This window comes from Gymnoscopelus braueri (genome assembly GCF_963280865.1).
Source record: "Gymnoscopelus braueri genome assembly, chromosome: 11".
Lineage (NCBI taxonomy): Eukaryota > Metazoa > Chordata > Actinopteri > Myctophiformes > Myctophidae > Gymnoscopelus > Gymnoscopelus braueri.
Window position 1 is genome coordinate 15,630,849 of NC_137613.1, and position 72,089 is coordinate 15,702,937.

Sequence of the window (72,089 nt, forward strand, 5' to 3'; positions counted from 1 at the left end):
TAAATTACGCGGACGACACGACAGTGATAGGCCGAATCGTCAACAACGACGAGTCTGACTATAGAGAGGAGATCAACTCACTGGCACGCTGGTGCAGGGAGAACAACCTCTCTCTTAACGTCGACAAGACCAAAGAACTGATCGTGGACTTCAGGAGGCCGCGGAGAGACCATGCGCCCATCCTCATCGACGGTGCTGCAGTGGAAAGGGTCAGCGAGTTCAAGTTCCTCGGAGTACACATCGAGGAGGACCTCAAATGGGAGACGCACACCACACACGTGAGGAAAAAGGCTCAGCAGCGACTGTACTGGCTCCGCCGCTTGAAGAAGCTCGGAGTAGGACGTCGCATCCTCAGGCTGTATTACAACAGTTCGGTTGAACGCATCCTAACAGGCTGTGTCACGGCCTGGTACGGGAACTGCACTGCCCGAGAAAAGATCAGCCTACAGCGAGTAGTGCGATCGGCAGAGCGGATAATGGGAATCGAGCTCCCAGCGCTCCAGGAACTGTACAAAAAGCGGTGCGTGGTCAAAGCCAAGCGCATCATCAAGGACAAGCACCACCCAAGTCACAGACTGTTCAAACCCCTACAACGACCGCGACCGGGCAAGGGGCTCTACCGCAGTATCAAGAGTTCCACCACCAGGTACTGGTGTAGTTTTAATCCGGCTGCTGTCAGGATGCTGAATGAGGCATAAGCCTTGCTCAGCAGCCTGACAGCAGGCGGTGCAAAACCTTTCTGGCTCTTCCTGAACACACCTGTGGATTATACCAGGGACAATGACTTGGACTTAGCTCCCCCTCGGACACACCTGTGGACTACACCAGGTACAAATGACTTTTTTGCTGCACTCCCTCATGGAGCTACTTGCGGATTATACTAGGGTCAGTCCACCCTAGGTGGACACGCACTGACCTTTTGCACCTTAATCCCATGTATAACGCACTGACTTTTTTGTCTTTTTTATTGTGCTTTTTTTTTTCTCTAAGCACCTTAACGTCCATATGTATATCATGCACAGTATAAGTATAACATGCACAGTATACATACATTGCTGCTATGCTCAGGCACCTTAGTTTTTTATTATCTCAGGTACTTTGTAAATATGTAGATAACTTGTCTGGCCTTCTGTTGCTCTCTTGTTTTGATCTCCTTCCCACTTGCCCCCCACCCCTCTTCTTCTCCCCCCCCCCCCCCCCCCTCTTCTTTCTATGGAAATTAACGTTGCGATGGGAACGATGTACAAAAACGAATTTCACCCACTTCTTTACCTTGTAAACCTGTGATGTGACAATAAAACTGATTCTGATTCTGATTCTGATTCTGATTCCAGAGAGAGCCTTTTAAACCAAGGTTTTTTAAAGAACCATTTAAGAACCATTATTTTTCTGTGTGTATGGTGAAAACTTGAAGTAAAACTGAAACACACTGGAGGCCATGAAGTGGAATTGATTTGATACTCACCCACTAGTTCACATTCACATTCATGGAAAGAGAAAACACATGGTTGGAATGGTTAGAAAACTGATAATTCACAAACAGAAAGATTACTAATAATTTTCTAATTATTACGGAACCTGAAATATGGAATATGCAATAATAGAATGGGTTAAATTAATCAACTATCACAATTATTATATAAAATAATAGCTTGCGTCATTAATCATAAAGATTCAGCATTCTAATTACGACATTCCAATTTAATTTGTGAAGTGACTAAACGTCAGCTTAGAGATAAAACTTTACACTTAAAGGTTTAATGACATTCACTTTTACACCACATTCAGTGAAGTCTTTGTCCTGCTCCTTCAAAAGTGTACAAAAAGTTTTAAGTGAAAATTCCATTCCAGTGATCCATGGCAGGTGTTTTTCTCTCACATTTCTAAAGCCTTTTCAACTGCAATGAAAAAATAAATCTTTGCCTGCGGGTGTCGCTGGTGAGGGATTTTGCCTGTCAATCATCGCCTCTGCTCCGCCCCCCCCCCCAAAGGAAAGGATAGGGGAGGGGAGGGGCGAGGAGGAGAGTGGGCGGGATTAATCGACTGTGACCTCACTGTCGAAGGGCCAAGCTCAGATTACTTTTCAGCCTAATTATTCAGAAAACCCCAGACCACAGAAAATCCACTGAATGTTCTAAGTTCAGTTTTTTTGGGTGTAATTGAGGTCATAAAACCCCAAATAAAACATTGAAAATAAAAAAAGTGAAAATGAATGTCATGATACCTTTAAGAGTGAAACATTTTCATCTGCTATGACAGATTGTTATCCTCCATAATAATCTTCTGATTCTTTCATTTAATCTTCCTCAGTATGCCATCATTTATATCTGGTATTAATATCTGGTTAGACCACATCAGAAACTGCTCTGACACACAGAGTGATGTGAGTGAGACGTAGTGAGTCCAAGAAAATATTGTTCTTCTTCCTGAGGTTGTGTGTAAGCATGTAATTTACAGTTTATTTATAGTTTGTGGCTACAATCATTATTTAGAATATTTTTTGTTTAAAGATCATTTGTGAGCCTAACTACCATTTAACTGGGTCTGGAAGATCCTATAGCACAGTGTCATACAAACATACATGAGAGATTAACATGATCACATTATTGTAGGATACATGGTTACATTCTGAGCTGGATCTATGTTCTGCCATGTAGACCTGTAAGCTACACTATGTAACTTTATTAGTAAATAAAATATTTGTTTGACCAATCTGTATGGTAGAGTATGTTAATACAATATAACTGGTGGTTATAACCAAAATGGTGGTGGTTGTATTTGGTCTCCCTGCTCTTTTGTTGAGAAATGGTAAGGTCTGACCTACTGGTAGACAAGTGGTACTGCCTGAAGGTCAAAATAAAATGTCTCTCCTGTGTAAGAAGGCATGCTCTATTAGCTCTGTGGTAAAAATATCAGCACTTGCACGATGGACCTGGGTTCAATTCTCGGGTAAGACATGAAAGTTACAGAGTGCAGCTTTAATGTATCCTCCTAATATGATTGGATGACTTGTCATTGTCATCAATTAAGTTATCATCAGGTGTAACTAGAGCCAAATCACACATCATTTGTATGATCAAAATGCCTCAAATCAAATCAGAAAGACCAATAAGGTATCAGAAAGTGATTATATGGAAAATTATGAAGACTCAGATTACAGTAAACACTTATAGCCATTATATGAAAGCACAGTGTAATTTATACATGAAGAGATAAACATGATCACATAATTATATCGTTACTGTCGGGTAGAAACCTTGTATCTCCATATTTGAACTTTTTACGTTTTTACCCATAAATTAATGCCTTACTACATCATACTACAATGTCACTAATAATTTGCTAAATTAGCCAATCTACAACCTCACAACGCGTCGCGGTGCGACGCGTTGTGAGGTTGTAGATTGGCTAATTTTTTATTAATAGATTTTATGTTGATGGAAAAAGGGGTCCAAGAACAGAGCTAACTCAGGTCCGTTTCATTAAGTATAGAGGGGTTTAATTGGTTAAGACTCCTTCAGATTGTATTCTGCTATAATGAAAACTTGATTTAAAACTGAAAACACATTGCAGGCCATGAAGTAGAATTGATTTGATACTCACAAACTAGTTCACGTTCACATTCATCATTCATGAAGAGAGAAAACACATGGTTGGAATGGTTAGAAAAATGATACTTCACAAACAGAAAGATTTCTAATAATTTGCTAATTGTTAAGGAACCTGAAACATGGAATGCATTAATAGAATGAGTTAAATTAATCGACTATCTCAATTATTATGTAAAATAATAGCTTGCCTCATCAATCATAATGATTCAGCATTCTACAACGTTCTAATTCCATTTGTGAAGTGACTTAGTTAGCTTAGAGATACAATTCTACACTATCTATTCTATTTTGTTTCTATATACAGTATGTTAAGGGAGAGCGCATGTTAGTGCAATATGTAAAAACATGAAAGTTACAGAGTTCAGCTTTAATGCATCCTCCTAATATGATTGGATGACTTGTTATCAATGAAATCACACTGTGATCATTATGTTTATGATCAAAATGCCTCAAATCAGATCAGAAAGACCAATAAGCTATCAGGCCATGAAGTAGAATTGATTTGATACTCACACTCTAGTTCACGTTCACATTCATCATTCATGAAGAGAGAAAACACATGGTTGGAATGGTTAGAAAACCGATAATTCACAAACAGAAATATGACTAATGATTTGCTAATTGTTAAGGAACCTGAAACATGGAATGCATTAATAATGAGTTAAATTAATCGACTATCTCAATTATTATATAACATAATAGCTTGCATCATCAATCATAATGATTCAATCAGCATTCTACAACGTTCTAATTCCATTTGTGAAGTGATTAAATGTAAGCTTAGAGATACAATTCTACACTATCTTTACTATTTTGTTTCTGTATACAGTATGTTAAGGGAGAGCGCATATTAGTGCAATACGTAAAGACATGAAAGTTACAGAGTGCAGCTTTAATTCATCCTCCTAATACTATTGGATGACTTGTCATCAATAAAGTCATTATCAGGTGTAACTGGAGCCAAATTATGAGAAATTATGTTTATGATCAAAATGCCTCAAATCAAATCAGAAAGACCAATAAGCTATCAGAAAGTGACTATATGGAAAATAATGAAGACTCAGATTACAGTAAACACTTATAGCCATTATATGAAAGCACAGTGTAATGTATACATGAAGAGATAAACATGATCACATAATTATATACATATCGTTGCTGTAGAGCAGAAACCTTGTATCTCTGTATTTTAACTTTATGTTAATAATGAATGCCTTACTTTATCATACTATGATGTCACTCAAAATGTAGAAAACTAGCCAATCTAGACGCTCACAACGCATCGCGGTGAGCTTGTAGATTGGCTATCTTTAATAAAGAGATTTGGATTTTGGAGTAGAGAGAAAAAGTGGTCCAAGTACAGAGTTAACTCAGGTCCGTTTCACTAAGCCTATAGAGGGTTTAATTGGTTAAGACTCCTTCAGTTTGTATTCTGCTATGGTGAAAACTTGATTTAAAACTGAAAACATATTGCAGGCCATGAAGTAGAATTGATTTGATACTCACTCTCAACTAGTTCATGTTCACATTCATCAATCATGAAAAGAGAAAACACAGTTAGAAAACTGATACTTCACAAACAGAAAGATTTCTAATAATTTGCAAATAAGTTAAGGAACCAGAAATATGGTATGCAATAATAGAATGGGTTAAACTAATCGATTACCTCAATTATTATGTCAAATAATAGCTTGCTTCATCAATCATAATGATTCAGCATTCTACAACGTTCTAATTCCATTTGTGAAATGACTAAACGTAAGCTTAGAGATACAATTCTACACCATCTATACAAGTAAGACGCTTGAACGCGGGAAGCGAACGAAAAATAAATAAATAATAATAATGAAAAATATATATTAAAAAAAAAGTAACCAATATATATTTTTTAATACAAAAAAAATCTGCGTTAAAAGGAGCATCTTAGAAAAATACAAATTCACAAAAAATAAACTTTGAATGATTTCAACAATTCAACAAAGTGTTTGAAGTGCCTGTTTCACCCACTTCCGGGGGGCGGAGCCAAAATCTGAGCCCGAAGTATTTGTTCGTAGACCCCCACTTAGGGGGGGTAGAAAAAGTTTCGGAGCGATTCGGGCACTTTTCATTTAACATGGGGTTTCAATGGGGAGTTTTTAGGAGCCTTCTCCGGGGCGTGGCTTCCGGGGGAAGGGGCGGGCTTAAACGCAACCTTGACAGGTGTGTTCAGTTTTCAAAGACCTTTCATTTGATGTATGGTACGTCTATATTGGACATTTACTTGGCTGCACACAGGCAGTGCAGGCAGTGCACACAATACTGCACACAGAGACGCAGAGAGACACACAAGCCGAGCACGGTTTCATAGTAAGCTCCACTTGCGCTCCTTCCGCTGCGTTCGCAAGTATTCTGTTTCTGTATATAGGCTAGTATGTTAAGGGAGAGCAAAATCACACTGTGATCATTATGTTTATGATCAAAATGCCTCAAATTAAATCAGGAAGACCAATAAGCTATCAGAAAGTGACTATATGGAAAATAATGAAGACACAGATTACAGTAAACACTTATAGGCATTATATGAAAGCACATAGCGGCCCGAACGTCTAGTGTGACGCGTCGTCCACTTCACATCGCAGATCCACCTTACAGCCACCTCACAGTGTGAGAGAGAGTATTGTGTGAAAGTAGGGCAAAGTCGCTTATGATTTTCAGACATGGCAACACTGTGGTGAAAAGTAAGGCAAATGCGCGTATAATCAGTGGCCATGGCAACGCTGAGTGTCCTGTGCTCCCCTCTGTCCGCGGACCCCCTTGGAGTCTTGGGACACCCGCGAAACATCGTGGAGCCCTTCGGACCCCCGCGAAACATAGCGGACCCCTTGGGGGTCCCGCGGAGACCCTTGGGGGTCCCTGGAGACCTACAGACACGGCGAAGGAAAACGGAAAACTGTAAAGCCACAGCCACGCATGCAAGAGGTTGCACATGAACTCTGCAGCCGCACTGAGGCGCTCCAACACAAACACTCTGACGCTCCCCTAAATCCACTCCAGGGTTTGAAAATACCCACTTCCAAAACTCCACTTTGGGATTTCGCAAAGACCCACAAAAGCGTTCAGTAGTCTGTGTGTGTGTGTGTGTGTGTGTGTGTGTGTGTGTGTGTGTGTGTGTGTGTGTGTGTGTGTGTGTGTGTGTGTGTGTGTGTGTGTGTGTGTGTGTGTGTGTGTGAGAGAATGGAGCACAGGGGGAAGCGCTGGGATGTACATGGCACGTGAATGACGGACATATTACCGTGACTGTGGTGTGATAGAGACATGACCAAAGTGAAAGCAACGGCGCGGGTTGAAGCGAAGTGGTCGCGTGTGTTGTTGTTGTTGTTGTGGGGAGATCTCAATGGCGGCTGCGTTGTGTTGGCTCGCGGTGTTTCGGTTTCGGTTTCGCTCGGCGGTGGTCGGTGCTGACGCTAGGGAACAACATGGTCTACCCGTAATGTTGTCAGTTTGTGCTGGCCGCAATTAATTATGCTCCAAGGAGGCAAATGTGTGTTGAGCAATGAAAAGTAGCCTACGCCACCCGTAAATTAATCGTGCACGTTGTGGCTTGTGTTGTTAATGACATGTGATATGTTGTTGTTGTGTTTAGTGCGAAACAATGACACGGGGAAATGATGACGGAACTTATCTCTAATGTAATATAGGATATATGAAGAGATCACAATTATACATACATATTGTTGCTGTCGGGCAGAAACCTTGTATCTCCGTATTTTAACTTTATGTTAATAATGTATGCCTTACTTTATCATACTATAATGTCACTCAAAATGTAGAAAAGTAGCCAATCTAGAAGCTCAAAACTCAGCGCGGTGAGCTTGTAGATTGGCTATTTTTAACAAAGAGATTTGGAGTAGAGGGAAAAAGTGGTCCAAGTACACAGTTAACTCAGGTCTATTTCACTAAGTATAGAGGGTTTAATTGTTTAAAACTCATTGGAGGCCATGAAGTACAATTGATTTGATACTCACTCACTAGTTCACGTTCACATTCATCATTCATGAAGAGAGAAAACACATGGTTGGAATGGTTAGAAAACTGAAACTTCACAAACAGAAATATTACTAATAATGTTCTAATTGTTAAGGAACCTGAAACATGGAATGCATTAATAATGAGTTAAATTAATCGACTATCTCAATTATTATATCAAATAATAGCTTGCTTCATCGATCATAATGATTCATCATTCTACAACGTTCTAATTCCATTTATGAAATGACTAAACGTAAGCTAAGAGATAAAATTCTGCCCTATATATAATATTCTGTTTCTGTGTACAGTATGTTAAGGGAGAGCGCATGTTAGTGCAATATGTAAAGACATGAAAGTTACAGAGTGCAGCTTTAATTCATCCTCCTAATATAATTGGATTACTTGTCATCAATAAAGTCATCATCAGGTGTAACTGGAGCCAAATCACACTGTGATCATTATGTTTATGATCAAAATGCCTCAAATCAAATCAGAAAGACTCATAAGCTATCAGAAAAAAAAGCTATTCAGCATTCTACAACGTTCTAATTCCATTTGTGAAGTGACTAAACGTAAGCTTATACAATTCTACACTATCTACTCTATTTTGTTTCTATATACAGTATGTTAAGGGAGAGCGCATGTTTTTGCAATATCTAAAGACATGAAAGTTACAGAGTGTAGCTTTAATTAATCCTCCTATTATGATTGGATGACTTGTCATCAATGAAGTCATCATCAGGTGTCAACTAGAGCCAAATCACACTGTGATCATTATGTGTATGATCAAAATGCCTCAAATTAATCAGAAAGACTCATAAGCTATCAGAAAGTGACTATATGGAAAATAATGAAGACACAGATTACAGTAAACACTTATAGCCATTATATGAAAGCACAGTGTCATTTATACATGAAGAGATAAACATGATCACATAATTATATACATATCGTTGTTGTCGTGCAGAAACCTTGTATCTCCGTATTTTAACTTTATGTTAATAATGAATGCCTTACTTTACCATACTATAATGTCACTCAAAATGTAGAAAACTAGCCAATCTAGAAGCTCACAACACATTGCAGTGAGCTTGTAGATTGGCTATTTTTAACAAAGAGATTTGGAGTAGAGGGAAAAAGTGGTCCAAATACAGAGTTAACTCAGGTCTATTTCACTAAGAATAGAGGGTTTAATTGTTTAAAACTCATTGGAGGCCATGAAGTAGAATTGATTTGATACTCACTCGCTAGTTCACGTTCACATTCATCATTCATGAAGAGAGAAAACACATGGTTGGAATGGTTAGAAAACCGAAACTTCACAAACCGAAATATGACTAATAATGTTCTAATTGTTAAGGAACCAGAAACATGGAATGCATTAATAATGAGTTAAATTAATCAACTATCTCAATTATTATGTAAAATAATAGCTTGCTTCATCAATCATAATGATTCAGCATTCTACAACGTTCTAATTCCATTTGTGAAGTGATAAACGTAAGCTTAGAGATACAATTCTACACTATCTATTCTATTTTGTTTCTATATACAGTATGTTAAGGGAGAGCGCATGTTAATGCAATATGTAAAGACATGAAAGTTACAGAGTGCAGCTTTAATTCATCCTCCTAATATGATTGGATGACTTGTCATCAATGAAATCATCATCAGGTGTTAACTGGAGCCAAATCACACTGTGATCATTATGTTTATGATCAAAATGCCTCAAATTAATCAGAAAGACCAATAAGCTATCAGAAAGTGACTATATGGAAAATAATGAAGACAGATTACAGTAAACACTTATAGCCATTATATGAAAGCACAGTGTAATTTATACATGGAGAGATAAACATGATCACATAATTATATACATATCGTTGTTGTCGGGCAGAAACCTTGTATCTCCGTATTTTAACTTTATGTTAATAATGAATGCCTTACTTTATCATACTATAATGTCACTCAAAATGTAGAAAAATAGCCGATCTAGACGCTCACAACGCGTCGCAGTGAGCTTGTAGATAGGCTATTTTTAGCAAAGAGATTTAAAGTAAGTACAGAGTTAACTCAGGTCTGTTTCACTAAGTATAGAGGGTTTAATTGTTTAAAACTCATTTGAGGCCATGAAGTAGAATTGATTTGATACTCACATGCTAGTTCACGTTCACATTGATCATTCATGAAGAGAGAAAACACATGGTTGGAATGGTTAGAAAACTGATAATTCACAAACAGAAATATCACAAATAATTTGCTAATTGTTAAGGAACCAGAAACATGGAATGCATTAATAGAATGAGTTAAATAATATATTATATAATAGCTTGAAAGTTACAGAGTGCAGCTTTAATTCATCCTCCTAAATTGGATGACTTGTTATCAATGAAGTCATCATCAGGTGTAACTGGAGCCAAATCACACTGTGATCATTATGTTTATGATCAAAATGCCTCAAATCAAATCAGAAAGACCAATAAGCTATCAGAAAGTGATTATATGGAAAAATAGATAAAGTGCTCCTCGGAGCACAGGTCAGGTAGATTATTATGGCCTCCTGGTGGCGCTATAATAGGCTAATGTGAAAAGGGTGCCATTTCTTCTTAGGCCTTTCACGGCAATCGGACACTGCATTCAGGATTTGAGGCATTTTGTTCCAAAAATGTGTTTTGCTAAATTAGACCTGCTGGTGGCGCTATAACAGGCCAATGTGAAAAGGGTGGCATTTCTTCCTCGGCCTAGTGGGAATGTGCACGTGAAATCACGGAAATCACGGAAATCGCATGCTGCGCTCATGATTTGAGGCATTTTGTTCAAAACGGACCAATCCTGCAAACTTTGGAAGCCAACCTTAGCCAATGAGGATGGAATATGGGAAATCGGACAGATCCATGTTGATCACATGACTATAGAGATACTGTGTACCGATTTGCATGACGTTTGAATAAAATCTGTAGGAGTAATATTAAACAAGAATTAATTGGATAACATATCCAATGTAAGAGTGGGTTTGTTCAGTGTTGTAGTGCTACTTTTAGAAGCGGGGGAGCGTACATGCGCAATCACATGCACGTGCATTTTCGTGCACGTGCACGAAATGCTCGGACATGCACACACTATAAAAGCATGCAGATGTAATGCGGAAACATTGTGACTGAGCACCTTGACCAATATGAAAACATTACATTTCATATGTTATAACATCAATACATATGAATGACAAAAGGTGTAGATGTGAGCCTATGTGCATGGCAATAAGTGCATGGCAAAGGGTGTATTTTGGCCTAGCAAAAGCCTTTGTGTTGGATGTGAATAGTTTGTAGTAGTTACAACTACAACTTATAATTTATCTGACGCTCGCTCCAGTCTAATTGCCCACTCTACAATCATCAGCAGTACTCTAGATGAACGTTGGATTGTTATTCTAGTGATTGATAAGGTTACAATACAGCAGGATATTATTGCATGTCTTCCATACACAGCCATATGAACACTCATTGGCCGCGTTTCCCAAAGAGATGCTGCGTAGGGACTTACGTGCGGTCCTTACGAAGGGTCTACGTGCCGTTTCCCAAACACCGCACGTAAGAGCCTCTCTCCACACAGGCTGCGCAGTACCTTAGCAGGCACGTAAGAGCCGGGTTGTACTAAAGCAATTTCAGGTCGTGCGTAGCCTACGTCAGCTGCGTAAGAGCCTCCTACACACAGGGCCGCAGGAAGGGTAGTGCGAGCGGTGCGGCCGCACAGGGCCCCGCACTTGGGGGAGCCCCGCAAAAAAAAGAAAACAAAAAAAATTGTGAAGAGAATCACATTTATTAAGAGTTATAAAAAGAAATAACCGCAATTTAAATAACCACCAAAAACTCGGAAATATCCGCCCAAAACCGCAAAAAAATCGTGCAAGGATGGGGGCGAGGATGGGGGCGAGGATGGGGGCGCGCACGCTCGCGACTTCGCACAGGGCCCCGCATTTCTCCCAGACTGCTCTGCCTACACAGCTGGGACCCGGCCAAACCTACGCGCTACCCTCATTAGTAGCAGCTGGTTGTGCGTTACGTGCTATGTCCCTGTGTGTCTTTCTGACGCGTGTACATCTGTTGTCCAAAAGATGGTGTGGCTTTCTCTCCCTCACTCGCTCGCGGTTGTGACTGCTCTGTGTAGATGCCCCTATATACTTTGGCTATTTGAAAATAGCCGGTCTAAACGGTCTTGCAACTTGTTGTGAGCTTGTAGATCGGCTATTTTCAAAAGATTTGTATACATGTTGAACACTTAGGAAATGGGAAATTCTGCATAATGAGTACTTTTTGTATACTTTAAGTACATTTTGATGCCAATACTTTTGTGCTTTTACTCAAGTAAATTTTAAATACCGGACTTTTACTTGTAACAGAGTATTTCTGCATTGTAGTATTGATACTTTTACTTAAGTAAAATATTTGAGTACTTTTTCCACCACTGCTGACTGTAACCTATACACCTACAGTACACTACTTAGCAGGTCACACAATGGATCGTTGATATGCATCCAGCCAGGTCGGTCATTCCTATGTTAATTGACACTGTTTATAATGTCAACGGGGCTGTGACAGAAGCAGGAGCTCTCTCGTCTAGTGTGTCTCTCTCTCTGTCCCTGGCTGAAATGGCCTTTCGCTCTCTCTTGCTCTCTGACGTTGAATTGTGGGCGTGCACTCCCTCTCTTTATCTTTATAGGGGGGCGGGGCTAAGGTCGCATTCTTTGAATTATTTTGGAACTCTCTGTAAGAGTGGGGTCAAAAAAAATGTTTTGCACAAATCGGCCTCCTGGTGGCGCTATAACAGGCCCATATGAAAAATGTGGGGCAGAGGTTCTGAATTGGCATCCAGGGAGTGTGTGTGCACAGTTTCGCAGCGACCGGGCCAACGGTACCAGAGATTAGCTACTAGCGGACTGACAGGACACACGGACGAACGGACGGACGGACGGACGGACGGACGGACGGACGGACGGACGGACGGACGGACAGGGTGCAAAACATACTCTCTCGCCATGCCTTTCGGCCTGGCGGAGACAATAATAGTCTCAGATTACAGTAAACACTTATAGCCATTATATCAAAGCACAGTGTAATTTATACATGAAGAGATAAACATGATCACACAATTATACTTGTATATACTGTCGGGTTTAAACCTTGTATCTCCGTTTTTGAACTTTTTATGGGTTTTTTTTCCCTAAATGAATGCCTTACTTCATAATACTAAGTGTCACACTCACACAAAAGTAGCAAAAATAGTGGATCTACAAGCTCAAAAGTGCTTGTAGATCGGCTATTTTAGCATTTTTTTAATATTGTGAAAGTGACAGTGGTGAACCCTGTAAACCCCCAGCATCCATGTTCTGGGGGGGGGGGGGGGGGAATAGCTATTTTTGGTGAAGACATTTTGTGTAGAGGGGAAAAAAGCGGTCCAAGTACAGAGCCAATTAACTCAGGTCCGTTTTGACTTTTAGTCTTTAGGGTTTAAGTGGATATGTGTATCCGTGGGTTTTATAAATGTTGAACCAATGCAAAGTATTATAAAGAGCTTTTGGCTAAATAATAACTACATTAGATCTATTAGATTTTTTTTTCCATCCACAGTTTTGGACAAGGTTTCCACCCGACAGCGACAATATCACAGTTAATGATAAAGCACAGTGACAGTAGGTCACTTACATGGTATATATCTTAATCCCACAGCAATCTCATCCTCCTGTTCTCCATGTTTGACCTGACAGATGTAAACTCCCTCATCTCTCAGTCTGCAGTCTCTCAGTGTCAGAGACACATTGCCTTCCTCCAGCCTCTGGATGTTCAGGCTCAGTCTGCCCTCGTAGCCCCTCCCCTCTATCACCTGACCATTCTTATACAGGTAAATACACTCTGACTCCTTAAACCACCTGATTGTCATGGAAGACCCTCTGGTCTCAGGAGAGAGCTGACAGGGGAGGGTGACAGTACCACCTGTCCTACCCTCAGCCCAGCCTTCAGTGACGAGTTTAAAGTTACCTGGAGTAAAGAAAAGACACAGTTAGTGAAATATGAAAGAATTACTCTTCATTTAAACATAATCATAATTAAGAAGACATGCAGTGATGTAACCAACACTTTACAACGACACCCTCAAAACACACACACACACACACACGCACGCACACACACACACACACACACACACACACACACACACACACACACACACACACACACACACACACACACACACACACACACACACACACACACACACACACACACACACACATTCCTGTGTCTTCTATATCTAAATTAATTTCAATATATTCAACAGGTTATAAAGTCAAAAGCATCTTTTGCTACAAGGAACATAAACATATTATCCTGGCAAAGTTTTGCTTCAGCTATTAAACACAGAATAGGACTGAAATTATTAGAAAATCTGATAAGCTTCTGTCTTGGTCTTTATGACTTGAACCAAGTTATGTTATAGTTACTAATGGAGCTCAGAACCTTCTCATATCGTTGCTGTCGGGCAGAAACCTTGTATGTCCAAAACTGTTATTTTTCAGGAAATGGAAACAAGAACCTGTGTTCCAATGGATCCAATGTAGTTATTATTCAGTCACAAGCTCCTGTTAATACTTTATACACACATAACCACTTTCATTTTCACATTTTTTCAAGATTATCTAAATGCATTGTGAGCTTGTAGATCGGCTATTTTTTTGCTACTTTTGTGTGACACTGTATTATGACGAAGAAGGGCATTGATTTACAAAATTGTTGAAATATGTAGATACGTGGTTTCTGCCCGACAGGGACTATATTACTGTAGCTCAAACGTTGCCCTTGTACTCTTGTACTCTAAATACAGGTTCAAGATGTGCACACAATCTTCTCATTGAACTGGAACTTTGGCTGGTCAGATGTCGATTTAAAAAGCAAAATACCAAATACTGAATGATATCTTATTTGTCCCGAAAGTCTGAGGTTTTCAGTCATTTCTGTTTCTATTCTCATAACATAATGATTACAAATAAACAACATCATTCAACATCAACTTCTGGACAGGTGCGTTGTGGTCGGTGCAGGGTAAATGTAATAACACCTGGCAATTATAATTACCTTGCACTCATTGAGGAAAGTTTGCATGTGTTGAGTGCTACTATGAATGACATCCTGTCACATACACAGAATGCTTTCCAAGCAAGTGGAAAAGTGAATATATTTGACACATTTTCTGCCAAAACTTTCAAAGGGATTTGATACTATATGACAAGACCTCCAATTACAGAAATTAGTTATTGGGTGAGTACACACAGAGGATGAAAACATACACAAAACTGACAAATACCATCTTTAACCCTTAAAACTGGGAAAGCATCTGTGTCATTTTTGCATTGGCCATTCAAAAATAGCAGACATACAAGCTCACTTCGCATCACTTCGTGACGCACTGAAAGCTTGTACATCTGCTATTCTTAGATTGTTTTTGAAAAATCTTGAAAGTGTACGAACTACTGATTTAGAAGGCATTTTTAGAATTGGCCTCAGGTCTTAAAGGGTTAATCCGCTGCCCCAAAGCATAGTTTTTTGTATCAACAATACAATTATTTTCGAGTGCTTTAATATATGGGATGACATGAAGAACTCCAGGGTTATTCATAAAACATCCAGGACTATTCATAGTCATAGATAATAAAACATCCAGGGCTATTAATAGCCCCGGACGCCCTCCCTCCGCCAACAACACCCATGCCGTTCCAGACAACAACAACAACGGTCATTGTGTTTATTTGTCTAATTCCAGACAGTTGACTATTAATACAAATTCAATTGAGTTTTGACACATTCACATTTTTTATTGTCCATTGTAACTGGCCAAACCCACCGTGCTCACGTGAACCCCAACCCTTGTCCTGAATTTCACCTGTTCTCACCTGATTACCCTAGACTTAGGGTGGATTCAGACTGGGTCCGATATGATTCAAACCGTTCCCGAGTACGATTGACCTCTCCCAGCTGGCCAACATTCACATTGGCCAAGATTCTTCCGTACCCGAGAACACTTCATTCAACGGTAATGGTAAATATGTGCCTCATGGGGGCGCTGTGGACTATGGGGCTTTGGGACGATGAGACTGTCATTCACAGAAGAGTCAGAGTTTAGAGTAAATAATAAAGTTTGACTGTGTTCCTGACGTTGTCATGAGTTATAATATAAACAGAACAACAATACACAACCAAAGCAGTGTGTGCGCTGGTCTTTGAAACCTTGCAATGTAACGTCGTCTGTAATTATCGATTGACAGCGATGTCACTGACGCATCCTTGGTATTTTAGCAGTGACGTCACAGACTAATCCTTGCTATATTTGTCTTAGCAGCAGCACTCACTACACATGTTTTTTCACGGCTTGCGCAACTCAAACACTAGCCGGATTATTATTTCTTGTAAACATTCAAGTAGAACTATGAGAAGATATAACAGAGGTAAAATAATGTGTCATTATAAAAATATATAAATGATATATGATTAGCAGTCCACTTCCTTCTTTTGGTACGGATTCACATTGCAGCGTTCCGTACTCGAGTACGTATGATCCGGATCCGAGACTACCTCCCCAGGCGGTCCCGGGTACGGTACAGCGATCCGTTTCGGGGAACGGTAGGCAACAATCACACTCTGCCAAGTGGTCCAGGGTGCGCACCCGGGACCATAGTCTGAATCCGCCCTAAGAGAAAGTAACTCTTTTCGAGTTTTGTTTCCATCAGACTACACAAAGTATTAATACTCAGCACTAAAATCTCACTCGTAATATAGAGGATTTCTCACTCAAATTCATGCTACTGTAGATGACTTCTTTAAAAAAAAATTTTTTACTGTCAGTGGTGAAAACACTACAGTAAAGATATAGTGAAGTAAATTTAAGCAAAGGTCTGACTGGTCTGTCTGTGAATGATAATGTTTATGTATTATTGCTTGAAATGTGAACCACATTATCTCCCTCCTCCCCATATCAGTTGATGATGGTTCATCTATCTGGCAATAATTAAAAAAAACTATGTTGTGACCTACCATGACCTCTGGCCTCTGCCATGTCTCCTGTATAGAAGAAAAATATCCAAATTACCACACATAACATTCATCACATTTATCTGTAAATAGTTTGTGATTTGTGAGCTGCAATGTTCTTCATGAGAATGGAGATTACTTTCTTTGCACTTGGTCACAACAAGTAACCAACAGTTCGTACCGACCGCTGTTTCCTGCTCACAAACCCTGAAACCTACAGTGGTTCTGCTGCCAGATTTCTTCATTATTAAAGGTTGAAAATCTTTAAGATAATCTCTTACCTTTCACTGCTTGGCATATGCTTTAGACTTGAAAAGCAAATTCATACAAATCCTCACACATTACTGACTCCTATACAACTAACCAGCGTGAACACAAGTGAGAGTATTAATGTTAGATTCTTATCTGTAGTTAATCATTAACTTCCAAGTAGTCAAGTTACAAAGTGACTGATGGTTTAAGTCCACTGCTCCACTCTGAGTCATATCGTAGAGCAGTAAAAGGTGATAGGCCTAGTATTTTCAACAGGGTCTAGAATAACTGCCAATGACCCTGACTTCACTCTTCTTTTGTCATTCAATGCTTAGTGGCAATGCAGTCTGGACTACAGGAACTGACATGATGACCTGTCCATTATTATAAACATGTTGTTACTTTGTTGTGTCCGGTAGTTAAAAAAAAAAGCTGCATTCTTTAGTGCTGCAATTTATAGAGTAGCAGAGATTTAGCTTATTAGAGACATTAAGTCTCATTCTACAGCAGCATTGGCTAATTGTTCTGGATATAATAACACACTTTGCCAGTAGATATCCTCATAGCATACAGTATGCTTGGTTGTACATGAAGCTAATAGTTATGGAAATACTTCATATGGTGAATAATAATACCATCTTTAATAAGTGGTATTGTATCGCTCATTGTATCCCTCTGCCTTCCTCAAACAATGTTTTTAAAATTCATGCACAGTTAATGAATGTGTGGACAGGGTGTGGTTTTATCTTAGACCATGGCTTGCATAACAGTTCCTTGATCACAACTCTGCTATTAATAATTAATTAAGCGTAATGTCATAGACAATGCCTCCTGGAGAACTGATAACAATCTACTGTATGGCTTCTTTAGAATAACTATTACTAACCCGCTGCCACTGTCCTTAAGTCACAACTGGAGCAGAACAGTGGTAAAGCAGGACTAAGCCTAACACCCAGTCATCAGTCTGATATGCAGAAATAGCAGCAAGACAAACACCAAGCTAATAAAAAATTACTGATAGCAGTAACACTGTGCCTGTGATTTATTAGTGGCAAGTATTTTACTGAGCAGCAAACATAGCATATAGAGTAACATTAACGCTTCATATGCTACAAGACAGAAGATGAACATTGGCTGACCTTTGCATGTGTCATTGCATGGAGAGCATTTCTTGTTTAAGTCCATGGAGCTGCATTGTGTTGTCCTGCTCAACACCAGCAACTTTGATCCAGTCAGTGTGCTGTTCTGTTGACATTTTAAAACTGTGTTCAGCATGAGATGTGATGAACAACAGAATCACAATATGTAGTGGAGGCCTTCATCTGGTCTAAAACTACTCTGCACTTCATGCTTATCAGACATAGAGCTGCTTTGCATGAAGCTACAGCAGAACTACACTACAGTATCACTCATAATATTCAGATGAAATAGACATTGTCCTACTGTACCTCTACTGGCAGACTTCACAGCATCAAACCTGAAGTGTAACAGGTGTTTCACTTGCCTTGACAGAACCCACCTTGATGGAAGAGCTTTAAATGGAATCATTGCTTCATACTGAACAGACTTTATGTTTAATGCTGTCCTCTGCCCTACAGAGACCATATAGAACAGCTAACTATGTGAGTAGAGACTCCATCTCCTAAAAGTAGTGCTAGTAACTCATGTATGAGTTACAGTAAATGTATTGTTTCTAATGAAATGTAAACTTTTCTAGAACCTGATGGATGCCACTATGGAGCCAAAACAACAGCCAGCATCCAACAAACCTGGTCTCTATTTTCAATTCAGCATTTTAGAAACATTTTAATTGTCACCATAATTGAAAAGCAAGTATGTTCATAATATCATGAAGTGAAGTGCATTCAGTGGCTAGAATGACAAACTCCTGTAGTGTTGGGTTGAGATGAGGACACCACTGTTTATTGCATTGGTTTACGATGATAGTTTGTACTCTTCCTGTCTGTTAATTCTATTATTATTAATTCTATTCTATTAATTAAGCTTAATATCATAGAAGACAATATGTATACCTCCTGGAGAACTAATAGCCATGTACAGTATGGGTACTTTATAATAACTATTGCTGCTGTATCTAGGCTGTTCAAAAAGCTGCGAGGAGCTAAACATGAGAGTGAGACACTGTAATGACACACACGCACAATAATCCAGGTCCACTCCAATCCTTGCGTTTGATCATTTATTCCAACAACACGTTACAGGTAAATAGTTCCAGCAAACTATTCTAGCCAAACATGGCTGTTACTGTGTTGTGATATGAAACGTCACATATCAAGGGCGCTTGGGTGGCGCAGTGGTAAAGTCCCTGCCCACCACCACGGAGGTTGTGGGTTAGAATCCGCTGTGGTGCAACCGGCTTTGTCGGACGTTTATGCGAACACATGCAAACACAATTGCCCCGTGTTCGGGAGAGGGAAGCCGGGCGGGGAGGCTGATAATTGTCATTGCATGTACTCCTATGGGCTGGGGCGGCACCTGTCAGCAGGGAGTGTTGGGCGGGAGGAGTAGCATGAAGGCTCTACGTCCTCCCGGTGGGGGCTCCTCACTGTGAATCAGTAGGATACAACAGCAGGGACAACACAGAAATGTGTGTGGGGAGAAATTAATTGGCATAATGACAAAATGTTTTAAATAAATGTGTTAGCTGGTGGGGGGAGTGTAGCGCCCAGGATCACTTCGAAAATTGGCACCGGGTGAAAAAAGGGTTACAAAATCGTGGGATAAAAGAAAATTAGTAAAAAAAATATGCGTTACGTTACACCCAGTCATCAGTCTGATATGCAGAAATAGCAGAACTAGCACCAAGCTAATAAACAATAACTGATAGCAGTAACATTGTACCTATGATTTATTAGTGGCAAGTATTTTACTGAGCAGCAAATATAACACAAGAGTAACATTAAGCATCATAAGCTACAAGACAGAAGATTAACATTGACTGACCCCTGTGCATGTGTCGACATTTCATTGAGAGCATTTCGTTGCTCTCGGGTGGAAACGTCCAAAAGCGTTGTTTTACAAACATATTAAAGTAGTGAAAATAGCAGATCTACAACGCATTGCGAGGCGTGAGCTTGTAGATATGCTATTTTCACTACTTTTGTGTGACACTCTCATATATTGAACTAGGCTAGGGCATTCATTCAAGAAAAAAGTTAAAATATGGAGATAAGAGGTTTCTGCCCGACAGCAACGATTTTTTGTTTAAGTCCATGGAGCTGCATTGTGTTGTCCTGCTCAACACCAGCAACTTTGGTTCTCTTTGATCCAGTCAGTGTGCTGTTCTGGTGACATTTTAAAACTGTGTTCAGCATGAGATGTGATGAACAACATAATCACAATATGTAGTGGAGGCCTTCATCTGGTGTAAAACTACTCTGCACTTCATGCTTATCAGACATAGAGCTGCTTTGCATGAAGCTACAGCAGAACTACAGTACAGTATCACTCATAATATTCAGATGAAATAGACATTGTCCTACTGTACCTCTACTGGCAGACTTCACAGCATTAAACCTGAGGTGTAACAGGTGTTTCACTTGAAACCACCTTGCTGGAAGAGCTTTAAATGGAATAATTGCTTCATACTGAACAGACTTTATGTTTAATGCTGTCCTCTGCCCTACAGAGACCATATAGAACAGCTAACTGTGTGAGTAGAGACTGCATCTCCTAACAGTATTGCTAGTATCATTTGGTAACATGTATGAGGATATGTTTTGTTTCTAATGGAATCTAAACTTTTCTAGAACCTGATGGATGCCGCTATGGAGCCAAAACAACAGCCAGCTTCCAACAAGTCTGGTCTCTATTTTCAATATAGATCTGATATTATACAAATTCAATTTTAATTGTCACCATAATTGAAAAGCAAGTCTGTTTATACTCTATCATGAAGTGAAGTGCATTCAGTGGCTAGAATGAAAGACATCTCTCTGGGTCAGCAGGAATGGAAAAAATATGTCATAATCAAACAGCTTTATTGCAGGTCCTCTTTCCAGCCAAACACTACATCATATGATTTCACTGAATAGTTCGACTCCTGAGGCCTTGACCACTGTTTATTGCATTGCTTTATGATGATAGTTTGTACTCTTCCTGTCTGTTTCCATTTTCAGGCTGGTGTCACAGGCAGCTGGCTTATTACTTCTCCCTGCTCTGCTTTCTGTTGACTCTGGTCACACTCCTACAGACCCTCTATAGTGAGTACTGTACTTCATGTCTCCTACATACTCTCTATAGTGTGTACTGTACTACTAGATTGCCACCAACCATACAGTAGGTCTATGTCATCTTACTGCAGGGCTGTGAGCAAAATGTTCATATAGGCTATAGTCTATTTTCTACCTCTCAGTGCACTGTTGACTGCCCACTGTTCAGTGCACAAAACATTACATTTCAACCATACTGTGGAGGTGTTGTACCTTGTCCTGCCCGTGTGGAGTTTACACTCTGACTCAGTTCCATCCAGGATGGTCAATCTTTACACTTACAGTCAAATTCACAATCAGGAAGTTGTAGAGTACGATATCTGAATGATCTCTGTTTTTGGTTGTTGTTTTTGACCTCCTTTCTATTTGTCTGTCTGTCTGTCTTCCGTGTACGTGTGCGTGCACGTGCGTGCACTGCAGTAGTGAGTGTCACCTTGATGTTCCAGTCTCAGTCTAGCTTGCAGCAGTCCAGACTGACAGAGCTGACACACAGACTGGACTCTGTGCAGCAGGCCTACCAGCTGCTGTTCTCCAAGTACCCTTCCCTCAACCTCTACTGTCCTGTCACCAACACTACCAGCAAGGGTGGGTAAATACACTGACAATCTGACACTAGACATCTGCACTGTGTCTGACTGAATATTCTGTCAATAAATATAAATCTATCTCCAATGCATGCATGTATACATCTGCAATATCACCAATGGATATCAGTGGTTCTCAAAGTATTCTCTAAATACATTGGCTATTAAAAAAGAAAATTTTGTGGAAATAAAAATGTGAACATTTTAAGAACACAAATCTCAGGCTTACAAAGCAAGTTCCATGTCAGCGGAAAGAAGGTCATTTTATTCAAACTGGGCAAGTGCTTCACATTAGCATGCAATCTGCTCAAGTTTGTTTCAAACATTTCTGTTGAACAGAATATGTATTATTCTGCCAAACTACTATTATTATTAATATTGTTATTGTTGTTGTTATTATTATTAGTATTATTATTAGTATTATTATTATTATTACCCTTATTATTATTATTATTATTATTATTATTATTATTATTTTCTTCCCAGAGCGTAAGTGTGAGCCTTGCCCTGAAGGATGGCAGTCTCTAGGTGAGAGGTGCTATCTGCTCAGCAAGGACAGAGCTGACTGGATCAGCAGTCAATACCACTGTATGACACTAGGGGGCACTTTAGTCATGATCAGAACACAGGAGGAGCAGGTGAATTATCTCTCATTGCTCTCTCTCTCTCTTTCTCTCTCTGCTCAGCTGTCTCTGTCACTCTCTCTCATTCTCTCTCTCTTTCATTCTCCCTCTCCCCCTCTCTGTGTCTAACTACTGTATATTGTTGTTTCTCTCTGCTTCTCTCTCTCTCTCTCTCTCTCTCTCTCTCTCTCTCTCTCTCTCTCTCTCTCTCTCTCTCTCTCTCTCTCTCTCTCTCTCACACACACACACACACACACACACACAGACACACACACACACACACACACACACACACACACACACACACACACACACACACACACACACACACACACACACACACACACACACACACACACTCATTCTCTGTCTCCCTCTCTGTGTTTATCTACAGTATATTGTTGTTTCTCTCTGCTGCTCTCTCTCCATCTCCTTTAAAGGTAGGAGAGGCTTTTTGTCGCTATTATCTCAATCTCTTACTTGTAAAAGTGTTTTAATTTTCATCTGTGTTTTGACAAAGTGGTTTAATTTGTGTGATAGACTTCCCTTCCTTGTGTTTTTAGCAACTTCCAAAGACATTTAATCTGTGTCATAGAAAGCACACACATTTCAGGTAGTTCTATTATCTATTATCTCTATTCATTTTCATTGTGCCCCAGACCCTGGCACACACACACCATGAAACTGCATCACACCTATATTTATTGCTGTTTTTTCCCCTGCTCTGACTTTCATGTGACACTGACTTAATACACTTAAGCCCTGTACTTTGTCATACAATGATGCCATGCAAAAATAGCAAAATAAATAGCCAATCAATAAGCTCAGAACTCTTCTGATCTGCCTCTTTTCACTATTTTGGAAATATTTGCCGATAATGCCATGTACAAAATAGCGACTCCAGGTTGAAAGTGATTATTGACAAGGCCAGACAGAGGTCAGAGAGAGAAGGATGAGCCTGGCTGGACACTGTGTCAGGCACCCGGAACTGGTGGCGAGCAAACTGACTCTGCGGTTGTCAAGGCTCAGCTAGGAAGGGAAAGAGACACACCACCACCTACGTAGACACACTGCGGTGTGACAGCGAAGCTACACTGCAGAGCTCAAGACCCTGATGCTATTGGTGTCTGCACTCTTGCATCATCATCATCATCATCGGTTGGTATTTGAGCATAGTGTTTTTGTTGTTTGCTCTCAGGTGTTCCTGTGGAAACAGGCCCAGAGCCTGAGCCAGGGAGATTCCTACTGGCTGGGCCTGAGGAGCAGCGTTGCTGATGGGACCTGGCACTGGGCCGACTCCACCCCCATAGACAAGAGCCCACAGTGAGACCAGAACTGCAAGCTGAACGTTAAGATCACTGATGGAAACCCTTTACATGCAGGGTGGCCCCTAGATTGTATAATATAGGGCAGCGGTTCCCCGGTTCCTTTTCTGGATCAGGGCCCACTTGAAAATCTCAAAAGCGTCCGCGGCCCACCCACCTGACCATTTAACCCATTAAGACCTGAGAAGATTCTAGAAATGTCTTCTAAATCCTAAACATTTTTTGAAAGAAAAACCCAATTTTTTTTTCCTCGATTTTTCAAAAATAGCAGATCTACAAGTTCATAGCGCGGCACTCGGTGCCGCGCTATGAGCTTGTATATCTGCTATTTTTGAATAGCCAAAGACATCTAAAGTGACACAGATGCGTTCCAGGTATCAATGGGTTAACACGGCAGCCAAATGGCTGCCGTGTTAAGTGGTCAGTTGGGTGGGCCGTGTGCATTTTCAGTGCATGTTTATTTTAATGATCAATCAACAGGTTGGGAATCGCCGGACTATAGACATCGTTCAGCATTCTCCTTTGTCCTTACAGGTTTTGGTACCATGTCCCAGATGAAGAAAGAAACAAGGAGATGTGTGGCCGTCTGTCCCCAGGAGACGGCTACCAGAGGAGCTGGTACACATCCAGGTGCACCAACCGTCTGAGGAGCATCTGCCAGAGACCCCAGGGAACCCTGCAGTGATGGACGGAGGAAGATGGAGGACACCTAGCTCTGGTCCATAGCGTTAACATAACTCCTAACGCTATGGACCAGAGCAAGTTTGTGTGAGGAAGGTTACGTTCCCGTTCAGTGTTCCCTGATGCAGGCTACTGAATTTAAATAGCCATCATCATTGCCCGCCGTTACTACGCTACGCCACTGGGTGTTGCCCTGTGCATGTCTTACTCCCCTCATTGGTGCGTGATTGAGTAGTGCTGATGAGTGGCTGATTGACTACCAGCTGGTGTGAGTGGTGACTGAGTGGTGTCTGAATGTGAGTGGTTGGCTACTAGGTGGACCTGCTGGTGATTGGCTCCTGTGACCAAGCTGTTGTAGACTATAAAGCTGTCAGTGTTCCATTCCTCTGCTTTCCTCTTAGCCAGCCTCCAACCTCACCGTCAGTGTATGTCAGCATTTTAGATTTGTGTTAACATGGGTTAGTGTGCAGCCTTGGTACTGTAGGGGCTGTGGGCCTGTCTGTTTTGTTCATGTTTTTCTTTCGTTATAGTTGGGTAAGATCTTGTACTTTTATTTTACTTTATAATATAGGTAAGCGTAGGATTTTATTTTGATTAGGTGTTTAGGGCCCTCCCTGGGGTAGTTTCTCTATGTTTGTCAATTCTATAATAAATCCCTGTCTTTTGGATTTTAAACTGGTGTTGGTTGGCTGTGTTTGAGGACTGGAAAGGAGGGAGTCTATATTTTATGCAACACCTGGTGACCCCTAGGCCGGGTCCTAACGATCACACAAAAGTCTATGTTAGAAGCATAATATAACTCTTTGGACAACCATGTTTGGCTCTCCTTTAGGATGCACTGCAACCAACACACCTGTATATTTAGTCCTCGCTAAATTCCATCCAGAAAGCCTTTTGTGTGTACAGTAATGCATAGTAAAGTGTAATACAATGCAGCATGATGCAAACTGTCATTCATGTAGATGTATTGGAAATGTACAAAATGTTATGACATACATATTCAAAACTTCAAAAGGCTGTATTAGTGCAAAATGCAAATTGGCTACTACAAGACTTTGTCCTGTTTCTCCCCTGTGGGGGTTATAGTCCAGGTTTAAGATGACCCTGGTTCTTCTCAATCTTCATGTCTGGAAGACTCCAGAGGAGAGGACAGAAGAGAGGATCATAATTAATACTGTCGGTCAGCCCTGGTAAGGATATAGTGGTGTACAGTGTCTGAAAGGAATCTTATAGGACAGCGATTCCAAACTTGTGGGCCGGGACTCACTGGTGGGCCATCAGGATATTGGAAATGGGCCCCTAAATAATTGAATTGGCAAAACACTAAGATCTATTGATAATATCCTATGGACAATTTAATCACCTTAAATCTCCCTACCTCAACATGTAATTGTTTTTAACTTACAAATGTTCTATTATGGTTTATTTTGTTGTTTCTGTGTTTTATACATGTATGTGCCTTAATTGTTGATTTTTGTGTATGTAATCTCGTCAGCATTGCAAATGAGGGTAAACCTCAATGCTCTTTTCGAGAATAAATAAAGGTTTCAATCAATATAACATTAACATTGACAAATGTATGAAAAAGATTATGGTATTTTTCATTGTGATACCTATAAATGGGAACTTAAAGTATGATACGTTATTTCCATTGAACTGAGCTGGAACACAATCGATTGATTGATATGACTGAACATAAAGTAACACTAGTTAGGAAAGAGGGTTTAATATGAAAGATGAAGTTTAATCATCATCACCATAACATGAATTAGAAGAAACTATTAAAACTATTTACAGGCAATATTTACAGACTGTTTAAACTGAATGAATAGACGCTATTCCTTAATTAGACATTTAGCAACAAAAGATAAAGCAGTTTAGCTTTGCATATGAGAACTAACCTCCTATAGAATTAACTACCGGGATTAACACCATCATATTAAAGGTGTATGTCTTGTAAGACTCTTACAAACAAAATATGACCAAATATTACATGTACTATATTAACATTCAGAAATGTTGCACATAAATTATATATACTCAAGTTACCAAGTAGATATCGTATCTACTCATACCACCACAGTTAATTTACAAACATATTGGTAAGCTAACAATGGATCTCAATGTCTGTTACCATGCAGTAGGTGGACCATAATGTTTTAGTTAAAAGACAATACAGTTTCAAATTTAAAACATATTTTTGCTCTCCCAAACTGACATAGGCTGAGTGTTCTGTACAGCAGCTAAAATTAAAATCTAATGAACCCTGCTTCTGCTCTCCTTTCTTCCCCCCTCACAAGTACTCCCCTTCACTTCCTGATGGCAGTTTCCTCAGTATCTTCAGGCGTTTGTCCAGTGAGTCTTGATACAACTCCTCCAGCACTAAATAACGGCTGTCGCTCTCCTTTAGTCTTTGTCTCAGTGTTGTCATCTCTCTGTTCTTATCCTCCACTTGTCTCTTCAACTCTCTCTGCATCTTTGTGTTTGAGATCATGATGTTCTGGATTCCAGGCAGGAGAACCTTCATCAGGTTTCTCTCTGCTTCCACTCTGGCCTCTGCTTCGTAGGTCTCTCTCATCTCCTCTATGTCCTGTGTGTGTCTCTCTTCCCTCTCTCTCCTCTCATTCTCTCTCTTTGCTCTAAACCTCTCCAGCTTTCTCTCCATCTCCTCTCTTCTCTCAGACTCTCTCCTCAACTCTCCTTCCAGATCTCTTTTCTTCTCTTCGTCCCTCTCCTCCTTCATTTGTCTCTCTAGTTCACTCGTTCGATGGTCGATCTTCCTGATGTCTCCCTCGTGATCTTGGATGGATCCCTCTATCTTCCTCAGAGAGTCATTAAGCTCCGTCTCAAACCTCTCCCTCATCTCCTGCTCCTCCATGTGTCTCCTCTCCTCCATGTCCCTCTGAATCTTTCTCTCCATCTCTCTGACCTGGGCCTCTGCCTCCTGGTAGGTCTGAGTGCTGTAGAAGCTCTCTGTGTTTCGTGCAACCATGCTCTCTATCTTCTCCAGCAGCTGTGAAACCTGACCAGCATTGCTGCTGTCCGTAATGTGGAGGATGTGGCATCTGTTCCCACATTTCTCTACAAGCTGCTGGTGTTCCTGACTGTCTGCTTGGAGAAACTCCTCAACACTCTTCTTTTTCATACTGTCAACGTGGATAATGATGACCACACTGTGTTCCCAGCAGCTCTCTCCAAATGCCTCCTGCATCTTCTCCATCATCCCTCTCACCTCTCCTTCAGAGGGCTCTGCTGGTATGACCAGGAGGAAAGCATGGGGACCCGGTGCGGACAGACGTACACACAGCCCCACATCCTGCCTTGTGTCCTCCAGTGAGCGTCCAGAGAAGTCTGGAGCGTCCACCAGCACCAACCGTCTCCCACAGACGTCACCCTCTCTCCTCCTACTCAGTTCAGAGGAGCTGGCCTCAGCACCAAACACCTCCCTGCCCAAGATGGTGTTTCCTACTGCGTTCCTCACAGCTACAGTCCTCCCCAATAGCACCAGTCTCAGCTCAGATGCAGTGGGAGACACTGGTGAGTCCAAAATGCTGTCTGCTGCCACTGAAACACAAAACAATGGAAGAAATTATAAAACTGTACCAGATATAACACAGTATTCAGTAACTATATGCAACGACTATATGATATCACAGATGATTTAGGTGCCCCAGACAAATCTGAAGTTATAGCAAGAACCTCTGCATGTTACGCTCAACCCTTAAAACCCCTTCCTGTCTGGTGTAAAGAAGTGACTGGTGACCATGTGTATTGGAGGAGACACCATGGTAGTCTCAATCTGGGAACCCAGTCCGCTAAAACACATATATATATATATATATATATATATATATATATATATATATATATTTTTTTAAACTTTTTTCAAATTCGGCAGAATCTGTCTTGAGAGATTATGGCAGTCTATACCCCTAGACCAACAGCGGGGGAGTTGCCAGCAATGTGGAAAACAATGCACATGGAGAATTGGCAATGACCAAATTGGGAGAGAAAATGGGGACAAAAACGGCACATCTGCAGACAAATTCCACTCACTTAACTCCATACATCAAGTTTATCTATTTTTCTTTCTGTATTGAATATGTTTAAACCTTCAATAAGACGCTTTAATATGGTTGCGAACAAAATGTTAAACACATTGAAAATATTTGATTGTATCATTTAACAATGTTCATAAAATAATATGCACATAATATGTTCCCCGAACTTTATTTGAAAAAACATCATAGACTCACTATTTGGAGGGAGCAATTCCATGCTTTCTCTCTTCCTCATTGGTAGAGTGGAGTCTTCATCTGTGGTCTCTCCTCCCACTGCAAAAGAACAGTCACAGATATCGATAAAACTGTCCAGTTGGACTGGAAACCAAAGAGAGGGAAAGAGATTTAGCTACAGTATGTAGCCAATAATGAAAGTAAAGTAAAAAATAAAGTTTAAAAATATTATGGTAAAATGGTCCATATAGAGTACCTACAGTAAATCCTAATGCTCCTGGACATGGGTTAAATCACGTAAAAAAATGAGGCCGGTAAAATCACCTTAGGGCCAACTGTTTATAAGACCTTTGCTTTCCAAAAAGTATAGTCTAGAAGTCATATAAATGAGTCACATACATCACATGGTAGGTAGTGATATTATCATACCAAAATATAAACTAGAGACATGAAGAAAGACAAAAATACAAAAACTTTACGGTCACCGTAGGTGGTACCAAAATCTGGCTTGGCCCCTGGACTACTATGGGTCTGGTGGACCCTGCTGGTGATTGGCTCTTGTGACCAAGCTGTAGACTATTAAGATGTCTGTCTCCTATAGACCATATTCACACGGCGGCCATATTGGAATTTAACATTGAAAGTGCCGCCACCCGGGGTGGCTACTTTCATTGACTTCATAGAAACATGGCCGCCGTGTGAATATGGTCTTTGGCTCCGTTTTCCTCATAGCCAGCTTCAACCACACCATCAGTGTTTGTCAGCATTTTAGATTTGTCTTAACATGGGCTAGTGTGCAGCCTTGGTACTGTAGGGGCGGGTGGCCTGTCTTTTTCAGTTACTGGTCTGTTCATTTTTTTTATAATATAGGTAAGCATAGGATTTTCTTTTGATTAGGAGTGTATAGGGCCCTCCCTGAGGTAGTTTCTCCATGTTTGTCAATTCTATAATAAATCCCTGTCTTTTGGATTTTAAACCGTTGTTGGCTGGCTGCGTTTGAGGACTGGAAAGGAGGGAGTCTACCTATATTTTATGTTAAACCTGGTGACCCCTAGGCCGGGTCGTAACAATGACACAAAAGTCTATATTAGAAGCATAATATAACTCATTGGACAGCTATGTTTGTCTCTCCTTTAGGATGCAATGCAACCAATCACTTTGATTATTGTAGTCCTCAGTAAATTCCATCCAGGAAGCCTTTTGTGTGTACAGTAATACTAAGTGCATTACAAAGCAACATGAGGTAAACTGTCGTTCATATAGACGTAGTCAATTAGTATTAATAAGTATTATCAATAAGTATAACACTTGGGGTGCTATATAAAGAATGAGGAGTCTCTTTAGAATATCAGCTTTTTATGTCTTCATTCAACGTGTACAGTACAACCGGTAAACTCAGTACAACAACAACAACATTTTCTCCTTCTCCCTTTCCTCTCTCTCCTTTCTTCCCTTACTCTCTTGCTCCCCCTACTGCTAGGCATAGGAACTTTTCAGTCTGACATTAGTCTTAGTTTCAGGTGGATTTCCATGGATGGATAACCATACAAAGATGTCAAAGAAGACAAACTCCAAGCACACTCCCGACCAACAAGGACGTCCTTGCTTGTCGGTAGTGTTTTTGGAGTTCGCCCATCAGGCTTCCTTTCATCTATGATTAACATCATGATCACAAAATGAAAGAGTAACATGGACTCACTGTCTGGAGGAAACATCATACTGCGTGTCCTCCTCAGTGGAAGAGTGTTCTCTCCATCCTCTGCAACACAACATAAACAGTGATTTTATTGTAGAGAAAATAAAGGTGTTACTGGGCTATTAAATGCCCCGGAATGTACTGTACATTACAGTACTTTTGTACTTTTGATTACTAACTTTCTGGAGGAATGTTGATGCTCCATCTCCTGATTGGTATCTTGGGGCCTGCTGTAGAGGTATACCCACTCTCTATAAAACAAGACAACTAATTATCAATTTACTAATTAGACAACACACATAAAGGAAATATATTTCAGATTACTGACCAGTCTTTTTGTCTGATTCAGTCCTCAGTTTCTCAAATTCAGTCTTCATATGACAGATCTGCTGAGCTGCAATGACAGGTTGAAGATATGCAGTATTTATGTTTTGATGAACCACTGAAAAGATAATCTAGAGAGATTAGCTTTTTTTAATAATCCCATTCTCACCAAGCTGTTTGTTTTCAGTGATGACATCATCCCATTCCTTTTTCCTCATCTTCAGCTCTTCATCTTTCTGATTCAATTGTTGGTCTTTTTCTGTCAGTAGTTTAATACTTTCCTCCTGTTGGTTGTCTTTTTCTGCTAGTAGTTTACTACTTTTCTTCAGTTGACTGTCTGTTTCTGTCAGTAGTTTATTACTTTTCTTCAGTTCTTGAACTTTTTCTGTCAGTAGTTCATTACTTTTCTTCAGTTGACTGTCTGTTTCTGTCAGTAGTTTATTACTTTCCTCCAGATGGTTGTCTTTTTCCGTCAGTAGTTTATTACTTGTATCCAATTCTTGTTCTTTTTCTGTCAATCTTTTATTACTGTTCTTCAGTTCTTGTTCTTTTTCAGTTAGTTGTTTACTTCTTTCCAACAGTTGGTTCTCTTTGTCTGTCAGTAGTGTATTACTTCTGTCCGATTCTTGTTCTTTTTCTGTCAGCAGTTGTTTACAGTCCTTCAGTTGGTTGTCTTTGTCTGTCAGTAGTTTATTACTTGTATCCAATTCTTGTTCTTTTTCTGTCAATCTTTTATTACTGTTCTTCCGTTCTTGTTCTTTTTCAGTTAGTTGTTTACTTCTTTCCAACAGTTGGTTGTCTTTGTCTGTCAGTAGTGTATTACTTCTATCCAATTCTTGTTCTTTTTCTGTCAGTAGTTTATTACTTTCCTCCAGATGGTTGTCTCTGTCTGTCAGTAGTTTATTACTTTCCTCCAGATGGTTGTCTTTTTCCGTCAGTAGTTTATTACTTCTATCCAATTCTTGGTCTTTTTCTGTCAGTCTTTTATTACTGTTCGTCAGTTCTTGTTCTTTTTCAGTTAGTTGTTTACTTCTTTCCAACAGTTGGTTGTCTTTGTCTGTCAGTAGTGTATTACTTCTATCCAATTCTTGTTCTCTTTCTGTCAGTAGTTTAATACTGTTCTTCAGTTCTTGAACTTTTTCTGTCAGTTGTTCATTACTTTTCTTCAGTTTACTGTCTGTTTCTGTCAGTAGTTTATTACTTTCCACCAGATGGTTGTCTTTTTCTGTCAGTAGTGTATTACTTCTGTCCAATTCTTTTTCTTTTTCTGTCAGTTGTTGTTTACAGTCCTTCAGTTGGTTGTCTTTGTCTGTCAGTAGTGTATTACTTCTATCCAATTCTTGGTCTTTTTCTGTCAGTAGTTCATTACTTTTCTTCAGTTGACTGTCTGTTTCTGTCAGTAGTTCATTACTTTTCTTCAGTTGGTTGTCTTTTTCTGTCAGTAGTGTATTACTTCTATCCAATTCTTGTTCTTTTTCTGTCAGTAGTTTATTACTTTCCTCCAGATGGTTGTCTTTGTCTGTCAGTAGTTTATTACTTTCCTCCAGATGGTTGTCCTTTTCTGTCAGTAGTTTATTACTTCTATCCAATTCTTGTTCTTTTTCTGTCAGTCTTTTATTACTGTTCTTCAGTTCTTGTTCTTTTTCAGTTAGTTGTTTACTTCTTTCCAACAGTTGGTTGTCCTTTTTTGTCAGTTGTTTATTACTTCTATACAATTCTTGTTCTTTATCTGTCAATCTTATATTACTGTTCTTCAGTTCTTGTTCTTTTTCAGTTAGTTCTTTACTTCTTTCCTTCAGTTGGTTGTCTTTTTCTGTCAGTCGTGTATTACTTCTATCTAATTCTTGGTGTTTTTCCGTCAGTAGGACCTGCTGATCCCGGGTCATATCCAGGAACAGCTGTCTCTGATCCTGGGTCATATCGTGGGTCATTTCCTGTTGTGTCGCTTTATAGAACATATAGAACACATACACGTTTAGATTAACCGCAGCCATTTTAACGTGTGTGTGTGTGTGTGTGTGTGTGTGTGTGTGTGTGTGTGTGTGTGTGTGTGTGTGTGTGTGTGTGTGTGTGTGTGTGTGTGTGTGTGTGTGTGTGTGTGTGTGTGTGTGTGTGTGTGTGTGTGTGTGTGTGTGTGTGTACTTGTATTACTCTACTTGTGAGCGCCAAACTTCCCACAAGTATAGTATAATTTGATAAATGGACATTGTGAGGACCATTTTCCAGGTCCTCACAAGAGAAATGATTGTTTTATGGTTAGATTTTTTTTTTAGACTAGGCATCTTATTATACAATTGGGAATAAGGCGCATGCGCGACATGGTGTGCCTCGGTAGGTTACAGTTAGGTTACAGGGACAAAGTTGCATTGGCAGAACTGCCCATGCGCCTGCCTGGATGGGCGCGCACGAGCAACCCCAACTACCCCACAGCGCAGCGCAACCAAGCCCCCAGAGTTGCTGAGAAACATTGAAGCTGCCACCCCAGTGGCCAAAGCTGGAACTGCAGGCGGGGAGAAATACATGCACGCGCAAAACATACTGAGAGATATTTATATTTATACATATAAATATGTAAACATATTATACATACATACATATGCATTTACATATAAATATGCATCTCGAGTGTATTTAATAAATATCTCGCGTTCAATCCTTGACACACGGGCTGCCGTAGAACGCAAAAAGGGCACTAGTGCGCATGCTCATAACTCTATGGGGATACAAAATCGAACCAATAATTCTACTTCCGGCAGGTTTCCGGGTGCTTCAAAACGCCACTGAGCACATTCATTGAAATGATAGCTGGGGGCGGGGCAATCCGCCCTCTAGTTATATTATACCTCTATGAGCGCAACCTAACACCTTCCCTGCCACATCCGTGGAACGGGCGAGAAACAAGCGCTGCCGTGGTCTATGCAAACGAGCCCCAAAAGCGCGCCCAAATACGCCCAAAAATGCTTATACAAAAGGCAGACCTGGCAACGCAGGCTACGCCAATCATGTGTGCGAGATCTACAAGCTATGGGGCAGAGACGCTTTGTGCCATACACCGTATCTTAGCAACAACCTAAGCGCTAACTGTCATTGGTCGTGTCATGCTTAGGCCAGTCTCCAGACAGCACCATCATCAAGTACTGCCTCACATAGCTCGCTGCTGCCATTACAGTCGGACGCACCGAGCCCAGCTGGATAGCACAATCACCGTCATGTCTCTAATAAATCGCACTGTCATTCATATTGTCAACACTTTGAGGTCACTGCAGCCTCCTACTAATGTAACGCATGTTTATGTCCACTACTGTGATAGCGATCGTTGTATTTCACTGCTTACTTCCCAAGGGTGCTTAACATGAGCCTTTAGCATGCGGCTAACGCTAACGCATTTTCAACGTTAGCATGTAGCTAACGCTAATGTGGTTGTCATGCCTGAGGCGGCTGTGCAATCACTTTGTCAACAATGAACGTTAGTGTGGTGAATGTTGTGTGTGGTGCTGATGTTTGTTGTGTGAAGCTTAATGTCAGAGTGTTTGTGTTGGAGCGCCTCAGTGCGGCTGCAGAGTTCATGTGCAACATCTTGCATGCGTGGCTGTGGCTTTACAGTTTTCCTTCGCCAATTAGGAAAAAAAATCGGTTGGGTTTAACGTTAGGATTATGTTAAATTTAGGGATTTAAACTTAATCACACGCCGGTGTCGTGCACTGAAAATATCAGATCCACAAGCTCATGACGTGTCGCAGCGTGACACTTCGTGAGCTTTTATTTTCAGCTTTGGGGTTAAAAATGGCAACAAAAAATGGCATTGGTAAAATCACTATCCTAAAACCTTAATTGTTCTCACAAGTATAGTAATACGTGTGTGTGTGTGTGTGTGTGTGTGTGTGTGTGTGTGTGTGTGTGTGTGTGTGTGTGTGTGTGTGTGTGTGTGTGTGTGTGTGTGTGTGTGTGTGTGTGTGTGATCATAATTGTGACTGTTTAAATTGATAAATGCACATTATAATAAAGTGTAATTTATAGTTTTCGTTGAGTCTGTTTGTTATCCTACTTACCAAGTACATGAGCTGAATGATTTCTTCTATCCTTCTGCTCTTCTGTCTCATTGCTGAGATAAGCTTTAGCTTCAGCTTTAGTTACAGCTACATGAAGGGATTTCAAAGTGTTTTATCATCATGTTTATATAATAATAATACATTTGGCATTAAATCAACTTCAGTCTTGAATACATGTACATGAAGAAGAACAAGGCATGCAGATTCAAATAATCTGAACACATATGATAAATACAGACTTTGTATAAACTTAGTGTAAGTAATATAAGCTGAAATACTGATTTGTGTATAATGATGTCACTCTATTTTCTGCAGAAAATAAAAGAGAGAAGCAGTGGGAGGTTTTATGTCCTATGTGTAAATATATTTATATATGTAGAATATATATGTAAAAAAAGAAAAAAAAAAAAAAAAAAATATATATATATATATATATATATATATATATATATATATATATATATATACACACACACACACACACACACACACACACACACACACACACACACACACACACATATATATATATATATATATATATATATATATATATATATATATATATATATATATATATATATATATATGAACACTCTCCAAATGTAAACGGAGGAAACGGCAAAACGTGTGTCGTTGCCAGATGTTGTGAGAGAAATAAGCAGCCAGTTCTATGAAAACAAGCCCCAAAGAGGCGACTAGGCTACACATATTATTTCACTATTTCTTTTCAAGATCTTTTTGAAAATAGCAGATCTACAAGCTCACTGTGAGCTTGTAGATCTGCTATTTTCACCATATATATTTATTTACAGAAAGTGATTATATGGAAAATAATGAAGACTTAGATTACAGTAAACACTTATAGCCATTATATGAAGGCACAGTGTAATTTATACATGAAGAGATAAACATGATCACATAATTAAATATACAGTACATATCGTTGCTGTCGGCCAGAAACCTTATCTCTGTATTTCATTTTTTTATGTTTTGTTTTGTGTTTTTGTTAATGCTCATACTACAATGTCACGCAAAATGTGCAAATATAACCGAGCTACAAGCTCACAAAGGTGTAACGCGTTGTGAGCTTGGTATAACCTTTTACACCAAGGTTTTTTTAAAGAACCATTTAAGAACCATTATTGTTCTGTGTGTATGGTGAAAACTTGATTTGATACTCACGTGCTAGTTCACGTTCACATTCACATTCATGAAAAGAGAAAACACATGGTTGGAATGGTTAGAAAACTGATCATTTGATGATCATTTGTGAGCCTAACTACCATTTAACTGGGTCTGGAAGATCCTATAGCACAGTGTCATTCAAACATACATGAGTGATTAACATAACATATGGCTGACAGTCATACCTGGCCTGAGTCAAACTAATTGGACTCAGAGCTAGCTAGGTGTAACTACACACCTGTTGTGCAGTGAGGTAATCAATGCACACATGATAAATCAGGCATCTGATCTGCACAAACATTCAGAGAGAGCCACTGTCCAGACAGAAGTTACCAACTGTTACGCCAAAGGTACAGCAGCATGTACCTCTGCAATGTTATTCAAAATGTTGGAAGGGATCGTTGGGGCCAAAAATGTCTTGCATAGACTTTCTCTGTTGGATAACAACCGACTTCATAGAAGGCTATTGTGATATCTGATCACGCCTGTGACTGCTGATCTCTCTCTTGCAGGACAATTTAAGGCCCGGCCTTTACACGAAAACGGCAAAATAAAATATCAGATGTGCCTGTTTAGACAGGAACAGCGTTTTCGGGGCTTGAATGAATCCGCAACTAAGTGAAACCACCTTCCAGAGTGGAAATCTTTGACAACACTCTCCGTAAACGGAGGAAACGGCAAAACGTGTGTGTCGTTGCCAGATGTTGTGAGAGAAATAAGCAGCCAGTTCTATGAAAACAAGCCCCAAAGAGGCGACTAGGCTACATTAGCACTTTAAACCTATACAGTACATTGGCTATTTGAAAATAGCCGATCTACAAGCTCACAGTGAGCGTGTAGATCTGCTATTTTCAAAAAGATCTTGAAAATAAATAGTGAAATAATATTGATATATATATATACAGTATATATATACAGTATATGTGTGTGTATATATATGTATACGTATATGTATACGTATATGTATATGTATATGTATATGTATATGTATATGTATATGTATATGTATATGTATATGTATGTATATGTCTATATATGTATGTGAACGTGGGTATATTCCAAATATTATTTCACTATTTAAAATCTTTTTGAAAATAGCAGATCTACAAGCTCATTGTGAGCTTGTAGATCTGCTATTTTCACCATATATATTTATTTACAGAAAGTGATTATATGGAAAATAATGATTTCGATTTTGGAGCGATGGCCACTGCACTCTGGTTGGTTGGGGTACACCTAGGGCCCAGGTAGAACCCACTTAAAGCCCGCATGGGCATCCCAGTTAGGGCCCACCTCGGCCCCACATAGAATTGCCTAGGTGGGGCCCACCTAAGGTCCAGGTAGAACACACGTATATCCCACAAGGGCATCCCAGTTGGGACTCAAGTGGATCCCGCTGAAATTGCCGACATGGGGTCCATATGGTTTAGCCCACCTTGAAACCATATGGGATTACCATAATAGATCACAGTAAACACTTATAGCCATTATATTATTATTACAGTGTAATTTATACATGAAGAGATAAACATGATCACATAATTATATATACAGTACATATCGTTGCTGTCGGCCAGAAACCTTATCTCTGTATTTCATTTTTTATGTTTTGTTTTGTTTTGTGTTTTTGTAAATGCTCATACTACAATGTCACGCAAAGTGTGCAAAAATAACTGATCTACAAGCTCACAACGGTGTAACGTGTTGTGAGCTTGGTATAACCTTTTAGAACCATTTAAGAACCATTATTGTTCTGTGTGTATGGTGAAAACTTGAAGTAAAACTGAAAACACACTGGAGGCCATGAAGAAGAATTGATTTGATACTCACATACTAGTTCACGTTCACATTCACATTCATGAAAAGAGAAAACACATGGTTGGAATGGTTAGATAACTGATCATTTGATGATAATTTGTGAGCCTAACTACCATTTAACTTGGTCTGGAAGATCCTATAGCACAGTGTCATTCAAACATACATGAGAGATTAACATGATCACATTATTATAGGATACATGGTTACATTCTGAGCTGGATCTATGTTCTGCCATGTAGACCTGTAAGCTACACTATGTAACTTTCTTGTGAATAAAATGTTGTTGTTTTTTTTACCAATCTGTATGGTAGAGTATGTTAATGTAATATAACTGGTGGTTAAAACCAAAATGGTGGTGGTTGTATTTGGTCTCCCTGCTCTTTTGTTGAGAAATGGTAAGGTCTGACCTACTGGTAGACAAGTGGTACTGCCTGAAGGTCAAAATAAAATGTCTCTCCTCTGTAAGAAGGCATGCTCTATTAGCTCTGTGGTAAAAATGTCAGCACTTGCACGATGGACCTGGGTTCAATTCTCGGGTAAGACATGAAAGTTACAGAATGCAGCTTTAATTCATCCTCCTAATATGATTGGATGACTTGTCATCAATGAAGTCATCATCAGGTGTAACTAGAGCCAAATCACACTGTGATCATTATGTTTATGATCAAAATGCCTCAAATCAAATCAGAAAGACCAATAAGCTATCAGAAAGTGATTATATGGAAAATTATGAAGACTTAGATTACAGTAAACACTTACAGTCATTATATGAAAGCACAGTGTAATTTATACATGAAGAGATAAACATGATCACATAATCATACAGTACAGTACAGCTTGGTATAACCTTTTACACCAAGGTTTTTGGGCGGTGAAACCGCCCCTATAAGTGAGGTTTGGAAAAATGTACAAATATCCTGCGCTGTGAAACCGCCCCTATAAGTGAGGTTTGGAAATTTGTACAATTATCCTGCACCGTGATTGGCCAATCACAATCTATTCAGGACTGTGATTGGCCAGTGTCACATGACACATGTGCATAGCCCTATATAAGAAACCATAACTTGAATTTTGTTTTCAAGTTATGGTTTCGTCCATCATAAAGAGTGTTTCAATAAATGTATTTATCTTTTGTACATGATTGGTTGACTCCATTCAGTATTGTGATTAGCTAGCAAGACACCGCCCACTTCACACAGGGTGTGATTTTTTAAAGAACCATTTAAGAACCATTATTGTTCTGTGTGTGTATGGTGAAAACTTGAAGTAAAACTGAAAACACACTGGAGGCCATGAAGAAGAATTGATTTGATACTCACGGGCTAGTTCACGTTCACATTCACATTCATGAAAAGAGAAAACACATGGTTGGAATGGTTAGATAACTGATCATTTGATCAGAAAGTGATTATATGGAAAATTATGAAGGCGTAGACTACAGTAAACACTTATAGTCATTATTTGAAAGCGCAGTGTAAATTATACATGAAGAGATAAACATGATCACATAATTATACATACAGTACATATCGTTGCTGTCGGAAAGAAACCGTATCTCCGTATTTTAACCTTTTTATGTTTTGTTTTGTGTTTTTGTAAATGCCTTACTTCATCATACTACAATGTCACACAACATGTGCAAAAATAACCGATCTACAAGCTCACAACGGTGTAACGTGTTGTGAGCTTGGTATAACCTTTTACACCAAGGTTTTTTCAAAGAACCATTATATTTCTGTGTGTATGGTGAAAACTTGAAGTAAAACTGAAAACACACTGGAGGCCATGAAGTAGAATTGATTTGATACTAGTTCACGTTCACATTCATCATTTATGAAAAGAGAAAACACATGGTTGGATTGGTTAGAAAACTGATAATTCACAAACGGAAAGATTACTAATAATTTTCTAATTATTAGGCAACCTGAAATATGGAATATGCAATAATAGAATGTGTAACCTTGAATGCCTTGCTTCATTATACTACAATGTCACACAAAATGTGAAAAAATTGCCGATCTACAAGCTCACAACGGTGTGACACGTTGGGAGCTTGTAGATCGGCAATTTTTAACAAAGATTAGGTGTAGAGGGAAACAGTGGTCCAAGTACAGAGTTAACTCAGGTCTGTTTCACTAAGTATAGAGGGTTTAATTGGTTAAGACTCCTTCAGTTTGTATTCTGCTACACACTGAAAAATAAAGCTGCCAACTGGAACCGCAACTGGTTCTTCAGAGTGATTCCAGAGAGAGCCTTTTAAACCAAGGTTTTTTAAAGAACCATTTAAGAACCATTATTTTTCTGTGTGTATGGTGAAAACTGAAGTAAAACTGAAACACACTGGAGGCCATGAAGTGGAATTGATTTGATACTCACCAACTAGTTCATGTTCACATTCATGGAAAGAGAAAACACATGGTTGGAATGGTTAGAAAACTGATAATTCACAAACAGAAAGATTACTAATACATTTCTAATCATTACGGAATCTGAAATATGGAATATGCAATAATAGAATGGGTTAAATTAATCAACTATCACAATTATTATATAAAATAATAGCTTGCGTCATTAATCATAAAGATTCAGCATTCTAATTACGACATTCTAATTTAATTTGTGAAGTGACTAAACGTCAGCTTAGAGATAAAACTTTACACTATAGTATACATTAAGAGTGAAACATTTTCATCTGCTATGACAGATTGTTATCCTCCATAATAATCTTCTGATTCTTTCATTTAATCTTCCTCAGTATGCCATCATTTATATCTGGTATTAACATGCATTCTGTTTCTGTAAACAGTATGTTAAGGTAGAGAGCATGTTAATGTAATATGTAAACGCATAGGATGGATTGTGATGATTGGAATGTAATCACATGTTAGACCACATCAGAAACTGCTCTGACACACAGAGTGATGTGAGTGAGACGTAGTGAGTCCAAGAAAATATTGTTCTTCTTCCTGAGGTTATGTGTAAGCATGTAATTTACAGTTTATTTATAGTTTGTGGCTACAATCATTATTTAGAATATTTTTTGTTTAAAGATCATTTGTGAGCCTAACTACCATTTAACTGGGTCTGGAAGATCCTATAGCACAGTGTCATACAAACATACATGAGAGATTAACATGATCACATTATTGTAGGATACATGGTTACATTCTGAGCTGGATCGATGTTCTGCCATGCAGACCTGTAAGCTACACTATGTAACTTTATTAGTGAATAAAATATTTGTTTGACCAATCTGTATGGTAGAGTATGTTAATACAATATAACTGGTGGTTATAACCAAAATGGTGGTGGTTGTATTTGGTCTCCCTGCTCTTTTGTTGAGAAATGGTAAGGTCTGACCTACTGGTAGACAAGTGGTACTGCCTGAATGTCAAAATAAAATGTCTCTCCTGTGTAAGAATTGATTGAAAATTTTATTAGGCAAAAAATGTAAAACAGCACAGTTACATTTAAAAAACTTTGTCTAACAGGTCCGTTCATAAAAGTCCTTGCGGACTTGTTTCCAATGAGGGCCTTGGTATTCAAGAAGGCATGCTCTATTAGCTCTGTGGTAAAAATATCAGCACTTGCACGATGGACCTGGGTTCAATTCTCGGGTAAGACATGAAAGTTACAGAGTGCAGCTTTAATGTATCCTCCTAATATGATTGGATGACTTGTCATCAATGAAGTTATCATCAGGTGTAACTAGAGCCAAATCACACTCATCATTTGTATGATCAAAATGCCTCAAATCAAATCAGAAAGACCAATAAGCTATCAGAAAGCGATTATATGGAAAATTATGAAGGCGTAGACTACAGTAAACACTTATAGTCATTATATGAAAGCGCAGTGTAAATTATACATGAAGAGATAAACATGATCACATAATTATACATACAGTACATATCGTTGCTGTCGGAAAGAAACCGTATCTCCGTATTTTAACCTTTTTATGTTTTGTTTTGTGTTTTTGTAAATTCCTTACTTCATCATACTACAATGTCATGTGCAAAAATAACCGATATACAAGCTCACAACGGTGTAACGTGTTGTGAGCTTGGTATAACCTTTTACACCAAGGTTTTTTCAAAGAACCATTATATTTCTGTGTGTATGGTGAAAACTTGAAGTAAAACTGAAAACACACTGGAGGCCATGAAGTAGAATTGATTTGATACTAGTTCACGTTCACATTCATCATTTATGAAAAGAGAAAACACATGGTTGGATTGGTTAGAAAACTGATAATTCAAAAACGGAAAGATTACTAATAATTTTCTAATTATTAGGCAACCTGAAATATGGAATATGCAATAATAGAATGTGTAACCTTGAATGCCTTACTTCATTATACTACAATGTCACACAAAATGTGAAAAAAATGCCGATCTACAAGTTCACAACGGTGTGACACGTTGGGAGCTTGTAGATCGGCAATTTTTAACAAAGATTAGGTGTTCAGGGAAACAGTGGTCCAAGTACAGAGTTAACTCAGGTCTGTTTCACTAAGTATAGAGGGTTTAATTGGTTTAGAGTCCTTCAGTTTGTATTCTGCTACACACTGAAAAATAAAGCTGCCAACTGGAACCGCAACTGGTTCTTCAGAGTGATTCCAGAGAGAGCCTTTTAAACCAAGGTTTTTTAAAGAACCATTTAAGAACCATTATTTTTCTGTGTGTATGGTGAAAACTTGAAGTAAAACTGAAACACACTGGAGGCCATGAAGTGGAATTGATTTGATACTCACCAACTAGTTCATGTTCACATTCATGGAAAGAGAAAACACATGGTTGGAATGGTTAGAAAACTGATAATTCACAAACAGAAAGATTACTAATACATTTCTAATCATTACGGAACCTGAAATATGGAATATGCAATAATAGAATGGGTTAAATTAATCAACTATCACAATTATTATATAAAATAATAGCTTGCGTCATTAATCATAAAGATTCAGCATTCTAATTACGACATTCTAATTTAATTTGTGAAGTGACTAAACGTCAGCTTAGAGATAAAACTTTACACTATAGTATACATTAAGAGTGAAACATTTTCATCTGCTATGACAGATTGTTATCCTCCATAATAATCTTCTGATTCTTTCATTTAATCTTCCTCAGTATGCCATCATTTATATCTGGTATTAACATGCATTCTGTTTCTGTAAACAGTATGTTAAGGTAGAGAGCATGTTAATGTAATATGTAAACGCATAGGATGGATTGTGATGATTGGAATGTAATCACATGTTAGACCACATCAGAAACTGCTCTGACACACAGAGTGATGTGAGTGAGACGTAGTGAGTCCAAGAAAATATTGTTCTTCTTCCTGAGGTTATGTGTAAGCATGTAATTTACAGTTTATTTATAGTTTGTGGCTACAATCATTATTTAGAATATTTTTTGTTTAAAGATCATTTGTGAGCCTAACTACCATTTAACTGGGTCTGGAAGATCCTATAGCACAGTGTCATACAAACATACATGAGAGATTAACATGATCACATTATTGTAGGATACATGGTTACATTCTGAGATGGATCGATGTTCTGCCATGCAGACCTGTAAGCTACACTATGTAACTTTATTAGTGAATAAAATATTTGTTTGACCAATCTGTATGGTAGAGTATGTTAATACAATATAACTGGTGGTTATAACCAAAATGGTGGTGGTTGTATTTGGTCTCCCTGCTCTTTTGTTGAGAAATGGTAAGGTCTGACCTACTGGTAGATAAGTGGTACTGCCTGAATGTCAAAATAAAATGTCTCTCCTGTGTAAGAATTGATTGAATATTTTATTAGGCAAAAAATGTAAAACAGCACAGTTACATTTAAAAAACTTTGTCTAACAGGTCCGTTCATAAAAGTCCTTGCGGACTTGTTTCCAATGAGGGCCTTGGTATTCAAGAAGGCATGCTCTATTAGCTCTGTGGTAAAAATGTCAGCACTTGCACGATGGACCTGGGTTCAATTCTCGGGTAAGACATGAAAGTTACAGAATGCAGCTTTAATTCATCCTCCTAATATGATTGGATGACTTGTCATCAATGAAGTCATCATCAGGTGTAACTAGAGCCAAATCATACTGTGATCATTATGTTTATGATCAAAATGCCTCAAATCAAATCAGAAAGACCAATAAGCTATCAGAAAGTGATTATATGGAAAATTATGAAGACTTAGATTACAGTAAACACTTACAGTCATTATATGAAAGCACAGTGTAATTTATACATGAAGAGATAAACATGATCACATAATCATACAGTACAGTACAGCTTGGTATAACCTTTTACACCAAGGTTTTTTAAAGAACCATTTAAGAACTATTATTGTTCTGTGTGTGTATGGTGAAAACTTGAAGTAAAACTGAAAACACACTGGAGGCCATGAAGAAGAATTGATTTGATACTCACGGTCTAGTTCACGTTCACATTCACATTCATGAAAAGAGAAAACACATGGTTGGAATGGTTAGATAACTGATGATTTGATCAGAAAGTGATTATATGGAAAATTATGAAGGCGTAGACTACAGTAAACACTTATAGTCATTATATGAAAGCTTAGTGTAAATTATAAATGAAGAGATAAACATGATCACATAATTATACATACAGTACATATCGTTGCTGTCGGAAAGAAACCGTATCTCCGTATTTTAACCTTTTTATGTTTTGTTTTGTGTTTTTGTAAATGCCTTACTTCATCATACTACAATGTCACACAACATGTGCAAAAATAACCGATCTACAAGCTCACAACGGTGTAACGTGTTGTGAGCTTGGTATAACCTTTTACACCAAGGTTTTTTCAAAGAACCATTATATTTCTGTGTGTATGGTGAAAACTTGAAGTAAAACTGAAAACACACTGGAGGCCATGAAGTAGAATTGATTTGATACTAGTTCACGTTCACATTCATCATTTATGAAAATAGAAAACACATGGTTGGATTGGTTAGAAAACTGATAATTCACAAACGGAAAGATTACTAATAATTTTTTAATTATTAGGCAACCTGAAATATGGAATATGCAATAATAGAATGTGTAACCTTGAATGCCTTACTTCATTATACTACAATGTCACACAAAATGTGAAAAAAATGCCGATCTACAAGCTCACAACGGTGTGACACGTTGGGAGCTTGTAGATCGGCAATTCTTAACAAAGATTAGGTGTAGAGGGAAACAGTGGTCCAAGTACAGAGTTAACTCAGGTCTGTTTCACTAAGTATAGAGGGTTTAATTGGTTAAGACTCCTTCAGTTTGTATTCTGCTACACACTGAAAAATAAAGCTGCCAACTGGAACCGCAACTGGTTCTTCAGAGTGATTCCAGAGAGAGCCTTTTAAACCAAGGTTTTTTAAAGAACCATTTAAGAACCATTATTTTTCTGTGTGTATGGTGAAAACTTGAAGTAAAACTGAAACACACTGGAGGCCATTAAGTGGAATTGATTTGATACTCACCGACTAGTTCACGTTCACATTCATGGAAAGAGAAAAAGAAAGAGAAAGAGAAAACACATGGTTAGAAAACTGATAATTCACAAACAGAAAGATTACTAATACATTTCTAATTATTACGGAACCTGAAATATGGAATATGCAATAATAGAATGGGTTAAATTAATCAACTATCACAATAATTATATAAAATAATAGCTTGCGTCATTAATCATAAAGATTCAGTATTCTAATTACGACATTCTAATTTAATTTGTGAAGTGACTAAACGTCAGCTTAGAGATAAAACTTTACACTATAGTATACATTAAGAGTGAAACATTTTCATCTGCTATGACAGATTGTTATCCTCCATAATAATCTTCTGATTCTTTCATTTAATCTTCCTCAGTATGCCTTCATTTATATCTGGTATTAACATGCATTCTGTTTCTGTAAACAGTATGTTAAGGTAGAGAGCATGTTAATGTAATATGTAAACGCATAGGATGGATTGTGATGATTGGAATGTAATCATAATTAGACCACATCAGAAACTGCTCTGACACACAGAGTGATGAGTGAGACGTAGTGAGTCCAAGAAAATATTGTTCTTCTTCCTGAGGTTATGTGTAAGCATGTAATTTACAGTTTATTTATAGTTTGTGGCTACAATCATTATTTAGAATATTTTTTGTTTAAAACTGAAAACTTGAAGTAAAACTGAAAACACACTGGAGGCCATGAAGAAGAATTGATTTGATACTCACATACTAGTTCACGTTCACATTCACATTCATGAAAAGAGAAAACACATGGTTGGAATGGTTAGATAACTGATCATTTGATGATCATTTGTGAGCCTAACTACCATTTAACTGGGTCTGGAAGATCCTATAGCACAGTGTCATACAAACATACATGAGAGATTAACATGATCACATTATTGTAGGATACATGGTTACATTCTGAGCTGGATCGATGTTCTGCCATGCAGACCTGTAAGCTACACTATGTAACTTTATTAGTGAATAAAATATTTGTTTGACCAATCTGTATGGTAGAGTATGTTAATACAATATAACTGGTGGTTATAACCAAAATGGTGGTGGTTGTATTTGGTCTCCCTGCTCTTTTGTTGAGAAATGGTAAGGTCTGACCTACTGGTAGACAAGTGGTACTGCCTGAAGGTCAAAATAAAATGTCTCTCCTGTGTAAGAAGGCATGCTCTATTAGCTCTGTGGTAAAAATATCAGCACTTGCACGATGGACCTGGGTTCAATTCTCGGGTAAGACATGAAAGTTACAGAGTGCAGCTTTAATGTATCCTCCTAATATGATTGGATGACTTGTCATCAATGAAGTTATCATCAGGTGTAACTAGAGCCAAATCACACTCATCATTTGTATGATCAAAATGCCTCAAATCAAATCAAAAAGACCAATAAGCTATCAGAAAGTGATTATATGGAAAATTATGAAGACTCAGATTACAGTAAACACTTATAGCCATTATATGAAAGCACAGTGTAATTTATACATGAAGAGATAAACATGATCACATAATTATATCGTTGCTGTTGGGTAGAAACCTTGTATCTCCATATTTGAACATTTTACGTTTTTACCCATAAATTAATGCCTTACTACATCATACTACAATGTCACTAATAATTTGCTAAATTAGCCAATCTACAACCTCACAACGCGTCGCGGTGCGACGCGTTGTGAGGTTGTAGATTGGCTAATTTTTAATTAATAGATTTTATGTTGATGGAAAAAGGGGTCCAAGAACAGAGCTACAGTAACTCAGGTCTGTTTCATTAAGTATAGAGGGGTTTAATTGGTTAAGACTCCTTCAGATTGTATTCTGCTATAATGAAAATTTGATTTAAAACTGAAAACACATTGCAGGCCATGAAGTAGAATTGATTTGATACTCACAAACTAGTTCACGTTCACATTCATCATTCATGAAGAGAGAAAACACATGGTTAGAATGGTTAGAAAAATGATACTTCACAAACAGAAAGATTTCTAATAATTTGCTAATTCTTAAGGAACCTGAAACATGGAATGCATTAATAGAATGAGTTAAATTGATCAACTATCTCAATTATTATGTAAAATAATAGCTTGCTTCATCAATCATAATGATTCAGCATTCTACAACGTTCTAATTCCATTTGTGAAGTGACTTAGTTAGCTTAGAGATACAATTCTACACTATCTATTCTATTTTGTTTCTGTATACAGTATGTTAAGGGAGAGCGCATGTTAGTGCAATATGTAAAGACATGAAAGTTACAGAGTTCAGCTTTAATGCATCCTCCTAATATGATTGGATGACTTGTTATCAATGAAATCACACAGTGATATGTTTATGATCAAAATGCCTCAAATTAATCAGAAAGACCAATAAGCTATCAGAAAGTGACCATATGGAAAATAATGAAGACTCAGATTACAGTAAACACTTATAGCCATTATATGAAAGCCCAGTGTAATTTATACATGAAGAGATAAACATGATCACATAATTAAATATACAGTACATATCGTTGCTGTCGGCCAGAAACCTTATCTCTGTATTTCATTTTTTTATGTTTTGTTTTGTTTTGTGTTTTTGTTAATGCTCATACTACAATGTCACGCAAAATGTGCAAATATAACCGAGCTACAAGCTCACAACGGTGTAATGCGTTGTGAGCTTGGTATAACCTTTTACACCAAGGTTTCTTTTAAAGAACCATTTAAGAACCATTATTGTTCTGTGTGTATGGTGAAAACTTGAAGTAAAAGGCCATGAAGAAGAATTGATTTGATACTCACATGCTAGTTCACGTTCACATTCACATTCATGAAAAGAGAAAACACATGGTTGGAATGGTTAGAAAACTGATCATTTGATGATCATTTGTGAGCCTAACTACCATTTAACTGGGTCTGGAAGATCCTATAGCACAGTGTCATTCAAACATACATGAGAGATTAACATAACATATGGCTGACAGTCATACCTGGCCTGAGTCAAACTAATTGGACTCAGAGCTAGCTAGGTGTAACTACACACCTGTTGTGCAGTGAGGTAATCAATGCACACATGATAAATCAGGCATCTGATCTTCACAAACATTCAGAGAGAGCCACTGTCCAGACAGAAGTTACCAACTGTTACGCCAAAGGTACAGCAGCATATACCTCTGCAATGTTATTCAAAATGTTGGAAGGGGTCGTTGGGGCCAAAAATGTCTCGCATAGACTTTTTCTGTTGGATAACAACCGACTTCATAGAAGGCTATTGTGATATCTGATCACGCCTGTGACTGCTGATCTCTCTCTTGCAGGACAATTTAAGGCCCGGCCTTTACACGAAAACGGCAAAATAAAATATCAGATGTGCCGTCTGTTTAGACAGGAACGGCGTTTTCGGGGCTTGAATGAATCCGCAACTAAGTGAAACCACCTTCCAGAGTGGAAATCTTTGACAACACTCTCCATGTAAACGGAGGAAACGGCAAAACGTGTGTGTCGTTGCCAGATATTGTGAGAGAAATAAGCAGCCAGTTCTATGAAAACAAGCCCCAAAGAGGCGACTAGGCTACACATATTATTTCACTATTTCTTTTCAAGATCTTTTTGAAAATAGCAGATCTACAAGCTCACTGTGAGCTTGTAGATCTGCTATTTTCACCATATATATTTATTTACAGAAAGTGATTATATGGAAAATAATGAAGACTTAGATTACAGTAAACACTTATAGCCATTATATGAAGGCACAGTGTAATTTATACATGAAGAGATAAACATGATCACATAATTAAATATACGTACATATCGTTGCTGTCGGCCAGAAACCTTATCTCTGTATTTCATTTTTTTATGTTTTGTTTTGTTTTGTGTTTTTGTTAATGCTCATACTACAATGTCACGCAAAATGTGCAAATATAACCGAGCTACAAGCTCACAACGGTGTAACGCGTTGTGAGCTTGGTATAACCTTTTACACCAACGTTTTTTTAAAGAACCATTTAAGAACCATTATTGTTATGTGTGTGTATGGTGAAAACTTGAAGTAATACTGAAAACACACTGGAGGCCATGAAGAAGAATTGATTTGATACTCACATGCTAGTTCACGTTCACATTCACATTCATGAAAAGAGAAAACACATGGTTGGAATGGTTAGATAACTGATCATTTGATGATCATTTGTGAGCCTAACTACCATTTAACTTGGTCTGGAAGATCCTATAGCACAGTGTCATTCAAACATACATGAGAGATTAACATGATCACATTATTATAGGATACATGGTTACATTCTGAGCTGGATCTATGTTCTGCCATGTAGACCTGTAAGCTACACTATGTAACTTTCTTGTGAATAATTTTATTTATTTTTTTACCAATCTGTATGGTAGAGTATGTTAATGTAATATAACTGGTGGTTAAAACCAAAATGGTGGTGGTTGTATTTGGTCTCCCTGCTCTTTTGTTGAGAAATGGTAAGGTCTGACCTACTGGTAGACAAGTGGTACTGCCTGAAGGTCAAAATAAAATGTCTCCTCTGTAAGAAGGCATGCTCTATTAGCTCTGTGGTAAAAATGTCAGCACTTGCACGATGGACCTGGGTTCAATTCTCGGGTAAGACATGAAAGTTACAGAATGCAGCTTTAATTCATCCTCCTAATATTATTGGATGACTTGTCATCAATGAAGTCATCATCAGGTGTAACTGGAGCCAAATCACACTGTGATCATTATGTTTATGATCAAAATGCCTCAAATCAAATCAGAAAGACTTATAAGCTATCAGAAAGTGACTATATGGAAAATAATGAAGACTCAGATTACAGTAAACACTTATAGCCATTATATGAAAGCACAGTGTAATTTATACATGAAGAGATAAACATGATCACATAATTATATACATATCGTTGTTGTCGGGCAGAAACCTTGTATCTCCGTATTTTAACTTTATGTTAATAATGAATGCCTTACTTTATCATACTATAATGTCACTCAAAATGTAGAAAACTAGCCAATCTAGAGACTCAAAACGCATCGCAGTGAGCTTGTAGATTGGCTATTTTAAAAAAAGAGATTTGGAGTAGAGGGAAAAAGTGGTCCAAATACAGAGTTAACTCAGGTCTCTTTCACTAAGTATAGAGGGTTTAATTGTTTAAAACACATTGGAGGCCATGAAGTGGAATTGATTTGATACTCACCCACTAGTTCACGTTCACATTCATCATTCATGAAGAGAGAAAACACATGGTTGCAATGGTTAGAAAACTGAAACTTCACAAACAGAAATATTACTAATAATTTGCTAATTTTTAAGGAACCTGAAACATGGAATGCATTTAAAAAATTAGTTAAATTAATCGACTATCTCAACTATTATGTAAAATAATAGCTGCTTAATCAATCATAATGATTCAGCATTCTGCAACGTTCTGATTCCATTTGTGAAGTGACTAAACGTAATCTTAGAGATAGAATTCTACACTATCTATTGTATTTTGTTTGTGTATACAGCATGTTAAGGGAGAGCGCATGTTAGTGCAATATGTTAAGACATGAAAGTTACAGAGTGCAGCTTTAATGCATCCTCCTAATATGATTGGATGACTTGTTATCAATGAAATCACACTGTGATCATTATGTTTATGATCAAAATGCCTCAAATTAATCAGAAAGACCAATAAGCTATCAGAAAGTGACTATATGGAAAATAATGAAGACTCAGATTAGATTACAGTAAACACTTATAGCCATTATATGAAAGCGCAGTGTAATTTATACATGGAGAGATAAACATGACCACATAATTATATACATATTGTTGCTGTCGGGCAGAAACCTTGTATCTCCGTATTTTAACTTTATGTTAATAATGAATTCCTTACTTTATCATACTATAATGTCACTCGAAATGTAGAAAAATAGCCGATCTAGAAGCTCACAACGCATCGCGGTGAGTTTGTAGATTGGCTATTTTTAACAAAGAGATTTGGAGTAGAGGGAAAAGTGGTCCAATTACAGAGTTAACTCAGGTCTGTTTCACTAGAGGGTTTAATTGTTTAAAACTCATTGGAGGCCATGAAGTAGAATTGATTTGATACTCACCATCTAGTTCACGTTCACATTCATCATTCATGAAGAGAGAAAACACATGGTTGGAATGGTTAGAAAACTGATAATTCACAAACAGAAATATCACTAATAATTTGCTAATTGTTAAGGAACCTGAAACATGGAATGTATTAATAGAATGAGTTAAATTAATCGACTATCTCAATTATTACATACAATAATTGTTTGCTTCATCAATCATAATGATTCAACATTCTACAATGTTCTAATTCCATTTATGAAGTGACTAAACACTATATATTCTATTTTGTTTCTGTATACAGTATGTTAAGGGAGAGCGCATGTTAGTGCAATATGTAAAGACATGAAAGTTACAGAGTGCAGCTTTAATTCATCCTCCTAATATGATTGGATGACTTGTCATCAATGAAGTCATCATAAGTTGTCAACTGGAGCCAAATCACACTGTGATCATTATGTTTATGATCAAAATGCCTCAAATCAAATCAGAAAGACCAATAAGCTATCAGAAAGTGACTATATGGAAAATTATGAAGCATCAGATTACAGTAACACTTAAAGCCATTATATGAAAGCACAGTGTAATTTATACATGAAGAGATAAACATGATCACATAATTATAATACATATTGTTGCTGTCGGGCAGAAACCATATTTTAACTTTATGTTAATAATGAATGAATGACTTACTTTATCATACTATAATGTCACTCAAAATGTAGAAAAATAGCCGATCTAGAAGCTCACAACGCATCGCGGTGAGCTTGTAGATTGTCTATTTTTAACAAAGAGATTTAAAGTAGAGGGAAAAAGTGGTCCAAGTACAGAGTTAACTCAGGTCTGTTTCACTAAGTATAGAGGGTTTAATTGTTTAAAACTCATTGGAGGCCATGAAGTAGAATTGATTTGATACTCACACTCTAGTTCATGTTCACATACATCATTCATGAAGAGAGAAAACACATGGTTGGAATGGTTAGAAAACTGATAATTCACAAACAGAAATATGACTAATGATTTGCTAATTGTTAAGGAACCTGAAACATGGAATGCATTAATAATGAGTTAAATTAATCGACTATCTCAATTAATATATAACATAATAGCTTGCTTCATCAATCATAATGATTCAGCATTCTACAACGTTCTAATTCCATTTGTGAAGTGATTAAATGTAAGCTTAGAGATACAATTCTACACTATCTTTACTATTTTGTTTCTGTATACAGTATGTTAAGGGAGAGCGCATATTAGTGCAATATGTAAAGACATGAAAGTTACAGAGTGCAGCTTTAATTCATCCTCCTAATACTATTGGATGACTTGTCATCAATAAAGTCATTATCAGGTGTAACTGGAGCCAAATTATGAGAAATTATGTTTATGATCAAAATGCCTCAAATCAAATCAAATCAGAAAGACCAATAAGCTATCAGAAAGTGACTATATGGAAAATAATGAAGACTCAGATTACAGTAACACTTATAGCCATTATATGAAAGCACAGTGTAATGTATACATGAAGAGATAAACATGATCACATAATTATATACATATCGTTGCTGTAGAGCAGAAACCTTGTATCTCTGTATTTTAACTTTATGTTAATAATGAATGCCTTACTTTATCATACTATAATGTCACTCAAAATGTAGAAAACTAGCCGATCTAGACGCTCACAACGCATCGTGGTGAGCTTGTAGATTGGCTATTTTTAATAAAGAGATTTGGAGTAGAGAGAAAAAGTGGTCCAAGTACAGAGTTAACTCAGGTCCGTTTCACTAAGTATAGAGGGTTTAATTGGTTAAGACTCCTTCAGTTTGTATTCTGCTATGGTGAAAACTTGATTTAAAACTGAAAACATATTGCAGGCCATGAAGTAGAATTGATTTGATACTCACTCTCAACTAGTTCATGTTCACATTCATTAATCATGAAAAGAGAAAACACAGTTAGAAAACTGATACTTCACAAACAGAAAGATTTCTAATAATTTGCAAATTGTTAAGGAACCAGAAATATTAACCAGAGTTAACTCAGGTCTGTTTCACTAAGTATAGAGGGTTTAATTGTTTAAAACTCATTGGTGGACATGAAGTAGAATTGATTTGATACTCACTCGCTATTTCACGTTCACATTCATTATTCATGAAAAGAGAAAACACATGGTTGGAATGGTTAGAAAACTGATAATTCACAAACAGAAATATCACTAATAAATTGCTAATTGTTAAGGAACCAGAAACATGGAATGCATTAATAGAATAAGTTAAATTAATTGACTATATCAATTATTATATTAAATAATAGCTTGAAAGTTACAGAGTGCAGCTTTAATTCATCCTCCTAATATGATTGGATGACTTGTTATCAATGAAGTCATCATCAGGTGTAACTGGAGCCAAATCACACTGTGATCATTATGTTTATGATCAAAATGCCTCAAATCAAATTTGAAAGACCAATAAGCTATCAGAAAGTGATTATATGGAAAACTAGATAAAGTGCTCCTCGGAGCACAGGTCAGGTAGATTATTATGGCCTCCTGGTGGCGCTATAATAGGCCAATGTGAAAAGGGTGCCATTTCTTCTTAGGCCTTTCACGGCAATCGGACACTGCATTCAGGATTTGAGGCATTTTGTTCCAAAAATGTGTTTTGCTAAATTAGACCTGCTGGTGGCGCTATAACAGGCCAATGTGAAAAGGGTGTCATTTCTTCCTCGGCCTAGTGGGAATGTGCACGTGAAATCACGGAAATCGCATGCTGCGCTCATGATTTGAGGCATTTTGTTCAAAACGGACCAATCCTGCAAACTTTGGAAGCCAACCTTAGCCAATGAGGATGGAATATGGGAAATCGGACAGATCCATGTTGATCACATGACTATAGAGATACTGTGTACCGATTTGCATGACGTTTGGATAAAATCTGTAGGAGTAATATTAAACAAGAATTAATTGGATAACATATCCAATGTAAGAGTGGGTGTGTTCAGTGTTGTAGTGCTACTTTTAGAAGCGGGGGAGCGTACATGCGCAATCACGTGCACGTGCATTTTCGTGCACGTGCACGAAATGCTCGGACACGCACACACTATAAAAGCATGCAGATGTAATGCGGAAACATTGTGACTGAGCACCTTGACCAATATGAAAACATTACATTTCATATGTTATAACATCAATACATATGAATGACAAAAGGTGTAGATGTGAGCCTATGTGCATGGCAATAAGTGCATGGCAAAGGGTGTATTTTTGCCTAGCAAAAGCCTTTGTGTTGGATGTGAATAGTTTGTAGTAGTTACAACTACAACTTATAATTTATCTGACGCTCGCTCCAGTCTAATTACCCACTCTACAATCATCAGCAGTACTCTAGATGAACGTTGGATTGTTATTCTAGTGATTGATAAGGTTACAATACAGCAGGATATTATTGCATGTCTTCCATACACAGCCATATGAACACTCATTGGCCGCGTTTCCCAAAGAGATACTGCGTAGGGACTTACATGCGGTCCTTACGAAGGGTCTACGTGCCGTTTCTCAAACACCGCACGTAAGAGCCTCTCTCCACACAGGCTGCGCAGTACCTTAGCAGGCACGTAAGAGCCGGGTTGTACTAAAGCAATTTCAGGTCGTGCGTAGCCTACGTCAGCTGCGTAAGAGCCTCCTACACACAGGGCCGCAGGAAGGGTAGTGCGAGCGGTGCGGCCGCACAGGGCCCCGCTCTACCCTCATTAGTAGCAGCTGGTTGTGCGTTACGTGCTATGTCCCTGTGTGTCTTTCTGACGCTTGTACATCTGTTGTCCAAAAGATGGTGTGGCTTTCTCTCCCTCACTCGCTCGCGGTTGTGACTGCTCTGTGTAGATGCCCCTATATACTTTGGCTATTTGAAAATAGCCGGTCTACACGGTCTTGCAACTTGTTGCTTGTAGATCGGCTATTTTCAAAAGATTTGTATGCATGTTGAACACTTAGGAAATGGGAAATTCTGCATAATGAGTACTTTTTTTATACTTTAAGTACATTTTGATGCCAATACTTTTGTACTTTTACTCAAGTAAATTTTAAATACCGGACTTTTACTTGTAACAGAGTATTTCTGCATTGTAGTATTGATACTTTTACTTAAGTAAAATATTTGAGTACTTTTTCCACCACTGCTGACTGTAACCTATACACCTACAGTACACTACTTAGCAGGTCACACAATGGATCGTTGATATGCATCCAGCCAGGTCGGTCATTCCTATGTTAATTGACGCTGTTTATAATGTCAACGTGCACTCCCTCTCTTTATCTTTATAGGGGGGCGGGGCTAAGGTCGCATTCTTTGAATTTGTTTTGCACAAATCGGCCTCCTGGTGGCGCTATAACAGGCCCATATGAAAAATGTGGGGCAGAGGTTCTGAATTGGCATCCAGGGAGTGTGTGTGCACAGTTTCGCAGCGACCGGGCCAACGGTACCAGAGATTAGCTGCTAGCAGACTGACAGGACACACGGACGAACGGACGGACGGACGGACGGACGGACGGACGGACGGACAGGGTGCAAAACATACTCTCTCGCCATGCCGTTCTGCCTGGCGGAGACAATAATAGTCTCAGATTACAGTAAACACTTATAGCCATTATATCAAAGCACAGTGTAATTTATACATGAAGAGATAAACATGATCACACAATTATACTGTATATACTGTCGGGTTTAAACCTTGTATCTCAGTTTTTGAACTTTTTATGGTTTTCTTCCGTAAATGAATGCCTTACTTCATAAGTGTCACACTCACACAAAAGTAGCGAAAATAGTGGAACTACAAGCTCAAAAGTGCTTGTAGATCGCCTATTTTAGCATTTTTTTTATATTGTGAAAGTGACAGTGGTGAACCCTGTAAACCCCCAGCATCCATGTTCTGGGGGGGGAAATAGCAATTTTTGGTGAAGATATTTTGTGTAGAGGGGAAAAAAGCGGTCCAAGTACAGAGCCAATTAACTCAGGTCCGTTTGACTTTTAGTCTTTAGGGTTTAAGTGGATATGTGTATCCGTGGGTTTTATAAATGTTGAACCAATGCAAAGTATTATAAAGAGCTTTTGGCTAAATAATAACTACATTAGATCTATTAGATTTTTTTTTCCATCCACAGTTTTGGACAAGGTTTCCACCCGACAGCCACAATATCACAGTTAATGATAATGCACAGTGACAGTAGGTCACTTACATGGTATTCTTAATCCCACACCAATCTCATCCTCCTGTTCTCCATGTTTGACCTGACAGATGTAAACTCCCTCATCTGTCTGTCTGCAGCCTCTCAGTGTCAGAGACACATTGCCTTCCTCCACCCTCTGGATGTTCAGGCTCAGTCTGCCCTCGTAGCCCCTCCCCTCTATCACCTGACCATTCTTATACAGGTAAATACACTCTGACTCCTTAAACCAGCTGATTGTCATGGAAGACGTGCTGGTCTCAGGAGAGAGCTGACAGGGGAGGGTGACATTACCACCTTCCCTACCCTCAGCCCAGCCTTCAGTGACGAGTTTAAAGTCACCTGGAGTAAAGAAAAGACACAGTTAGTGAAATATGAAAGAATTACTCTTCATTTAAACATAATCATAATTAAGAAGACATGCAGTGATGTAACCAACACTTTACAACGACACCCTCAAAACACACACGCGCACACACACACACACACACACACACACACACACACACACACACACACACACACACACACACACACACACACACACACACACACACACACACACACACACACACACACACACACACACACACACACACACACACACACACATTATCAAGGCAAAGTTTTGCTTCAGCTATTAAACACAGAATAGGACTGAAATTATTAGAAAATCTGATGAGCTTCTTTCTTGGTCTTTATGACTTGAACCAAGTTATGTTATAGTTACTAATGGAGCTCAGAACCTTCTCATATCGTTGCTGTCGGGCAGAAACCTTGTATGTCCAAAACTGTTATTTTTCAGGAAATGGAAACAAGAACCTGTGTTCCAATGGATCCAATGTAGTTATCATTCAGTCACAAGCTCCTGTTAATACTTTATACACACATAACCACTTTCATTTTCACATTTTTTCAAGATTATCTAAATGCATTGTGAGCTTGTAGATCGGCTACTTTTGTGTGACACTGTATTATGACGAAGAAGGGCATTGATTTACAAAATATATAAAGTTGAAATATGTAGATACGTGGTTTCTGCCCGACAGGGACTATATTACTGTAGTTCAAACGTTGCCCTTGTACTCTTGTACTCTAAATACAGGTACAAGATGTGCACACAATCTCCTCATTGAACTGGAACTTTGGCCGGTCAGATGTCGATTTAAAAAGCAGTTGTCCCAAATACTGAATGATATCTTATTTGTCCCGAAAGTCTGAGGTTTTCAGTCATTTCTGTTTCTATTCTCATAACATTATGATTACAAATAAACAACATCATTCAACATCAACTTCTGGACAGGTGCGTTGTGGTTGGTGCAGGGTAAATGTAATAACACCTGGCAATTATAATTACCTTGCACTCATTGAGGAAAGTTTGCATGTGTTGAGTGCTACTATGAATGACATCCTGTCACATACACAGAATGCTTTCCAAGCAAGTGGAAAAGTGAATATATTTGACACATTTTCTACCAAAACTTTCAAAGGGATTTGATACTATATGACAAGACCTCCAATTACAGAAATTAGTTATTGGGTGAGTATACACAGAGGATGAAAACATACACACAACTGACAAATACCATGTTTAACCCTTAAAACTGGGAAAGCATCTGTGTCATTTTTGCATTGGCCATTCAAAAATAGCAGACATACAAGCTCACTTCGCATCGCTTCGTGACGCACTGCAAGCTTGTACATCTGCTATTCTTAGATTGTTTTTGAAAAATCTTGAAAGTGTACGAACTACTGATTTAGAAGGCATTTTTAGAATTGGCCTCAGGTCTTAAAGGGTTAATCCGCTGACCCAAAGCATAGTTTTTTGTATCAACAATACAATTATTTTCGAGTGCTTTAATATATGGGATGACATGAAGAACTCCAGGGTTATTCATAAAACATCCAGGGCTATTCATAGTCATAGATAATAAAACATCCAGGGCTATTAATAGCCCCGGACACCCTCCCTCCGCCAACAACACCCATGCCGTTCCAGACAACAACAACGGTCATTGTGTTTATTTGTCTAATTCCAGACAGTTGACTATTAATATAAATTAAATTGAGTTTTGACACTTTCAAATTTTTTATTGTCCATTGTAACTGGCCAAACCCACGTGCTCACGTGAACCCCCAACCCTTGTCCTGAATTTCACCTGATTACCCTAGACTTAGGGTGGATTCAGACTGGGTCCGATTGATTCAAACCGTTCCCGAGTACGATTGACCTCTCCCAGCTGGCCAACATTCACATTGGCCAAGATTCTTCCGTACCCGAGAACACTTCATTCAACGGTAATGGTAAATATGTGCCTCATGGGGGCGCTGTGGACTATGGGGCTTTGGGATGATGAGACTGTCATTCACAGAAGAGTCAGAGTTTAGAGTGATTAATAAAGTTTGACTGTGTTCCTGACGTTGTCATGAGTTATAATATAAACAGAACAACAATACACAACCAAAGCAGTGTGTGCGCTGGTCTTTGAAACCTTGCAATGTAACGTCGTCTGTAATTATCGATTGACAGTGATGTCACTGACGCATCCTTGGTATTTTAGCAGTGACGTCACGGACTAATCCTTGCTATATTTGTCTTAGCAGCAGCACTCACTACACATGTGTTTTTTGTTTATGTTTTTTCACGGCTTGCGCAACTCAAACACTAGCAGGATTATTATTTCTTGTAAACATTCAAGTAGAACTATGAGAAGATATAAACCAGGTAAAATAATGTGTCATTATAAAAATAAATAAATGATATATGATTAGCAGTCCACTTCCTTCTTTTGGTACGGATTCACATTGCAGCGTTCCGTACTCGAGTACGTATGATCCGGATCCGAGACTACCTCCCCAGGCGGTCCCGGGTACGGTACAGTGATCCGTTTCGGGGAACGGTAGGCAACATTCACACTCTGCCAAGTGGTCCAGGGTGCGCACCCGGGACCATAGTCTGAATCCGCCCTAAGAGAAAGTAACTCTTTTCGAGTTTTGTTTCCATCAGACTACACAAAGTATTGATACTCAGCACTAAAATCTCACTCGTAATATAGAGGATTTCTCACTCAAATTCATGCTACTGTAGATGAAAAAATGTTTTACTGTCAGTGGTGAAAACACTACAGTAAAGATATAGTGAAGTAAATTTAAGCAAAGGTCTGACTGGTCTGTCTGTGAATGATAATGTTTATGTATTATTGCTTGAAATGTGAACCACATTATCTCCCTCCTCCCCATATCAGTTGATGATGGTTCATCTATCTGGCAATAATTAAAAAAAACTATGTTGTGACCTACCATGACCTCTGGCCTCTGCCATGTCTCCTGTATAGAAGAAAAATATCCAAATTACCACACATAACATTCATCACATTTATCTGTAAATAGTTTGTGATTTGTGAGCTGCAATGTTCTTCATGAGAATGGAGATTACTTTCTTTGCACTTGGTCACAACAAGTAACCAACAGTTTGTACCGACCGCTGTTTCCTGCTCACAAACCCTGAAACCTATAGTGGTTCTGCTGCCAGATTTCTTCATTATTAAAGGTTGAAAATCTTTAAGATAATCTCTTACCTTTCACTGCTTGGCATATGCTTTAGACTTGAAAAGCAAATTCATACGAATCCTCACACATTACTGACTCCTATACAACTAACCAGCGTGAACACAAGTGAACGTATTAATGTTAGATTCTTATCTGTAGTTAATCATTAACTTCCAAGTAGTCAAGTTACAAAGTGACTGATGGTTTAAGTCCACTGCTCCACTCCGGGTCATTGTAGAGCAGTAAAAGGTGATAATGATTGATGTGGCCTGTGGTAGATGTAGATACATTATAGACACATTGTGCAGTGGATGCTTTGTTAGGTGCAGAACATAATTTGAAAGTACATTTGTAGAACCTGCACACTGATCCTAATTAAAACATCTTTATTGATGCAAAAGAAGGTTTGGATCCGTGTTGGATTTTGTTCTGTCTTCCACAGTATTAATGTGTATCTATTATTAATGTGTATTATTATTATGTGTATCTATGAGGCCTAGTATTTTCAACAGGGTCTAGAATAACTGCCAATGACCCTGACTTCACTCTTCTTTTGTCATTCAATGCTTAGTGGCAATGCAGTCTGGACTACAGGAACTGACATGATGACCTGTCCATTATTATAAACATGTTACTTTGTTGTGTCCGGTAGTTTAAAAAAAAAGCTGCATTATTTAGTGCTGCAATTTATAGAGTAGCAGAGATTTAGCTTATTAGAGACATTAAGTCTCATTCTACAGCACAGCATTGGCTAATTGTTCTGGATATAATAACACACTTTGCCAGTAGATATCCTCATAGCATACAGTATGCTTGGTTTTACATGAAGCTAATAGTTATGGAAATACTTCATATGGTGAATAATAATACCATCTTTAATAAGTGGTATTGTATCGCTCATTGTATCCCTCTGCCTTCCTCAAACAATGTTTTTTAAATTCATGCACAGTTAATGAATGTGTGTGTGGACAGGGTGTGGTTTTATCTTAGACCATGGCTTGCATAACAGTTCCTTGATCACAACTCTGCTATTAATAATTAATTAAGCGTAATGTCATAGACAATGCCTCCTGGAGAACTGATAACAATCTACTGTATGGGTTCTTTAGAATAACTATTACTAACCCACTGCCACTGTCCTTAAGTCACAACTGGAGCAGAACAGTGGTGAAGACAGGACTAAGCCTAACACCCAGTCATCAGTCTGATATGCAGAAATAGCAGCAAGACAAACACCAAGCTAATACAAAATTACTGATAGCAGTAACACGGTACCTGTGATTTATTAGTGGCAAGTATTTTACTGAGCAGCAAACATAGCATATAGAGTAACATTAACGCTTCATATGCTACAAGACAGAAGATGAACATTGGCTGACCTTTGCATGTGTCATTGCATGGAGAGCATTTCTTGTTTAAGTCCATGGAGCTGCATTGTGTTGTCCTGCTCAACACCAGCAACTTTTTCACAATATGTAGTGGAGGCCTTCATCTGGTCTAAAAATACTCTGCACTTCATGCTTATCAGACATAGAGCTGCTTTGCATGAAGCTACAGCAGAACTACACTACAGTATCACTCATAATATTCAGATGAAATAGACATTGTCCTACTGTACCTCTACTGGCAGACTTCACAGCATCAAACCTGAAGTGTAACAGGTGTTTCACTTGCCTTGACAGAACCCACCTTGATGGAAGAGCTTTAAATGGAACCATTGCTTCATACTGAACAGACTTTATGTTTAATGCTGTCCTCTGCCCTACAGAGACCATATAGAACAGCTAACTATGTGAGTAGAGACTCCATCTCCTAAAAGTAGTGCTAGTAACTCATGTATGAGTTACAGTAAATGTATTGTTTCTAATGAAATGTAAACTTTTCTAGAACCTGATGGATGCCACTATGGAGCCAAAACAACAGCCAGCATCCAACAAACCTGGTCTCTATTTTCAATTCAGCATTTTAGAAACATTTTAATTGTCACCATAATTGAAAAGCAAGTATGTTCATAATATCATGAAGTGAAGTGCATTCAGTGGCTAGAATGAAAGACATCTCTCTGGGTCAGCAGGAATGGAATAAATATGCAATAATTTAACAGGTTTTTGATTGTTTTTTTTTGTTTGTTTTTATAGCAGTCGTATCCAAACATTTTCCATGAAGGGCCAAGAGTATTATTGCAGGTCCTCTTTCCAGCCAAATGCTACATAATATGATTTATCCCAAATAGTTCTCCTCTGTAATGACAAACTCCTGTAGTGTTGGGTTGAGATGAGGACACCACTGTTTATTGCATTGGTTTACGATGATAGTTTGTACTCTTCCTGTCTGTTAATTCTATTATTATTAATTCTATTCTATTAATTAAGCTTAATATCATAGAAGACAATATGTATACCTCCTGGAGAACTAATAGCCATGTACAGTATGGGTACTTTATAATAACTATTGCTGCTGTATCTAGGCTGTTCAAAAAGCTGCGAGGAGCTAAACATGAGAGTGAGACACTGTAATGACACACACGCACAATAATCCAGGTCCACTCCAATCCTTGCGTTTGATCATTTATTCCAACAACACGTTACAGGTAAATAGTTCCCAGCAAACTATTCTAGCCAAACATGGCTGTTACTGTGTTGTGATATGAAACGTCACATATCAAGGGCGCTTGGGTGGCGCAGTGGTAAAGTCCCTGCCCACCACCACGGAGGTTGTGGGTTAGAATCCGCTGTGGTGCAACCGGCTTTGTCGGACGTTTATGCGAACACATGCAAACACAATTGCCCCGTGTTCGGGAGAGGGAAGCCGGGTGGGGAGGCTGATAATTGTCATTGCATGTACTCCTATGGGCTGGGGCGGCACCTGTCAGCAGGGAGTGTTGGGCGGGAGGAGTAGCATGAAGGCTCTACGTCCTCCCGGTGGGGGCTCCTCACTGTGAATCAGTAGGATACAACAGCAGGGACAACACAGAAATGTGTGTGGGGAGAAATTAATTGTCATAATGACAAAATGTTTTAAATAAATGTGTTAGCTGGTGGGGGGAGTGTAGCGCCCAGGATCACTTCGAAAATTGGCACCGGGTGAAAAAAGGGTTAAAAAATCGTGGGATAAAAGAAAATTAGTAAAAAAAATATGCGTTACGTTACACCCAGTCATCAGTCTGATATGCAGAAATAGCAGAACTAGCACCAAGCTAATAAACAATAACTGATAGCAGTAACATTGTACCTATGATTTATTAGTGGCAAGTATTTTACTGAGCAGCAAATATAACACAAGAGTAACATTAAGCATCATAAGCTACAAGACAGAAGATTAACATTGACTGACCCCTGTGCATGTGTCGACATTTCATTGAGAGCATTTCGTTGCTCTCGGGTGGAAACGTCCAAAAGCGTTGTTTTACAAACATATTAAAGTAGTGAAAATAGCAGATCTACAACGCATTGCGAGGCGTGAGCTTGTAGATATGCTATTTTCACTACTTTTGTGTGACACTCTCATATATTGAACTAGGCTAGGGCATTCATTCAAGAAAAAAGTTAAAAATGGAGATAAGAGGTTTCTGCCCGACAGCAACGATTTTTTGTTTAAGTCCATGGAGCTGCATTGTGTTGTCCTGCTCAACACCAGCAACTTTGGTTCTCTTTGATCCAGTCAGTGTGCTGTTCTGGTGACATTTTAAAACTGTGTTCAGCATGAGATGTGATGAACAACATAATCACAATATGTAGTGGAGGCCTTCATCTGGTGTAAAACTACTCTGCACTTCATGCTTATCAGACATAGAGCTGCTTTGCATGAAGCTACAGCAGAACTACAGTACAGTATCACTCATAATATTCAGATGAAATAGACATTGTCCTACTGTACCTCTACTGGCAGACTTCACAGCATTAAACCTGAGGTGTAACAGGTGTTTCACTTGAAACCACCTTGCTGGAAGAGCTTTAAATGGAATAATTGCTTCATACTGAACAGACTTTATGTTTAATGCTGTCCTCTGCCCTACAGAGACCATATAGAACAGCTAACTGTGTGAGTAGAGACTGCATCTCCTAACAGTATTGCTAGTATCATTTGGTAACATGTATGAGGAAATGTTTTGTTTCTAATGGAATCTAAACTTTTCTAGAACCTGATGGATGCCGCTATGGAGCCAAAACAACAGCCAGCTTCCAACAAGTCTGGTCTCTATTTTCAATATAGATCTGATATTATACAAATTCAATTTTAATTGTCACCATAATTGAAAAGCAAGTCTGTTTATACTCTATCATGAAGTGAAGTGCATTCAGTGGCTAGAATGAAAGACATCTCTCTGGGTCAGCAGGAATGGAAAAAATATGTCATAATCAAACAGCTTTATTGCAGGTCCTCTTTCCAGCCAAACACTACATCATATGATTTCACTGAATAGTTCGACTCCTGAGGCCTTGACCACTGTTTATTGCATTGCTTTATGATGATAGTTTGTACTCTTCCTGTCTGTTTCCATTTTCAGGCTGGTGTCACAGGCAGCTGGCTTATTACTTCTCCCTGCTCTGCTTTCTGTTGACTCTGGTCACACTCCTACAGACCCTCTATAGTGAGTACTGTACTTCATGTCTCCTACATACTCTCTATAGTGTGTACTGTACTACTAGATTTCCACCAACCATACAGTAGGTCTATGTCATCTTACTGCAGGGCTGTGAGCAAAATGTTCATATAGGCTATAGTCTATTTTCTACCTCTCAGTGCACTGTTGACTGCCCACTGTTCAGTGCACAAAACATTACATTTCAACCATACTGTGGAGGTGTTGTACCTTGTCCTGCCCGTGTGGAGTTTACACTCTGACTCAGTTCCATCCAGGATGGTCAATCTTTACACTTACAGTCAAATTCACAATCAGGAAGTTGTAGAGTACGATATCTGAATGATCTCTGTTTTTGGTTGTTGTTTTTGACCTCCTTTCTATTTGTCTGTCTGTCTGTCTTCCGTGTACGTGTGCGTGCACGTGCGTGCACTGCAGTAGTGAGTGTCACCTTGATGTTCCAGTCTCAGTCTAGCTTGCAGCAGTCCAGACTGACAGAGCTGACACACAGACTGGACTCTGTGCAGCAGGCCTACCAGCTGCTGTTCTCCAAGTACCCTTCCCTCAACCTCTACTGTCCTGTCACCAACACTACCAGCAAGGGTGGGTAAATACACTGACAATCTGACACTAGACATCTGCACTGTGTCTGACTGAATATTCTGTCAATAAATATAAATCTATCTCCAATGCATGCATGTATACATCTGCAATATCACCAATGGATATCAGTGGTTCTCAAAGTATTCTCTAAATACATTGGCTATTAAAAAAGAAAATTTTGTGGAAATAAAAATGTGAACATTTTAAGAACACAAATCTCAGGCTTACAAAGCAAGTTCCATGTCAGCGGAAAGAAGGTCATTTTATTCAAACTGGGCAAGTGCTTCACATTAGCATGCAATCTGCTCAAGTTTGTTTCAAACATTTCTGTTGAACAGAATATGTATTATTCTGCCAAACTACTATTATTATTAATATTGTTATTGTTGTTGTTATTATTATTAGTATTATTATTATTATTACCCTTATTATTATTATTATTATTATTATTTTCTTCCCAGAGCGTAAGTGTGAGCCTTGCCCTGAAGGATGGCAGTCTCTAGGTGAGAGGTGCTATCTGCTCAGCAAGGACAGAGCTGACTGGATCAGCAGTCAATACCACTGTATGACACTAGGGGGCACTTTAGTCATGATCAGAACACAGGAGGAGCAGGTGAATTATCTCTCATTGCTCTCTCTCTCTCTTTCTCTCTCTGCTCAGCTGTCTCTGTCACTCTCTCTCATTCTCTCTCTCTTTCATTCTCCCTCTCCCCCTCTCTGTGTCTAACTACTGTATATTGTTGTTTCTCTCTGCTTCTCTCTCTCTCTCTCTCTCTCTCTCTCTCTCTCTCTCTCTCTCTCTCTCTCTCTCTCTCTCTCTCTCTCTCTCTCTCTCTCTCTCTCTCTCTCTCTCTCTCTCTCTCTCTCTCTCTCTCTCTCTCACACACACACACACACACACACACACACACACACACACACACACACACACACACACACACACACACACACACACACACACACACACACACACACTCATTCTCTGTCTCCCTCTCTGTGTTTATCTACAGTATATTGCTGTTTCTCTCTGCTGCTCTCTCTCCATCTCCTTTAAGGTAGGAGAGGCTTTTTGTCGCTATTATCTCAATCTCTTACTTGTAAAAGTGTTTTAATTTTCATCTGTGTTTTGACAAAGTGGTTTAATTTGTGTGATAGACTTCCCTTCCTTGTGTTTTTAGCAACTTCCAAAGACATTTAATCTGTGTCATAGAAAGCACACACCTTTCATGTAGTTCTATTATCTATTATCTCTATTCATTTTCATTGTGCCCCAGACCATGGCACACACACACACACACACACACACACACACACACACACACACACCATGAAACTGCATCACACCTATATTTATTGCTGTTTTTTCCCCTGCTCTGACTTTCATGTGACACTGACTTAATACACTTAAGCCCTGTACTTTGTCATGCAATGATGTCATGCAAAAATAGCAAAATAAATAGCCAATCAATAAGCTCAGAACACTTCTGATCTGCCTCTTTTCACTATTTTGGAAATATTTGCCTATAATGCCATGTACAAAATAGCGACTCCAGGTTGAAAGTGATTATTGACAAGGCCAGACAGCGGTCAGAGAGAGAAGGATGAGCCTGGCTGGACACTGTGTCAGGCACCCGGAACTGGTCGCGAGCAAACTGACTCTGTGGTTGTCACGGCTCAGCTAGGAAGGGAAAGAGACACACCACCTACGTAGACACACTGCGGTGTGACAGCGAAGCTACACTGCAGAGCTCAAGACCCTGATGCTATTGGTGTCTGCACTCTTGCATCATCATCATCATTGGTTGGTATTTGAGCATAGTGTTTTTGTTGTTTGCTCTCAGGTGTTCCTGTGGAAACAGGCCCAGAGCCTGAGCCAGGGAGATTCCTACTGGCTGGGCCTGAGGAGCAGCGTTGCTGATGGGACCTGGCAGTGGGCAGACTCCACCCCCATAGACAAGAGCCCACAGTAAGACCAGAACTGCAAGCTGAATGTTAAGATCACTGATGGAAACCCTTTACATGCAGGGTGGCCCCTAGATTGTTTAATATAGGGCAGCGGTTCCCCGGTTCCTTTTCTGGATCAGGGCCCACTTGAAAATCTCAAAAGCGTCCGCGGCCCACCCACCTGACCATTTAACACGGCAGCCAAATGGCTGCCGTGTTAAGTGGTCAGTTGGGTGGGTCGTGTGCATTTTCAGTGCATGTTTATTTTAATGATCAATCAACCGGTTGGGAATCGCCAGACTATAGACATCGTTCAGCATTCTCCTTTGTCCTTACAGGTTTTGGTACCATGTCCCAGATGAAGAAAGAAACAAGGAGATGTGTGGCCGTCTGTCCCCAGGAGACAGCTACCAGATGAGCTGGTACACATCCAGGTGCACCAACCGTCTGAGGAGCATCTGCCAGAGACCCCAGGGAACCCTGCAGTGATGGACAGAGGAAGATGGAGGACACCTAGCTCTGGTCCATAGCGTTAGGTCAGGAGAACTCCTAACGAGGAGACTACACCGTAAACATCCTGAGTGCTAAAGGGCCACTTTGCAGATATTGCACCCAAATCCCTTTTCAACCACGTAAAACCCTCTATACTTAGTAAAACGGACCTGAGTTGCAGCTGTACTCAGTAGGCTCTTTTCCTTCTACAAGCTCACTATGCTTTGCATTGGGCCCCCAAATAATTCACATAACTCTAAGATTTTATTGATAATATAACATTGAAAAGAAGTTTAAAAAAAGGAAATAAAAGAAACAGAAATAAATGTGTTTTCATTGTTATTCTGATTAATAGGAACTTACTACGTTAGTTCCATTTATCCAAGTGGGAACACAATGATTTATTGATCATTAAAATAAACCCACATCTGAACACTTAGTGGTCAGATGGGTGGGTCCATTACATTTAAACTGTATTTTGAGGCTGTTTGATTACGTTAGTAATGTTTGTAAACATTGAAGTAAACAAAAGCTATATTTTGATATATGGTTCCAAATAGCATATTACATCCACAAATCAAAGTTTGTAGGACTGTACAGTATGTGAATATAACCCTAATTTATGGTATATGTTCGAAAACAATCCCGGATTGGGCCTGTTAGAATGACCGTCTTAGCGGTTGGAATGAGTACAGAGGCCTTTGTGGGGTGTAACCCTATGGTGTATTTATTCACAGACAAACAGGGTAACACTGACAAGCACAACACATGATGCTCCACTCACAGCACAGACTCTGGTCTACTGGCAGCTTTTTATGCTCAGCTGATCTAATTGCGTCTGGATTGTACCATAACACCCCCTCTGCTATCCTGTTATAGACCATATTTACACGGCGGCCATATTGCCATTAAGTCAATGAAATGCCACCCCAGTTGCCACCCCAGTTGCCACAGCAACGCAATGTTAAATTCCAAAATGGCCGCCGTGTGAATATGGACTATGGTGTTATGACCCAGAGTCGTATGTGTAATTTACCTGTGTGGTGTTGGTTTCTTCCCTTATGTGTGTGTGGGTGTGTGTGTGTGTGTGGTGTAGTGTGGGTGTGGTGAGGAGTGACTGATTGAGTACCAGCTGGTGTGAATGGTGAATGAGTGGTGGCTGAGTGTGACTGGCTGATTACTAGGTGGAGCCTGCTGGTGATTGGCTCCTGTGACCAGACTGGGGACTATAAATAAGGCTGTTCCTGAGCATTAGTGGTATTTTTGCATGCCAGTCTCCCAACATCACTACGTCTGTGTTTTGTGTTTTTCTAGATTAGCTAGTGTTTTTAGATGTGTCACTGTTATATGGGCTACAGTCATGGTAGTGTAGGGGTGGGTGTCCTTTCTCTCGTGTTCTACGTTTGATCATGTTTCTTTAGTGAGGTAAGATACCTGTGCTTTGTTTTGGGTTTGGTATAGGTAAGAATAGGGTTTTGTTTTGAGTAGGCTTTTATGTTACGGTGCCCACCCTGAGGTAATGTACCCATGGTTTGAAACGTATAAAATAAAACACTGTAATTTGGATTTTAAATTTGTGTTTGCTGGCTATGTTTGGGGACTGGGGAGGAGGGACTCCATTTTTATGTTACACCTGGTGACCCCTAGGCAGGGTCGTAACATATGGTCTAGTGCCCGACCCAATATGACCTTATTTGCTCGTATCTGTGAAAATGTCTCCCGAAGCATTTCTGCTATCACATCTTTCACACAGTCAACGCTCACTTTAGTCTCGCTATCTTTGTTTACACACGCACGTGCACACACACGCGCACAAAGTATAGATGTGTGCCCAGCGCTCGATCAGATAAAACAGTCATCATATGACAACTGTACCAAAACCGTTTCCTTCATTATCCTAAGAGAAGAATTATGATTGAGGTTCATCTCAGACATCATTCCTCCACATAATAAAAGGAAAATTCTATTCAACCCTAGCAGCCTTCAACCACTTAAAGGGGGGTTACAACACCTGTGGTTAATTTAGTCCTGCACTAAATTCTATCCAGAAAGCCTTTTGTGTGTACAGTGATACTAAGTGTATTACAAAGCCACATGATGCAAACGGTCATACATGTACTGTAGATGTATTGGAGCTGGAAAAATTACATGAAATACATATTCAGAACTTAAGGGATATTTCACTTTCAAACTAATGTTGGTTCATTTTATCGTCTACTTGGGCTTTAGGGAGCACCCCGGACAGTTTAAGTTGCTTGATTCAGTATTTAGATATTTGATATTCATGTTATCAGACACGCCCCCTTCCTATACAAACCCATTGTAACTTCAAACTCTATTTTAACCATGTTAGAATCATCGGAAACACCCGTCCTTGGTTCTGGTGACTGATATTGTCCTTCTAATACGTGAGGAGACAGTTTTTTTTTAAATTACTTTTTTCATTTATTTTAAAAAAGATTTGGGGGGAAATGAGAACTACAACATTTTATAAAATAAATGAAAAAAGTTATCGAAAAAACACGGCCCCCTCACGTATTAGGAGGGCAGGGTGAGTCACCAGAACCAAGGGGTGTTTTTGAAAAATTGATTTTGAAGTTACAATGAGTTTGTATAGGAAGGGGGCGGGTCTGATAAAATGAATATCAAATATCTAAATACTGAATCAAGCAACTTAAACTGTCCGGGGTGCTCCCAAAAGCCTGAGTAGACTATAAAATGACCCAACATTTGTTTGAAAGTGAAATATCCCTTTAAAAAGGCTGAATTTAGAGCGCAAAATGCAAATACTACAAGACATTGTCCTGTTCCTCCAGTGTGGGGGTTATAGTCCAGGTTTAAGATGACCCTGGTTCTTCTCAATCTTCATGTCTGGAAGACTCCAGAGGAGAGGACAGAAGAAAGGATCATAATTAATACTGTAGGTCAGCCCTGGTAAGGAGATAGTGGTGTACAGTGTCTGAAAGGAATCTTATAGGGCAGCGATTCCCAACCTGTGGGCCTATGGTATTTTTTTGTTTAAATTAAAACAAAATTAAAAAAGTTTTCATTGTGATACTGATAAATAGGAACTTAAAGTAGGCTATGTTTTTTTTTTCCCATTGATCCGAGCTGGAACACAATCAATTGATCATTAAAATAATCTCAAAATGCACGTGGGTGGTCAGATGGGAGGGCTGCGAACACTAAATATTTTCAAGTGGGCTCTAAAAGAGGAAAAGGTTGGGAACCACTTATACATAGGATTAAGAGCCTCTGCTAAATGCTTAAATTGTGAATTGAAGACGGTAGCCATTACAAGCTAACCTGACTCCGCCAAATGGAAGAAGCTTGCGACACACATTTTGTTAAACTCAATACCGCCCCCATCTGGCTGAGTCAGGTTAATTACAAGCAGGAGCCTCGAGCATTAATCACAAGCCAACATAATATATAATATGTACTGTACAGTCTATCACCGCTGAACATATAAATGTATGTAATCTATTGCTAAATAATATAGCAATTATATACAGTATGTACAACAGTCAACAGTGAATATGAAAATTAATATTATGTGCAGTATCAAAAGGCCTTCAAGAGTGAGTACCTAGGTGATATACTGTGTGTACAGTCTATCAAAAAGCTATCAATATTGAATATACAGTAGGAATGAATTCAATAAGTAACACTAGTTGTGAAAAGTGTTTCATATGAAACAAAGTTTAATAATCATCATCATAACATGAATTAGCAGAAACTGCAGAAGCTATTTACAAGCAAGATTTACATACGTAATAAATGAACATGCTTCCTTAATTTGAAATTTAGCAAAGAAAGATAAAACAGGTGATATTTGCTAATGAGAACTACTCTATATGAGATTAACTGTACAGGGATTAGCACCACTATATTAAAAAGCATACCCATGTGTTGCATACAGTATGTAACCATATATTACATCTACTTAAGATTAAAAACATTGTTGCACATTTGTTACACATACTCAAGTTAACAAGTAGATAAATTGTATCTACTCATACCACCATAGCTATACAGTACATACCAATATGTATAGTTTACAATACATAGTATTGATATTGTAAGCTAACAATGGCTCTCAATGTTTGATACCATGACCTTTATGTAGGTGGAACATAATGTTTTAGTTAAAAGGTAATACAGTTTCAAATTTCATTCATTTTGCTCTTCCAAATGGACATAGGCTGACTATTCTTTACAGCAGCTAAAAATGTTATCTCCTGAACGCTGCTTCTGCTCACATTTTTCCCCTCTCACAAGTTCCCCCTTGTACAATTTCTGATGGCAGTTTTTCCAGTAAATTCAGGCGTATTTCCAATGAGTTGTGATACAACTCCTCCAGCACTGAATAACGGCTGTGGCTCTCCTTTAATGTTTGTCTCA

General features: G+C 38.8%; 3 protein-coding genes across 3 annotated transcripts; 2 read left to right on the forward strand and 1 right to left on the reverse strand.

The window, feature by feature from the left end:
• Positions 1 to 20,532: 20,532 nt before the first annotated feature.
• On the forward strand, positions 20,533 to 24,397 carry LOC308095467 (C-type lectin domain family 6 member A-like; the record flags this gene model as incomplete). The annotated part of the gene is made up of 7 exons (XM_080442525.1): positions 20,533 to 20,621; positions 20,719 to 20,773; positions 21,088 to 21,171; positions 21,601 to 21,765; positions 22,251 to 22,402; positions 23,586 to 23,710; positions 24,247 to 24,397. Exons 1-7 carry the CDS (start codon positions 20,577 to 20,579, stop codon positions 24,395 to 24,397), a joined length of 777 nt encoding a protein of 258 aa, XP_080298651.1. The 5' UTR covers positions 20,533 to 20,576.
• Positions 24,398 to 25,473: 1,076 nt separating this feature from the next.
• On the reverse strand, positions 25,474 to 30,795 carry LOC308095468 (GTPase IMAP family member 9-like; the record flags this gene model as incomplete). The annotated part of the gene is made up of 7 exons (XM_080442526.1): positions 30,653 to 30,795; positions 30,504 to 30,575; positions 30,328 to 30,387; positions 28,650 to 28,727; positions 27,323 to 27,957; positions 27,039 to 27,211; positions 25,474 to 25,528 (listed from the first exon to the last, which is right to left on the reverse strand). Exons 1-7 carry the CDS (start codon positions 30,699 to 30,701, stop codon positions 25,474 to 25,476), a joined length of 1,122 nt encoding a protein of 373 aa, XP_080298652.1. The 5' UTR covers positions 30,702 to 30,795.
• A 33,221-nt stretch (positions 30,796 to 64,016) lies between these two features.
• On the forward strand, positions 64,017 to 69,164 carry LOC308094663 (C-type lectin domain family 6 member A-like). Its single transcript, XM_080441433.1, has 8 exons — positions 64,017 to 64,105; positions 64,203 to 64,257; positions 64,572 to 64,655; positions 65,085 to 65,249; positions 65,711 to 65,862; positions 67,091 to 67,215; positions 67,532 to 67,729; positions 68,782 to 69,164. The coding sequence occupies exons 1-7, from the start codon at positions 64,061 to 64,063 to the stop codon at positions 67,680 to 67,682; spliced, it is 777 nt and encodes a 258-aa protein (XP_080297559.1). The 5' UTR covers positions 64,017 to 64,060; the 3' UTR covers positions 67,683 to 67,729; positions 68,782 to 69,164.
• The last annotated feature ends 2,925 nt before the right edge of the window (positions 69,165 to 72,089 follow it).

What these genes read in the sequence shown, in the direction of transcription:
- LOC308094663 (XM_080441433.1), top strand. Translation starts at nt 64,061, where the DNA reads ATGCTGTCCTCTGCCCTACAGAGACCATATAGAACAGCTAACTGT. An exon ending in CATATAGAACAGCTAACTGT is followed by an intron (nt 64,106 to 64,202) that starts GTGAGTAGAGAC and finishes AAACTTTTCTAG; the next exon opens with AACCTGATGGATGCCGCTAT. An exon ending in CACCAACACTACCAGCAAGG is followed by an intron (nt 65,250 to 65,710) that starts GTGGGTAAATAC and finishes TTTTCTTCCCAG; the next exon opens with AGCGTAAGTGTGAGCCTTGC.